The sequence below is a fragment of the Chenopodium album genome, chromosome 11 (assembly GCF_948465745.1).
Source record: "Chenopodium album chromosome 11, dcCheAlbu1.1, whole genome shotgun sequence".
In the NCBI taxonomy this organism is placed as follows: Eukaryota; Viridiplantae; Streptophyta; class Magnoliopsida; order Caryophyllales; family Amaranthaceae; genus Chenopodium; species Chenopodium album.
This window is the reverse complement of record NC_137844.1, coordinates 45,859,971-45,932,059: the sequence shown is the minus strand read 5'-3', so window position 1 is coordinate 45,932,059 and position 72,089 is coordinate 45,859,971. Positions and strand designations below refer to the sequence as shown.

Sequence of the window (72,089 nt, the reverse complement as noted above, 5' to 3'; positions counted from 1 at the left end):
TGCGGGAAGCATAAGAATTAATATGACATAAATGGGTATATAGGTAAATAAACATTTTTAGGGGTAAAAAAGTCATCACACTATTCATAAAAGTTCTTTTGAACTTTTTATAAGGTACGGATATGATATGCATATCCTTTTTTTTTTTTTTTTTTTTTTTTTTTTTTTGTGACAAATATACGATATGCATATCAATATGCATTAACACTTCTAATATTTCAACTTCTTGTCAAGTGTTATGTCTCACATAATAATAACTAATACATTGTTCATTTCACCTAATTTTGTTAAAATGGACTTATTTTTAGTGAACTGAAATTATTTTTAGTGAATTTAAATTAATTTTACTGAATAATAATTAATTTTAGTGATTCTCTATAGTATATCTTCTTTAAATTACTATTTTACTATAATGAAATTACTTTTACTGAACGTAACTTGTCCAAAAAGAAATTATTTTTACAAATTAAAATTATTTTTACTAAACATTTTTGTTAAGGTTTAGTGAACAGGACCTAAATGATACGGACTAGTAGTTAGTATTCCAACTTTTTGCAAGTGTTATGTGTCACATGACAACAATAAAAACATTTATTTGGAAACATGATGCAAAGAAGTGAAATTCGGATAAGGTTTTTAGCATTAAACTCAAACTATGCTCCCTAATCTAATACTCCCTCCGTCCCTTATTGATAGTCTCTTATGGACAATTTTTACGGGAATTAATAAATATAAATAGAAGAAGTAAAAGTACATTGAAAAGGTAAATTTTCATTAGTTATGCAAAATAGTAGAGAGAGAAAGTAATAAAAGTATATAGAAAAGACAAATTTATATGGAAAAATTAAATTTACACAAATATTGTTGCAAATTGGTTGCAAATTGGAGGGAATTTTGGTAAAAAAAATTGATATTAATGGTACTTGAGAAAAGCAAATGAAACTATTATATTGAGACTTAAAATTGGCCATATGAGACTATCAATACGGGATGGAGGGAGTAGGATTACTAAATGCTAAGTTGGTGATATAGATAACCAGTATGTTAAAAGTTTAATTTCACAAAATACCAACTTGATTAGCACTTTAATTAAGCTTGATAAAAGTAACTAGCTATAGATTTGAAGTAAAACAAAATATGTTGATTACATTCATGAGCATGACAGCAAATATGTTATCAGATGATCCTTTAATTAGTTAGTTTAGCCCATGTCCCCTAATACTTCCATCATGTTAACAGAATTTGGTTTTATCTCGGATTTTAGGTGCAAACCTGTGTGTATGTATGGATAATTTCAGCTGATAAGCTCATAAGTATTACTTATGCAACATAAGTACTCTCTCCGTTTTTAAATATTTGCTCCACTTTTTTTTTTGGCCGTTTTTAAATACTTGTTCCATTTCCTTATTTGAAATTTTTTTACAATATTTAATTCCTTTCTCTCACCAGAGTGGACCCACCAAGAATCATATTTTATTAATCTCACATACTCTCTCCTCCAGCTCAACTACTTTTGCCTTTTATAATTTTTTATCCTTCCACCTACCCCACTACTTCCATATTTTAGCATAGGTCTGGAAATTTGATATGTGATGTTTCTGTTAAAGCTATGTGTGTTTGCGACCATTTTCCTCACCAAAGTTCACTATCTTTGATTTGTATATGCAAACAACAGAAAATTTTCTTCCTAACAGGGAATTATAGTAAATTAGCACATTTTCAACTTTTTACACTGTTTACAGTAAGCAATTCATTGATCGATTGTATCTTCAAACCTTTTCCAGATACTGCCTGTGCTAACACTGCTCGCATAAGCACTGGTTTAAGCGAATAAATTTGCAATGCTGCCAGCATATAAGTTGAACAATTCATTTTAAGTACCTCTTCATTGATTTGCAATCATAATAATACAAGTAGTCTAGAAATATAGTCATCTACATTGGTAAAAACAGGAACTACTAAAACATAGAGAATATTTAACTGAAATACCTCAAATTCATTGATTTTATGTATACAAACTACATTTCTTACAGCATATCATGTGTGTTTCAACCTTATTACTCATGTTCAAAGAATAAAAAATGCCACATCTATAACAAATACAACTATTAATCCTATGAAGTACTAAAACAGAAAATGTATACAATATATCACAAGTATATATAGTTCAAAAAACCCCAACTTTCAGAATTCAGATCAGTGATGGCTTTTCTCTGCAGATTCCTCAGGAGTTTCAGCAATGAGCTTAGGATTAACCTCCTCTAACTGCTGAAGAACCTGCTGAACATCCGGCCTCGCATCAGGTGAAGGATCAACCAAGTGCAAGGCTAATTTCAATGTGTTAAGCATTTCATCCCCTGTAGTTGAAACATCCCTCATCAGCTCCAAATCAAAAACCTCATTAGTCCACTCTTCCTTGACAGTTGATGCAACCCACTGCGGCAAATCTAAACCGTCCACTGACTCATTAGGAGACTTTCCTGTCAAGAGCTCCAATATGATCACCCCTAGACTGTAGATGTCAGTTTTTGTAGTCGCCTTCTTAGTCTTCGGAAGCTCAGGTGCACGGTAGCCTGCTAAGCCGGCTGTGGCAATCACATTGGTGTTTGCAGATTCAGTCATCAGCCTGTGAATCCCATAATCAGATATTCTGGGGTTGTTTTGCTCATCTAGGTATACATCAGTTGCTGTGAGGCTTCCATGAACTAAGCTCTCTTGGCTATGAATATAGTTCAGTCCACGTGTTACTCCTATCGCGATCTTCATCCTCGTTGGCCAATCGATTGTTGTTTCAGGTCCTCGAGCTGCAAAAAAACATCCCAAATTTTATGTACAAGATCATAATCTAGGAAACTTGATCACCAAAATTAAGTTTCAACATAAAAAATAAAGTTCACAAAGTGTTAGACTATAAAAGATCAACCTTATATACCATCACCTTAATCTAGGGAGCTTGATCACCAAAATTAAGTTTCAACATGAAAAGTAAAGTTCACAATGAAGTATTAGCCTATAATAAATTAACCTTATATACTATCAACTTAATCATATAAAAGTATAAAACATAATCTATAATTACTACTTACAAGATTTCCTAGCATTATAACATACTTCAAAAACAGAAGGCATGAAAAATATATACAAGTATTAGACTTGCTGCTTACCATGAAGAAAGGAAGACAGACTACCCTTAGACATGTAGTCAAAAACCAGCAACTTCTCTCCTTTAGGTCCCAAGTAATAGGCCCTAAGGGGAAGAAGATTCGGGTGGCGAATCCTTCCAAGTGCAGCAACCTCTATTTCAAACTCTTTCGGAGTCTTTGCAAGCTTCTCCCTGAGCCTCTTAACCGCGACTTGATTACCATCCTCGAGTGTGGCCTTATACACGGTTCCGTAAGGACTCTTCCCCATGATCTCCGCAGTTGCACACAGCAAATCATCAGCTGTAAACACAAATGGTCCATCAAACAACACCAATTTACCGCCATTCGGTCCGGTTTCAGCACTTGCTCCTGCAGCACCTGCAGCAAAACCCTTCTCAACTCCAGCAGACTTGCCATTCCTAGCTTTAGCACCTGCTCTTTTCCTGAACAAACAAAACAGCAAAACACAGCAAAGTACAAACAATATTGCAAGAAGTGCTCCAACAATAATCAAGATTATATCCTTTGTGCTCAATCTTCTATGATGGTGCTTTGGTTTTTCACTAGATAATGGGCTCATTGATGGGGTTTCAGCTGGTGTTGCTGCAATACATGGAGTTGAAGGACTAAACCCACATAACTGAATGTTCCCTACAAATGAAGATGAATTGAATCGTTTCGAAAGGCGGTCCGGAACTTGGCCGGAGAAAGAGTTGTAGGAGACATTAAAAGAGGTCAAATTGGAAAGATTTTCTAGTGATGCAGGAATTTCTCCTGTGAAGTTGTTCTCTGACAAATCAAGAAGACTAATCCCAGAAAGATTACCAATTGAGAGAGGAATATCTCCTGTAAGATGGTTTTTCTTGAGATTAAGAGATGACAAATTCTTCAAACCAACCAATTCCTTAGGAAAACTACCATTAAACTTGTTATGACTCAAAGATAATTCCTCAAGATTACTCAACTTACCCAAAGAATGTGGGATACTCCCATTGAAAGAATTATGATCAAGGGTAAGTGACCTTAAATTTTGGGTACCCCAAGAAATTGGGATTGACCCAGAAAGATTATTACTCTGAAGGGCAAGATAAACCAAAGAAGAAGAAAGAGCAAAACCTCGAGGAATCGAACCCAAAATCGAATTAAAGCTCAAATTAACCCTATAAATCCTAGGAGAATTAACAAGATTAACAGGAATAGACCCAATAAGAAGATTATTACTAAGATCAATAGCTTGAATTTGAGGAGAGTTCCCAATTGAAGCTGGAATTACCCCAGAAAATCGATTATTGAACAAATAAAGACCTCTAAGATTAGGAAGAGACCCAATAGATGAAGGGATAGTACCCCCAATAAGATTATCATGAAGACTAAGCTTTCTAAGCTCTTTAAATTGACCAATTTTGTTAGAAATTCTTCCTCCTAAAACCTTGAATGGGAGTTGTATTGCTACCACTTGTCCCTTGACACACCTGACGCCGGCCCAGCTACCGGAGCAAGCTCCATTTCTAGTACCATTCCAGCTCTTAAGCGCGCCGCGAAGATCAATGAGCTCACGCTTAAACGCTTGTAGTGCTTGAAAATTAGAAAGTGTGATAGTTACACCATCATTTTGTTGTCCTGTTACAAAATTGGGTGAAATGCATAGTAGATGAAAAATTGAGTATAGTAATGAAAGTTTAAGCAAATTTAAGGCTACCCCCTTATGTTTTCGTATATAATAAAAATCACCCATTAATCAAAATGCAACAAAAATGCACAATCTATATTATATGCAAGCAATTTTTTGTTTCACAAAAAAAATGAGTTTATGAATTTATATGAAAAAATAGTGACTAATAATATGGTAAGAAATAAATAAATAAAGAAAGTATAAGATCGAATTGTTTTGTTGTCTTCTCTTTCGATGTTGTTAGAAGAGAAGAGAAAGACAGAGAAAGAGACAGTAGAAAGGTTTCATGGGAGAAATGAGGAGTATGAAGGGGAGTGATATGGGAGCATTTTGAGTAGATTACAACGGCTAGTTTTGTTAGGCTTTTTTTATTATTGAAGAAAGAAATAAAAAATTATTCGACAAAAATAATGAAAATGTTAAATGGGGTTCAGGTGAGACTGTGAGTCAGTTTTTAACGGGTTGATGCGTTGAAAATTTGTCGTGGGGTTAAGTTGGGAGGTCACGGGAGATTGGTATGACATGATAACGGCTCTTTGTGAATGGGTCAGTTTTATAATTAGCAATTTAAGCCATTTAATTATTGACTAGCATTTCTGAATTTGTTGAAGGGTCTAGCATTTCTTTTTGGTCAAGGAGATGCCGAGATGGGTATCTTAAACATAAAAAATCGGATCAAAATTATCAAACTGTATTATATTTTTGACCATTACTTAGGTTTTGTATCATCGTTTTATGTACAGTTTTTTATCGCTAATTATCTTTAATTCCGTAATAAAAAAATTATGAAAATTACATATTAATTAAATACATATTATTACGAATTTAACAAAATCCCACTTGATATATTTTTTCCCTTATAGATTATCGTACACTTAAGGTTAAAGTTTGGTTAGATCAGATCAGACCAGACCAGATCAGATAAGTTCAGATAAACAAAAATAAGGTGAACCAAATAAGAGCTTAGAAAAGTCTCTGGAAATGCTTTGAGGATGAAAATTCTCTCTTACTCTTTCACCCATAAAAAATTAGGGATTTGAGGCAATTTTACTAGGCTCCCTGGAGCTAAAAGCCTAAACCAAGGCATATGGATATCAACCATATCATCAAACTTCATGAGATGAATGACCTCGATAAAACGAACCATTATTCCAAGGAATAGGAGTAATCTAGCTAATGCTAATGGCTAGCACTAGCAAAAAGGGACAAAAAGTATGCTATTTTAAAAGCAAACACGACGTCTAAGATATACTCTGTGGTAAAAACATATGAGAAACAAAAGTAATTTCACTAGAATCAGCTTAAAAACATGCACTCATGACCAGCTTTTTGGAATACAGTAGATAACAAAGTAACAATCTAGTAGAGTATTCAAATTAAAAGAATCTAGTCAAGGCTTAATGGCTCTTGCCTCAATATAATTAACGGTAGATTTTATTACTTCAATTGGCTTTAAGCCTTCAATTAATTATTATAATTGTTGCACATAGTTTGGTAGTAATCTAAGTTTAAAAGTAAAAAGTGTGCCCCTAAACAATTTGTGCTTTGTTATTAGATAACATTGATAGAAGAAACATAAATACTAAGCATGGAATAGCATAACACTGTTCAATATGTGATTTTTGACAGGATAAAGTCGTATCACCTTATCAAAAGTAATTTCTAAGTCTTCTAACTAAAACAGATAGGGAAGTAGGGTCGAACCACAGGGAAACGAGTCATTTTATTCCTAATTAATTAAATAATCTAAATTATTAGGTAACTGTAGACACTTAATTGTGTCTCTCCAAAAACCAAACCCAGTGATGAATATCTTTCATGTCATTGATTATCGAACGAGGTGAAATGTGAAAGAGTCTCGTGATGCACTTGATCTTAATACAAATATTTCTTTCTGTTTTTGAAAATATTTCTTTCCGTACCTTATTTATGGAAAATGTCCAGTTCAATTTAGTTTGGTCCATGATATGAGGTCCAATAATAGTGTAATTGGATAGGGCTTGAGAAGAGTTTTCCAACTATATATTATTAGCCCAATTCCGATGAATAATGAGGAAGTTATGACCAGAATACTAAATTGGGCCCAAAATGATTTTATATGGCCCAATGATCAAGTGGAGGGCCCATTAATTATCATTTCTAAAGTTATTAGGAATTACTTTAATTTTCTGGAATAATCTAGAAGGTTATTTTAAATTTTAATAGGATTATGATTAATAATTATACTTTTATATTATTTAGAAAAGATAAAGAATTCAATTTGGAATAAAACAAGTGTTTTAAAAGATAAAACTGATTTTAATTAAGATACTTACGGAGTCTAATTACCTAATTATATTGGGAAAAGGACTCCGTACAGGATTTTTATCCTGATTGCGCCATTGCGCTGCGAAAAGCCTATCCTATCGCGACGTGATAGGCTTTTCGCAGCGCGATAGAGTCTGTCGCGTCGCGATAGCCCTATCGCATCGCGATAACTCTATCGTGTCGCGATAGGGGCTGTTTTACTTCGAGTCAACTTCTAACTCTTTTCTAAGCGTTTCGAATGTTTTCTCTTTAAATAGGAGCATTATTTCCCTGTTTTCAATTATCAACAATCATCTAATTCTATTCTCTTCTCTCTTTAAGCTAAATCTTATTCTTCTCTCTCTTAATTTCTAAGCCTTCTCCTTTTCAAATACAACACCGCATTCACGAGACTTAGACACACATAGCCAAGCTCGAAGTTACCTTCGCTTTAGACGTGAAAGGTTGATAATTTATGAGGGTTTGGCCCCAAATCCCTATTTCAATTATTTAAATTAATTGTTTAATCTAATATTTTTATTGAAGTTACTAACTTGTGTATTGTTTTGATAGAAAGAGATACGAGGCAACAAAGTGAGTATTTTTATTGCTATATATCTTAAGAAAGCATGTTTAGATTATATTAATTCCTAGTGTCATGTTAGGATGTTATTTATTGCTTTCTAGTATCATGCTTAGGTTGTTTTCTATTTCTTCTATCATGTTAGTATCATGTTAGGGATAAAGCTTTGATCTTTAATGCTTAGTGACATGTTAGGGTTTGTTATTAATCTTGTTAGTATCATGCCTAACATCTTGCTAATATTATTATGCTTTCATGAGATTGATATTATTATGGTGATTTGTTGTGTCAATAATATTATGTTACGTGATATTATTGTTATTGCTTGATCACGCCCTCTCTTGCAGGTTTAAAGGGAATTTGTACTTGAAATCACACTTAATAAGATAATTAATAATTTTATTTAGGCTAATATGATTTTAATTCAAGTGATCGCCAATAATAGAATTATTTGTGCATTAATAATTAACCAACATAGATTAAACAGGTTTAGGATTAATATAATGATTGTATGCTAGTCAGAAAGCGCACATGAATATGAGAAGAATAAAGTAGAGGCCTATTTAGGGCAGGTTCAATCTCTTTTAGGTTAGATTTGTACCTTCATCCCCGAATATCCAGTCATGGTTCCAGAGCAATATAGAGTTAGCGATCTCATGGATCGTGAAGGGGTGTAACCTTCACCCTGTGAACGGTTTACAATTTCCTAAAACTTGTTGGCGACTCTTTTGCTCTAGCTTCCTTCCCTTTGGACGCCACCATGCTTAAGTGTATAGTCATAGTGGGGCTCAAGTGTGGGATGCTTGAATTATTCCCTATAGTAAGAAATTTATTGTTATGAAAAAAACTAAACTACGGAGATTAAAGTATAAGGAGAAAATCAAATAACAAAAGTCTAGGGTATAGGTTCACCAATAAATAATATTCCAGGGTAAAACACAATAATCAATCATCAATGCTTTAATTAATCAGATCATAAAAGGCTTTCGCTACGTATTACAATCACATAATTAATCTACCGGTATTAAATCGCATCTTTCGAATCTTGACTTAACCATTTGTAAATTAACCTGCCTATTGAAACTATGCCTAAACATCAATTCTCATCTTTCGAATCTCGAATCAATATTGCATAGCTCATAATCTAATTGCATAACATTAAATCAATCAATAGGAAATTAATCAAGCATTGACAATCAACAATAATAAATTACCCCTTCATAATATTTATGGATCCCCACAGTAGGAGTTTATAGGTACTATTAAGCGGAAAACCATGAATCATATTCAATCAATTCAAGCACCTAATCCCAAGATCGCATGCATAACACACAAGATACATAATCATACCTTTGAAGCGTAATTTCCACGTAGCAATTGATTGACAAATCAGGGAGAGAATAGAGCCCCAACCGTTGCTCCTCTACTTGGTCCACGAGATTTGAACGAGTCGTCCACCAATACTAGATTGTTCAAGTGAAAGAGGAAAAACCGCGATCACCACCTTTATGGACAACCGACCACGGCACGAACCACCACTACCACGAACCACCACCGGCGCCGAGGAGGAGTAGAGAGAGCCGTGAGAGAGAGAGGAGTTTGAGAGGGTTTGGTCTCGTGTTTGCTAATTAGGGTTTGATCAAACTGATCACTGAATTGCAATAATGCTTAATTCAAACCCTAGGAACCTAGTCTATTTATAATCTTATTATAATCAGACTAGGGCATGAAGCCCAAAGAAACCCTCCTTATTCCTCCCTTTGGCCGGCCACCTAGAGTGATGAGGCCCATGATGGGCCTCGTCCTCTAATGCTCGATCTAGGCCCTTTGTGTGACCTTATAGGATCCGTCCAATTGGGCTTTGGCCTATTTTACTAGCCCAAAGATCGTTAGTACCTTTAGCTATGATATAACGACGACCTAAATGTACGAACTTAATTATCTCCATAATTTGATCCATTTATATATCTAGTAATTGCACATGACGAAGACATAAATCCTTCACCCACAACCCTGGCTCCTTTGTTTTGGCAAAGGTATCCTTTTAGTCACAGGACAATGGATCCAAACTTCCTCCTTAACTACTCTTACTGTAGCTAAAACACATATTCTGACATTGAGTATGCGACAACATTCTGCTTTGAACTCTTCAAGCTTACTGTACTTCTCCATACAGACATAAAATGTATCTAGATCAACATCTAAAGTCATCTTGCCTGTTTGGAAACTTGCATCCATATAACCTTTTTGACAACTTATTCACTTTTAACACATTAAACTAGAGAAATTCCTTTAGTGCTTCTCAAGTACTCAAGGATTTGCTCTTGGTAACTTTCAGTATGCTTATTCTGAATTTGTTTGAAACCTGTTACACATGCACAAGTCATATGTAACATCTTGCTTTGTACATATCATGGCATATATAATGGACCCTTTTGAAAAAGCATGAGGCACATTATCCATACAACTCAACTCTACTAGCTTTTGAAGGCACTGAGTTTTACTGAGTGTAATACCATGAAACATGGGATGACATCCTCTCTTAGAGTCTTGCTTCATGAACTTGTCAAGATCCTTATCAACATAAGTCTCTCAATGTTGTCCAATCATTCTTCAAGATTCACTTCGTGGATCTTGATTCCCAATATGTACTTAACATCTCCTATGTCTTTCATATAGAAACAACTCCTTAAACATTACTTGACTGATTCAAGCATTGATATGTCATTTCATATAAACTGTATGTTATCTACATACATGACCAAGAAGACCAATTTCTCCCACTAAACTTCTTGTCTCTACTAGATTCCTTTTTCGTTCTTTCAAGGAAATCAAACTGTTTGATTGCCTAATCGAAATGAATGTTCCAACTCCCTGACGCTTACATCAATCCATAAATGAATTTCTAAAGTTTGCAAAACTTTCTATGATTTCTGGATTTCAAAACTCTTTGGTTGTATCATATACATATCATCCATCAAGAACATTTCAAGAAGGTGATTTTGATATCCAATGCTAAACTTCGTAATCGAAATCAGCAATCACTAGAAGAATCCGAATAGGCTTACACATCTAATAGGTTTGACCCTATTTGTAAGACTATCATGGACTAACACATCTTTACAGACATGGAGTCCATTCTGGATTTAATGGCCTTAAGCCATTTCCTGAGTTGGCACTTACCCAAAGCTTGCTTGTAGGCTGTGGGTTCTAACCATTCCAATAGGAAAATTTTAGAATCCATCTTTACTCAAAATTTCAACAAAATGTTTGTTTTGATCCCAAGTAACCTACATTAGGTATAAGCAACAATAGAATTATTTTCTTCAACTCTTTGAAGCCTTTCATTCAAGTGGGACGATAGAAGCCTCGCTAGTTGAATTAGCTTGCTTCGACATATGATTTATCAAATTAGCTGATTTCATACGCCCTTGTCTCTGATGTAGTGTTATCCACATCCGTTTTTGCTCGTCTCGAATCTCATCGAGATCCAATTTTACTCCCACTTGGCTTTGTAGGAAGAGATTTCTTTCTATAAAGACACTATCGCGAGCAACAAACACTTTGTTATCTACGCGATTGTAGGAATAATACCTCTTAGTTTCCATGGGAAAACCCACAAAGAACTATTTACTTGATTTAGGGTTTATTATGTCATCTTTGTAAACATTTTACATTGATTTCATAACCCTTAATATTGTTTTGAAAAAGATAACTTTGGTGGAACATTTCCAGTTCATAACTCTTATGACATCTTTTCTACTGCTTTAGTTAAGTTTTCGGTTTAGTATATTCGCAATTATTGTTCTAATGTATATCCTCAAAACGATATTTGTAAATCATTAAAGCTAATCTAGGATCGAACCATGGCAAGCAAAGTTTGATTCCTTCTTTTCACATACATTTTAGTTGTAATGTTTCTGGATTGTGAATTAACTCAACAATTCCTTTTAGATGATCATTTACTTTTTGAGTTAAATATTTATCACAACAATCATATTGTGGTGTTAAATTGTTTATCTCAAATTGATTTCACATTTCATTTTGGAATTTTGAACATTTCAATGTTTCCAAGCTTTACTTCATTAAGTAGTTATCAATATAGTTACTTAAATCGTTAGTAAAAGCAATGAAATAGTTAAATCTATTTGCTAATTCTTGAACTTATTGGTTCACACACATCATATGTTTGTGTTCCAAAAGGTCATTAGCTCTTTACCCTTTCAACTAAAAGGTAACTTGGTCATTTTACCTTATCAAGCATGATTTCTAATTCTCAAGTGATTCATAACCAATTTAGAATAAGAGTCCATCCAATGTAACTTTGGATGTGCAAATGGTTTATGTGACCTAACCTTACTTTGTTATAAGTAAGTTTATTTTGAATCATCTAATTTTGCTTTTGTGATCTACTTATATCAATGTCATAAAACAAATTTAACTCATATCTAGCAAAATGAAAACAATTTATTACCTGGTCATGGATCAACACTGTTCAAGCCAAGTAAACCAAATCAATATTCAAAACCAAAAATTGAAATATTGTCTCATCAAAACTAGAATTGTTCTAAAATCATCATAAAAAAAAAATTCAGAAATTAAAACTATGAAGCTATCTTTAGAATCTATGGGCCATACCAGTCTAAATATAGAAATATAATATCATATATTATAAAAGTGCCATATAATAAATCACTCAACATGTTTGTCTAAACTACAACATCGAATGTTCATAATTAAGGCAACGTATTTCCTAAAATATCTTATATTTTAAATCATAATTAAATAATATCGTATATTATTCATGACCAATTGTAAAATATCATATGTATTAATTTAGGTATGAGATAGAATCAAATCTTATTTTAATATGGAAAGATAAATCATATTTAATCTTCCATGATTATCCTAACAAACTTGGGAGATTCTATCCTAATTATTAGCCAATCAAATAATTTTAAAATCAATTATATCCTACTCTAATTATGGGATAATCACATTATTTAAATCAATTATTATCCTTTTGGAATATGCTCAGAATATCCTAACCAATCTTACTCAAAATTAACCACTTTAATTATGGATAATTACCAATTTAACAACTTTAAATATGGATAATATAACAATGAAGAACTTTGAGTGAATAAACAAACTTTGAACTTTTCAACTTGATTTTTCTTATTGAAACTCATCATATTTTTTTCTTTTGATCAACCTTCACTTAGAACATTTGAACATCAAACAATTTTTTCTTTTTGCTCTTTTTTTTTTTTTTTTTTTTTTTTTTTTTTTTTTTTCTCTTTTTGTTTTTCTTTGAAGTTCACTTATTTTTTTCTTTTTTTTTCACTATCATGCTTTATTTTTTCTCAAGAATTTTAACCTCCAAAACCATAAAAAAAAACACAATAAAAAACAAACAGCTTCTCAACACCACCCCAAATTGTGCAAATAATAAGCACACTACAAACTCTCTCACCTCACTCACTAATAGCTCCCCCAAGCTAAGCTTGAGACTAGTAACCAATGGGGCAAAAACGACTTGTAATGTGGCTAATAAACAATAAAAAGTCATGGCAACAACATGTATAGCAAGAAGGGAACAAATGTATCTAAATTCATCTGAAGCCTACCTAAAAGAACAAATGCCTTCATCCTCCACAATGTGCATAATAATGAGTCATACAAACACTACTCAAAGTTGCAAACTAATACTCAAATTCATTGACGTACCAAGAACTAACACACATTCCTAACCAAATCAACTAGTCAAGCACTATATTCACAAGTAGTTGGGCAAAATTGATGCATGTTAAGGCATCCAAGCAATCAACATCAAATCATAGCTATCCTATCCACAATACTCATCATCATATACCAAGAATCAAAATAATTTTCATATATATGGGGCACAGGGAAGCATGATTTATCATTCATTGGATCGTATTTTTGTATTTTTTGATTTTTCTAAATTTTTTGCATTTTTCAATTTTTTTTCAAAGCAATAAAGTCTGCACTAGAAAGCAATAAAACTATACTAAACACACCAAAAATAAAAGAGAAAAAAGAAAAAGATACTTAAATCCAAAAATCTCCCCCAAGCCAAGATTAGACAATGTCCTCATTAGCTCGGGAATTAGCCTAGCATGGCTAATCCTCATCTGCATCCACCGGTCCAAATCCCCAAACCAAAATAGTTAGGGTTAAATGTCCCCCATGTGGGCCCCCCAAAAGGAATATCCTGGCCATACCCGTAAAAGCCTGAATAGTCAGTGTAGATGCCATGGGAGGTGGGATCTATGTATCCCTGAGGTGGTGGCTGAAACCAATCGGGGTAAAGAGCCTCGTCGGGAATGACACCCCGACGAGCATAGTCATCGTACATAGGATACAAGGCTCTACCCTGGTTCTTCTCAATGTAACCTAATCGTTGGTCTATAGAGCCAACCATCCTCCTAAGCTCCTCATAGGACCCCTTAATACGACCTGTGGTCTGTCCTATACTCTGCATGTCCCAAACGGTCTCGGGATCATGCCTAGGGGTTGGAGGAGGAACATGTTGTGGTATGTGAGGTGGTGATGGTGGTGCCATAGGCTCAGGCTGTAGCACATGGGGTGGTGGTGGTGCTAGCCCCTGGGCATGGGCAACTAAAAGGTCATATGTGTATTTCTCTTGCCCAGGGGGAAAGGTGGTCAATTCGGGGTTAGAAAGGGGAAATATATGCAATGGTCCGTTCCTATCCTAACATACCAATTGGGGATTTGCTGAAAATCTAGCTCTACCCAATCTAAACTTTGTAAATACCTAGTGGTCATAAGAGTATGCCCCCCACAGTTAGTGAAACCCTCATCCCTAGCTTCACTAAACCCGCCTTTTTAACTGCTATCCTAGTGATGAGTCCTCCTAGTCGGATAGGGGTCTTTTCCGGGCCATCACTAGCGGTGGCATGCCTACTCAAATGGTTGATTATATATCTACCTATGTTCAACTTCCCATACCCAAAAACATAGTATCCGATGATAGCTAGTTCATTGGTTTGTGCGTTGTGCGGCTCATGTCTAGCTAGGAAACAAGTGCCCGAAAATCTTTGAAAGATTTTAGAGACGGGATGGTGAAAGGGTCGGGGACTAGCATGTTTCACGTTTGGGGTTGGTAAACCCGTTAAAATAGAGTATATATCTTCCATTTTGTAGTTTTCATGCCAAACCATAGGGTGTTGTGGTTCAAGATCGAATAATTTGCAGAATTCAACATAAGCTAAACTAATATTTCTATTGTTCAACCTAAAATTCAAATTAGGACCGTTCTTAGATTGCACAACATTCAAAGAAGACAAAAATTCACATGTTAATTCACGGTATGTAGGATAGTGCATATCAACAAATATTCGCATACCAATATCATTCATGAATTTCCTAACATGATCATACAAGCCTAAAGACTCAAGAGAAGATCGGTGTAACCACTAAGAAGGAATTACCTCGCGTTCATAGAGCTTGATGAGCCGTTCTCGTTGGATTTGTGAAGTAATACGGATCGTCGGCCATTGCTCGAGTTGTAAGTCTGGATCATAAGGTTGACCCGAACTTGAACCACACCCCCCTGAGTTCTTTTCCTCTTGAATGCCATTTTTGAATTTAGGTTTTAGAAAAATTTGTTCAAAATTGAACAAAATTGGTATAGAATTGTAGAGGGTGAAGAGAGGAGAAAGAATATGTAAAACTTTTTGGATTTGGGTGAGAAATGGAGAGAATATCTTAGAGAGAAGGTAGAAAAAATTTAGGTTTTTGAGAGAGAAAGAATGGAGGTTAGAGAAATAAGTGAGAAAAGATGAAGAAATAAGGAGCAAGAAGAAGAGAAAAGGTCCGGATAATGTCGCACCCGGTCGGGCGAGACCTCGCCCAATCGGGCGATCTGGGCTCTTGATTTTTGATGCTTTCGCGCCCGGTCGGGCGCCATCTCGCTCGGTCGGGCACGAGAGCTTTTTGATGGTTATGCTCTTCTCGCGCCCGGTCGGGCGAAATAAATGTCCGTACACGTCTATTCTCGCGCCCGGTCGGGGAAAATTCTTGAATTTTGACTTCTCTTCTCGCGCCTGGTCGACCGAAATTCTCCTTTTTCAAATCCTCCTCTCACGCCCGGTCGGGCGCGCTACATCGAAGAGGGGTCCGATTTTTCTTCTACTTTTTGCTCCAAATTTGACTAACTTTTTTTTTTCTCCAATCCTGTACAAAAACTCTAAAACACATTAAATTCCCTACTATTTCCTCTCACAGAAGATGGAAAGAAAGAAAACTACTCTAAAAAGCAAGAAAATACGGGCTGCCTCCCGCAAAGCGCTGGTTTATCTAGGTCCCGTACGACCTTCTTACCATATGTTTATCAAGATGGAACAGAATCGATTAGGTGAAGTAATTCAACTGCACCAATCGTAGCCCTTTCATGGTATAGCTTAAGTCTTTGACCATTTACCTTGAATTCACCACCATGATCATCGTATAATTCCACAGAACTGAATTTATTTGCCCTTTTCATAGTAAAAGGACCCAACCACCTTGACCTCAACTTTCCTGGGAACACTGCGTGAAAAAACGAAATTGGCACCGGTTCAAAACCCTTCAATGCCACCGGTTTTGAACCGGTGCCAATGTGAGGGGTGCCAATTACTAGCATGAAAAGCCACCGGTTCAAACCGGTGGCAAAAATGGTTATTGGCACCATTTAACCGGTGCCAAAAATGGCCCAAAAATTTTTTTTCTTTGTTTTTGGCACCGGTTAACCGATGCCAAAAATGCCCAAAATATTATTTTTTTTTTGTCTTTTTTCACTTAACAATTAAGTCAACTAAAATAAAAAAGAACATCACAATATAAATCGACGAATTTCAATCAATATAATCCAAATTTTACAATATATAATCAAAAAAAAAATTACAATCAATTACAACATATAAATAAATAAAAAAATTTACAATATAAATAAAAAAAATTACAATATACTCGTAAATAAAAAAAATTACAATATAAATAAAAAAACCCATACACATCTAAATCAATATTCTTGAATCTTGATTCTTCAATTTAAGATCTAAATCAATGTACCTGCACCAATTAAAAAAAAAACGATTAATATAAATAAGCTTCTAAAAACAAAAAAACCAGAAATTCAATCCAAAAAATTCAAACCCAGAAAAAAAAAAGCAGGAATTCAAACCCAGAAAAAAAAAAAAAACCAGAAATTCAAATGTATTAAAATCGAATTGAAACCCAGAAAAAAAAATAAACCAGAAATCGGAAAAAAAAAAAATAAAATGAAATCCAGAAAAAAAAATCAAAATGAAACCCAGAAAAAAAAAAATCAACCCAGAAAAAAAAAATCAACCCCAAAATCAAAATTGAAAAAAAATTTAACCCAGAAAAAAAAATAAACCCAGAAATCGAAAAAAAAAATTCGAAAAAAAACCCAATTAAAATCGAATTGAATTGGAAAAAAACCCAGAAAAAAACCTAGAAATCACGAAAGTAAAAAAAAAAAATAAATAAAAAACCCCAGATTAAAAACGCATGCATTAACCCAAAATAATTGATTATTTGAACCGAAAATTAACCTAGAAAAATCAAATTGAAATCCGAAAATCAATTTAAATCGATTAATGAAACCCAGAAAAATCGAATTAAAATCCAAAATCAAACCCAAAAAAACACCCAAACAATACATGCAAGAACCCAGAAAAATCGATTAATTAAACCCAAAATCTAACCCAAAACATCAAACCCATCTTGATTAAATTCGGTGTTGTTCGTGGTCTTGATGGTGGTCTTGGGTGTTGGACTTGGTGGTGGTGGTGGTGGTCGTCTTCGGTGGTGTTTAGGGGAATACAAGGGTTTTTTTTTTAGGGAGAAGAGAGAGAAGAGAGAGAGGAGAGGAGAGAGAAGAGAGGAGAGGAGATCAGGAGAGAGAAAGGAGGAGGGAGGCCGAGTATGAGGGTAGGGTTTAGGGGAATATAAGGGGGGTTTTTTTTAAAGGTTTTTACCACCGGTTCGGTTCAAACCGGTGGGAATAATGGTTTTTCCCACCGGTTTGAACCGAACCGGTGGCAAAAACCTCTTCTAAAAAAGCCGCCTAATTTAACCCATGTTTTCGCCACCGGTTTTGAAGAATCGGTGGCATTAAGGCGGTGCCATTCTACTTTTTTCACCTAGTGGAAAAGTTTAAGTCTAGAGTTGAATAACAAAACTTTGTCACCCTCTTTGAACTCTCTTGGAAGGATCATCTTATCGTGCCATCTCTTAGTCTTCTCCTTGTACACGCGTGCACTATCATAGGCCATCAACTTAAACTCAACTAATTGATTAAGCTATAGGAGCCTCTTTTCTCTCGCTAACTTAGAATCCAAATTGAGCTCTTTAATAGCCTAATATGTCTTGTATTCTAATTTCACCAGAAGGTGACATGCTTTACCATACACAAGTCTATAGGGAGTAGTACCAATTGGGGTCTTAAACGCGGTTCTATACGCCCAAAGGGTGTCATCCAACTTATCACTCCAGTCTTTTGCTACCACCTTCTCTAAGATGGCCTTGATCTCACGGTTTCAACTTGGCCACTAGTTTAGGGATGGTAGGCTAAACCTGTCCTATGGTATACACCATACTTCTTGAGAAGGGTATCTAAATTCCGCTCGTGAAAGTGGGATCCTCCATCACTAATTATCGCTCTAGGTACTCCAAATCTGGGAAAGATGGTTTTCTTGAAAAGCCTATAGACTACCTTGGCATCATTGGTAGGTGTGGCAATGGCTTCAACCCACTTAGATACATAATCAACGGCGACAAGTATATATCGATTCCCCCGTGAAGAAGGAAAAGGTTCCATGTAATCAACACCCCAAACATCGAAAATTTCAACTTCCAATATACATGTTTAAGGCATCTCATGCCGCCGCGAGATATTGTCAGTCCTCTGGCAAGAGTCACAAGCCTGCACAAAAGAGTTAGCATCCTTGAACATGGTAGGCCAGTAGCACTACAACAAAAAAGGGCTTATAGAACTGTTGAAATAGGTCTTATAGAACGCCTTACAGCCGTTCTTCTACTAAGCGATGTATAAATTTTATAAAACGGGTTAATGAAGCGTTGTGTTTGCCAAGACATAGAGAACGGTTCGTAGGAACAACCGTTCTCTATTCCCATCCTAAATTTTAAAATAAAGAAGGAATAGAGAACGCTTATCCTACTTGACTGATTTGTTTTGTCTTATCAAAGAGAACGGTTATGTGGGCCAACAATTCTATACTATTTTTTAAATAAATTAAAAAAAAATTGCCAACCACTTTCTAGAGGTATTTTTGGCAGCAGTATTAACATAAAAAAGGAAATGATTCAGCACGTACAAAATACAGATTGAATTGAGAATTATTTTATTAATAGATGACTAAATTAACCTGTATTTCATATATACAAATCACAAACTTAAAATTAAACCCTTAAAATTAAAGGCTATAAAAATGCCATGTACTATCAATTTATTACTTCAATTTCTCAAATAATGGCAATTGATACAGGAAAATCGATCTTTGATATATTGATGAATAGTTCTTTCGGCTTCACTCTATTATGTTGAATAGTTAGTACTGTCAAAACGGTTTGACAGTTCGGGTTCGGTTTGGTTTGATATCGGTTCGGTATTAAATCGGGTCGGTTTGAAATCGGTTTAAGTGTCTCGCGGATCGGTTTCAGTTCGGTTTAAATAGTTATCGGTTCGATTCGGTTTCGGTTTATTCTTGAGCGTTTTAATTCGGTTCGGGTTGTAAACAATCCAGGTAGTAAACGATTCGGTGCAAACAGGTTGCGGTTTGTTAATGATTTCGGGTTGGAAACGGTTTCGGGTTAGAAACAGTTCGGTTCTTTATTTTTCGGTTCAGTTTATAACTAATTCGATTTTTTTTTCGGTTCAGTTCATAAATGGTTCGGTTCTTTTTCGGTTTAGTTTATAACTGGTTCGGTTTTTCTACGATTTAACGTTATTTGGATCGGTTCCATTTCGAGTTTACTAAATTACGGTTAGGGTCGGAAAATATTTTAAACTATGATAATACTTTGGCAAGAAGATATTTTATACTATGCTAAATTTTCAATTAATATTAATTTGGGAGGAAGAATTTTTGTATTATGATAAATTTTCAAATTCTTAAGAGCACTATCAGCAGAGATAAAAAAAAAAATTCCCTCACCACTCTCTCTCTAACTTTCCCTCTCCTCCACATCAGATTTTTAAAGAAAGAATTTTTTCCATCCCACCAACAACAAACCAAAAAATTCCCTCACCACTCTCTTTCTTACTTTTCACTATACCCCACTATATTCTCTCTCTTACTTATTTTCAATTATTATAATAATTATTATTCATATACTTGATGATAATTAAATTGCGACTTTAATTAATTACGAACTGTGGCGGATATTGTGGTGTCTCTGGAACGATTTCTTCTTCATCACTAATGAATTGACTATTACTTCCTTGATAGATTTGTGGAGACTGGTTGTAATTTTGGTGAGTTGGTGGAGTTGTTTCTTCTGGAGGTGGTTGTTGTGGTGGAAAATTAGGAAAATTTGGAAAATTACCTCCAAACATTTGAAAAAACTGAGAAAATTGTGGATGATTCATAAGTGATGAAGGATCAAAGTCGTTCAGATTTTGTGAACGATTGGGATTACTAAGATCCATTTTTACTTTTAAAAAAGGGAAAAAAATATCAAAAAAATTTAGGGGAAAAAAAATTACACACTTGAATGATACAATTATGAAATTTAAAGAGTAAAAAACGATATTTTCATAGTATCAAAATATTGAAAAATGGATGTCTATTTATAGATCAAGTTTTTTTTCCGTTGGTAATTTTAGTTTTTTTTTAAAAATAATTTACTGTATACAAAATAGCCGTTTTACACTAAAACGGTAATATATTTACTGTTAGAACAAAGCTCTTCCAAAAAATGACACGTGTAAGAAGATCAATGGCTGACAATTAAACTCACCACAACATTGTATTTTTACCGTTGAAATATTAATTAATGTTAACTTTATGGTGGGCCCCACACAAAATTAATAAAAAAAAAAGAAAAAAACACAAAAACCTGCGCCATACCCCACCAAAAGTTAGCAACAATCAAGTTGAGAAAATTTTCTCCAAGAGAAAAAAATCTCATTTTTTCTAGATTTTTTTTGAGAAATTTTGTTGGTGGGATACTTTTTTTGGGGGAAAAAAAATTCTAGAGGAGAAAATTTTCTCTATTGCAAGTGCTCTAATGGTTCTTTGTATTATCAATAGTAAGATTATTTTGCTTAATCCATATAATTACATTAAAAAAAAAGTTGGAAAAAATAATAATGCTCGATTGGTAGTAAACATGTGTGCATAATTATATTTTATTTAAAACACCTTTTAACTTGATTTTAATATTCTCTTTATAGTACGCCGATTCATTTATAAGAAGTCCGGTTCATAAAGGATTCGGTTTGCAAGCGGTTCGGTTTATATACAGTTCAGAGCAAACGGGTCGCGGGTTGTTAATGGTTCGGTATAAACGGTTTTTATCTCGGTTCAAACGGTTTCGGGTTGAAAGCGGTTTTGGGTTAGAAACAGTTCGGTTCTTTTTCGGTTCGGTTTTATTTCAGTTCGGTTTAAAACTGGTTCGGTTCATTAACGGGTTCGGTTCTTATACGGTGTAACGTTATTCGGATCGGTTCAGTTTCGGGTTCATTCACATACGGTTCGGGTCGGTTTTCGGTTTCAAAAAAACGGTTTTTAATCGGTTCGGTTCTCATTTGGGTCGGTTTGTTTCGGACAGTTAAACGGTTTCGGTTTGAAATTTGACAGCACTATGAATATTGCTTTTGGCTTCAAATGCTTTTCGACTATGTAAATTCTGCAACAACAAAAGCATAATTAGATAAAAGATCAAAATATACAACATATTTAATCAAATTGAAAGAAAAGAAATCATTTGAAATTAATTTCAAAAAGAACATCATAAAAAGGATTAAACAGTATAAACTTCATATCAATTGAAATCATGTTTTTCAAATAACCAAAAAATTTGAACCTAGTATCTCAAAACTATACTAACGAATTGTTCCGGGTGAGCTTCGGTACAGATAATCTTCGTGGGTTGGTAAAGGTTTACCGTCCAATTATGCACCTGCACAGTCAACACAGATAAGCTAACCCGGGGGTTATCCGGGAATAACCTCTCCGATGCTAAAGTCAGCAATCCGATAAGGAGAAAGAGTGAAGAGAGAGAAAGTGTTTTAGATATGTAGAGAGAGAGAGAAAATGTTTTAGATATGTAGAGAGAGAGAGAGAGAGAGAGAAAGATTGTACCTTTAGGTGAACATTTGCTTGGGTATATATAGGGAAACAACCAAGCTGGTGCCACCTATAACGATAGGTGGCAAACCGACTCTGTAGGCAGCAGGTGCCTACGTGGCCTCAAGCAGCTCTCCACGTGGCTGTTTGGAAAGGTCGTTATGGATATTTGAGCTTTCTTACTAATCAACAGTTGTTTAGCGGTATTAGAAGATATATTACCGGCTAATTAGCTTTTACTACCGGTATTATCCCGTACAACTAGCCCCCCAAGTGAGGACGGTGGTAAAACCGGCGTGCTCACTTGCGATTATGAGAGGTAGTTAAGTAAGGAAAGCTGGAACTGAGATTAAAAAATCTCCGATTTGCCCCCCAAGTGACCAAAGTACCGATAGTGCTTTGGTCAACTTAAAAAATTACTGAGATTAAAAAATCTCCGATTTTCCCCCCAAGTGACCAAAGTACCGATAGTGCTTTGGTCAACTTAAAAAATTACTAAGATTAAAAAATCTCCGATTTGCCCCCCAAGTGACCAAAGTACCGTTAGTGCTTTGGTCAACTTAAAAAATTACTGAGATTAAAAAATCTCCGATTTGCCCCCCAAGTGACCAAAGTACCGTTAGTGCTTTGGTCAACTTAAAAAATTACTGAGATTAAAAAATCTCCGATTTGCCCCCCAAGTGACCAAAGTACCGATAGTGCTTTGGTCAACTTAAAAAATTACCGAGATTAAAAAATCTCCGATTTGCCCCCCAAGTGACCAAAGTACCGATAGCGCGCTTAGGCAATATTTATTTATTTTTTGTTTTTGATGAAAAATTTGAAAAATCCAAAATTGGCTTGGGCGGGAAAAGTTAAAAAATGAGTGGGGCACGTGTCATTCATCCTGCGTCTTAGTGTACGAAAAGGCGTTTTTCCCCAGCCGTTGGATTGCATGCACAAACTGTCACTTCAACTGCCACTGTTCATGGGGGTATTTAAGCCTCGAAAATGAGCAAATTTCCTCATTTGCTCAATATTTCCAAAAAATTTCTTCGAAATATTTTTTTGCGAACACACTTAGGGTTTCGTCGATCAATTTGCATCATCAAGAGGAGAGTGATTTCAATTCGTTGCTTGAAGATATAACCTTTCGACTTTCCTACTTCAGTACTTCTGTCAGAGCTGTTCCGTGAAATTCAATCGGTTCAACGAGGTAAAAAGCCCTAACTTTTTCGTTTATTTTGGTAGTTTAGAGTGTCAATTGCATGTTTCGCCTTAGTGTTGTGTCTGTGGTTGTGTTTGTTAAGTTTATGCCTGAATTTGCTCAAAACTCGACTTCGGGTAAGGCCGGCGAGGCTGACCCGTTTGCACCCTTGTCCTCAGCTCCAGTGAAAGAAGTTGAAAAGTCTTGTCAGCCTTCTAGGTCTAGTATTTTAGAAGACGTTGAGATCATCTCAGTCTCCCCGATAAGCATTTGCCCCCAGTTGGAGTCTACTTTCGAGATTATTCAGTACAGATCGAATTTAGGCAAGATAGGTCGTAAAACAACGGCAATGCCGAGAACCAAAAGAATTAGTTATCAGCCTGAGGAAGGTGAAACCTCTGAGCGCCGTGCAGGTAAAGAACCTGTGGTTGAAGAAACCTCTGATGTCGGTGAGGAACATGTTCAGTCAGTTGAGAGGTCTTTGGAAGGAATGGATGGGGAAAGTGTAGGTAACAGTCAGGATGAGGGTGCAGGTGAGAGTGGTGGTGAGGAGTCTGAGGCTGCTGGTAGTGGGGATGGTAGTCAAGATACTGAGACTAGTGAGTTGGTGGTACGGGTGAGAGAGGGTGAGGCCGCTGAAAGAAGCGATGCCGTCTTGAAAGAAGAGAGTTTGGATGAAGGGTATGACTCTGAAAATGACGACCGAAAATACCGAGAACCTCTTGAACTAAAGGCCGAGTACAAGGTTGTGTCGACGAAAGTTGACCCAGAATGGCTCGAGAAGGCTACCGAGAAAGAGTATTGCCGTATCGGCGCCCACTTCTTCAACCTTCCTGACGGCTATGATTTGAAATTGCCTAAGGAGGGTGAAACTGCTCTTGACTGTCCTGAAGGTCATATAGTCGTTTATGCGAAACATCTTGAGTATGGTTTACGGTTTCCGTTGCATCCTTTTATCGAGAAAATTTTCAGGGCTTGGAATGTGTGTGTGGCGCAGCTAACGCCCATTGCTATCCGTAACCTTATCTCACTGGTGTGGGTTATGATATTCATGGACTTCCCTCTTACATTGAACTTGTTTCGCACACTTAACTGGTTAAAGAGAGATAGTCAGTCACCAGGGTTTTGGTCATTGTTCACGGCCCGTGGTAAATGTACAGTCTGGCCGAAACTGACCAGTTGTAAAGGTTGGATGGAGAATTTCTATTTTCTAAGTGTTCCTGAAGACTACAAAGTTCGCAGATGTTTCTATCCCCCTCATAGCATGTTTGATACTATTAGGAGTAGAAGATTAGGTGAGATAGAGAAGTATGCTTGTAAATTTTTTGATTGTACATATGTAAAGGCCGGTAGTAAGAACAAAGCTGTACCGGGGGTGTGGCTACCCAACTGTAATTATATCTTAGGTAACGCCCCTTTGTCTCATGTCGGTCTCTGCTGGACTGACGAATTTGGTATGGTTCTTCTCATATTAATAGCTTTGTTTTATTTCATCATTTTCATCATCATTTTTTTTTTTATTATTATTATTATTTATATTATTATTTATTTTTATTATTGTTACTTTATATATACATACTTTTTATTGAAATATTTTGATGCCCAGAGCCAGTTATTTCAAAATAACTGACTGCCATATCGGTATCTCGACTTTCAGAGTACTTAAGTTTCGCTGCCCTGTTACCCGTATTTATTCCTTGTGTGCTGCTGTGGTGTAGGTATTAATAAGTTAAACTTTGCTAGTTTGGGTTTGTATCCTGACGGCCGAGTGAAATTCCAGTGTCCTCCCAATCCAAAAGATAATTACAATACACTGTCTGTGTATTGCACTCGTGCTCTAAAAGGGAAGAAGAGAAGAAGACAAGATATGACTTCCAACGAGCAACGCAGGACAAAATCTCGCACCCTTCCGGTCAAGAGAGGCGGGGCTAATGCTTCCAAGCGAGCCAGTGATCTGTCGAGCCGTGACAGCATAAAAAGCAGAAACAAGATGGAGCTGCTAAGAACAGGCAGGTGCCGGAAGAAACCTTGAACGTTGTGAATTTGGAGGATGACGGTGACCGTCCTTCCGGCATCAAAAAACTAAACATCCATCTGCGAAAGCCTACTGATGCAAGCGTTGTTGCGGCAGAGAAGGTTGTTGTAACTGAGAAGTTGGTGCCGGCCGAAGATCCTTCTTTGAGGCACCGACAAACTAGGGTGTCGGGGAGGTCTGCTAGCAGCAAAAACGCCTTCATTCCGGTGATGACTGGGGATTACATTGAGGTTCCCCATGTGAAGGTGCCTGCCGAAGTAGCTGAAGAGTTGTTAGTTCCTAGCGGCAGTGCTGGCGAGCCGTGGCATCCTCGCATTAATGTAAATCGAGGGGAGTCTGTTATCTGTGACGACCCCAATACCGGCGACAGCATGGGTTGGAGAGTGCTGAAGGATCTGGCCACGCCGGCAGACAGGCCTGTTGATAAGCTTATCGCTCCTTGCGGCCAAATGATGAACGACATGCTCTGGGTAAAATATTCTTTATCCTTTTTTCTTTCTTCTTTTTTTTTTTAAAATGCCTAATTATATACAGTTGTATAACAATTCTCTTCTCCCCCCTTTCTTTTTATAGACTGTCAACTCGGCGGTCGAGGTGGTACACATGTACCGTTACTATCAGCGCTGTCATGATCAGGCCGAGACAAAGTTTAAAAAATGTGATGACGCCCGACAAGCTGCTATTAGAGAGAAGGATAAACTGACGGCCAATGTGAAAACGTTGGAGAACAATATGATTGTTCTGAACACTAAGCTGGCCAACCAGGAATCCATGCAAAAGAGAATTACCGACCTCGAGCTGCAGCTAAAGACAGAGAAGGAGGCCAAAACGAAGTTGGAGGAGAGTTTGAAAAAGGCTGAAGAGGACAAACCCGGTATCAGGCGCCGAGCAGTCAATCGGTTCATGCAGTCTGACCATTACCGGAACTTGCTAGTGGACCGATACACTGGCGGATGGGTAGCTGCGCACCGCTGTGTCTGCAAGGCCGAAAACTGGGATGCAGACAAATGGCAGGCAGCTGAGACTGCTTATGGTGATGATATGCACCTCTCCCCTACCAGCTATGAGGGAGACTATTTTGATAACCCTCCTCCAATTGAAGTGTTGAAGAATCTGGATCCGCGTGATTTGCCGGAAGAGGAGTTTGCTGATGCCATTATTGCTAGTCCTGTCGGTGAGGACAAGGCTGTCGGCACCTCTGAAGCTGTCCCCTACAAAGTGCCTGAAACGAAGAAGGATTAATGGGGCGGGCAGTCATCACCGGAATCATGCGGGTCCTCTTTATCTATAATTGTTAAGGTTCATTGTTGAGCAGCTTATGTTTGTTTTTGTTAAGACAATTTTTATGATTTGTATTTTGGCCGATCTGACCCTTGTCTTTTTTGGGTGATGGCTGTCGACTTCATATGTGTATGTCCTGACAATTTTTATTTTTTTTCTGCTTGATTAATCACTTATCAACTGTATCTGGATTTGGTAACCTGTATATTTTTACTGCACAAAACTAAATCGTTTCTCCATTATACTCGTATTCTGAATGGTTTTACCTTCACTTTTTTTTGAAAAAAACTTACGTGTTTTCGTTTCTGTATTCATTCTAATGCCGTAAATACTACTATGCTCATCTGCGATTTCTATAACTGTATTATAATTGTATACTTGTTTGCTTATCTGTACGCAAAATTTTATAATGCTTTGCTATTTAAACTATTTCTAGTTCTATCAAATTATCGGCCTTTTCTTTGTTTTTTGCCTTTTCGACTCCACTTTTTTGATTCCAACACATAGGCATATTAGGCATAATTAATAGGCACATTAGGCATATGCCCCCGAATTCCGCAATTAATTTCCTTAGAAATTGATTTCGGAATTCCTTATCATTCTGTTATTGTCGGTGTTTTTCGTATATACGCAGCCTTTAGCAGGCCGAGTATTGACAATGGATCAGACCGTCAATTTCAACTCGCCTTGAGGCGCATTAGTTATCCAACCTTCCTCCTTACTTGAATGAAAGAGACAACTAGCTAAGCTGTTTATCAGATCATATCGAAAGTAGGGGATGGCTCCATATGTTATACTACATACTACTCTTATTAACGGCCTTGGCCAAAATTGTTAAAACAAATTACAGCCATAGAGTTTGCCTACAACATAAGAAATAACAAAGAACGCTGAACCATGACTACATGTCATGCCGGTACTAAACATGAAAAACAAAAAAGATTTTTAAACATAGTATTTCTTGAGGACGCTTGTATTCCAAACATTTTTTAACGGTACTCCTTCTAAAGTCATCAACCGATACGATCCTTGGCGGACTGTTTCGTATACTTGATAGGGGCCTTCCCAGTTTGCAGTGAGCTTGCCATCTGCGTTTCCTTTACCCGTTGCGGCAGTTCGACGAAGGACCAAGTTTCCATCTTCCAGAGGCCGGTAATTGACTCTCTTGTTATATGCTTGACTCATACGATTTTTATATGCCGCTGATTTGATGGCAGCCGTAAGCCGCGCTTCAGGTAAGAAGTCTAATTGATGTTTTAGGAGCAAGTCATTCTAATCCTCACAAAAATGCTGAATACGAAACGTAGGGAGTCCTACTTCAGCCGGAATAACGGCTTCCGAGCCGAAAGCAAGGTTGAATGGCGACTCCCCATTAGTTTCCCTTGTTGTCGTTCTATTTGCCCATAATATTTCCGGGATCAGATCTGCCACAAGCCCTTCGCATCTTCTACCTTCTTTTTCAATGCCGTTAGTATCTGCTTATTTGCGGCCTCCGCCTGGCCGTTTGACTGGGGATGACAGACTGCCGCGTATGCAATTTCACTTTGTATATGCTGAGGAAGTTCTTTACTGGGTTGCAATCAAATTGGGAGCCGTGGTCAAACACCATTGCTACCGGTAGGCCAAATCGGGTGAATATACTCTTCCAGATAAACTTTTTGACCTCGCCCGCTGTTATTTTTGCTACCGGTTCCGCCTCTATCCACTTGGTGAAGTAGTCAATCCCTACTATCAGGAATTTTCTGCTCCCAGTTGCTGACTTAAAAGGCCCGATAATGTCCATTCCCCATTGTGCAAACGGTATCGGATTTAGAATTGGTGTCAAGTCGTTTGGCGGTTGGTTTATTGCCGGCCCAAATTTTTGACATTTATCGCATTTTTTCGCGTACGCTAGAGTATCAGCATTCATTGTTGGCCGGTAATACCCTCTTTTCATTGCTTCCAAGGACATTGATCGGCCTCCGGCATGATTTCCACAATCCCCTTCGTGGATTTCTTCTATCAGCCTAGCTGACTCATAGGCCGATATGCACCTTCGCAATGGTAGCGAGAACCCCCTTTTGTACAGCATTCCCTTGAACATGACAAACCAGATACTATCCTTCTTTATCTTCTGGGCTTGTATTTTATCCGCCGGTAAGACGTTGTGCACTTTGTAGGCCAGCACGCCATCATACCATTCTTGGCCGTTAGTCATGCAATTCACCTCTTTTGGAGTGTTGTCGGGGTCAATACTCCTTCGTTCCAGGAGCTCCACCATTACAGTGCGTTCCAGATCATTGAAGCTTGAACTTGCCAGTTTTGCCAAGGCGTCTGACTGTGTGTTTTTTGCTCTCGGCACCAATTGTATTACAAACATTTCCAGGTTGGCTGTTATCGCTTTCAACTTGGCCAAGTAGGCCATCATTGTTTGTTCCTTTGCCTCATAAGTGCCGTCAAACTGATTTGCTACCAGTTGTGAGTCAGTCGTGAGTTCTATCCGCTTTGCCTCAGCCGCGACGCATAACTGTACTCCCGCAAGTGCTGCCTCATACTCAGCTTCATTATTTGAGGCTTTGAACTTGAATTTGATAGCATATTCGAATATGTCCCCTTGCGGTGATATCATGACGATACCGGCTCCGGAGCCCGTTGATGCTGAGGAGCCGTCAATGGAGACCTTCCACACTCCATTGACTTCTTCTTCTTCGGTGTAGGATGTTTCCACAATGAAATCAGATAATGCCTAAGCCTTTATCGACACTCGTGGCTTGTAAATTATAACGTACTCCGACAACTCTACCGCCCATTTGAGAAATCTTCCTGACGTCTCCATTTTCTGCAGAGACTTCTCTAACGGCTGATTTGTCAAGACTTCGATGGTATGTGCATCAAAATATGGCCGAAGTTTTCTTGCAGCTATAACCACTGCATATGCAATTATCTCTATTAAAGGGTATCGTCTTTCTGCCGCGTTCAAGACATGGCTCACAAAATAAATTGGCATTTGTGCTTTCTTTCGTTCCACTATCAGCACCGCTGCAACCGTCTTTGGAGATGCCGAGATATATAACTGTAGGCTTTCTCCCTGTTCCGGCCGTGCTATGGTCGGAAGGGACCTTAGATGGGTTTTGACCACCTCTAATGCCTTTGCCTGCTCTTCCCCCCAAACGAATGTTTTATTTTGCCGGAGGACTACAAAGAATGGTAAGGCCTTATCAGCCGACTTGCTAATAAACCTTGTCAGCGCTGCCATGCGTCCGGTAAGCTTCTGTATGTCCTTTATTGACTTTGGTTGCGGTAGGCTAAGTATAGCTTCTATTTTGTCAGGATTTGCATCTATCCCCCTTTCACTAACCATAAACCCCAAGAATTTCCCCGAACGAACTCCAAAGACGCATTTTTCCGGATTGAGCTTCATCCGGTACTGACGCCAAGTTTCAAACGTCTCCCTTAAATCTGCAACGTGATCAGTGGCTAACCGGCTTTTTACGATGGAGTCGTCAACATATACTTCTACGTTTCTTCCTTTCTGATTTGCAAAGACTTTGTCTACCAGTTTCTGATATGTTGCCCCGGCGTTTCGTAACCCAAATGGCATTGCCTTATAACAAAATATGCCGGCATCAGTAATAAACGCCGCTTTCGTTTTATCCGGTGCATACAGGCTGACTTGATGGTATCCCGAGAAGGCATCCATAAAACTAAGCAGAGCGTGGCCGGAAGTGGAGTCTACCAGCCTATCTATTCGGGGCAGAGGATAGCAATCCTTTGGGCAGGCTTTATTCAGGTCCGTAAAATCCACGCACATCCTCCATTTTCCTGACGGCTTCCTCACCATGACTACGTTTGCTAACCATTCAGGGTACGTGCAAGGCTCAATAAACCCCTCCGCTAGCAATTTGTTTACTTCTGCTTGTATCGCTTCTACCTTTTCTGTCGAGAAGTTATGTTTTTTCTGCCTAACCGGCCTGGCATTTCTATCCACGTTCAGCTTATGTACTATAACATCTGGGTGGATCCCGGGCATTTCATCTGTCGAGAAAGCGAACACATCAGCGTTCTCCCGTAAGAGTTCCACCAAGTGACAATGGGTATCAACATCCATGTCGGACCCTACTCGCACTGTTCTTCCCGACACCCCAGGTTGCAACTCGACTTCTATTGTCTCTCCTCCCGGCGAAGGACGGGGGACCGCTGCCGGGCGTGTGTCGAAATTCTCCATTGCTAAGTCATGCGCAGATGTGGCTCGTCCCCTTTTCTGCATTGCCTGATCGGCCTGGGGTTGTCGGTTAGGCTGCTTTAGAGCTGTTACATAACACTCCCTGGCCATTGTCTGACCTCCCCTAACACGCTCTGCCTTCCCCAGATTCGAAACATACACCATCGTCAAATGATATGTTGATACTACTCCCTGCACATCATGGATCAGTGGTCTACCGACAATAGCGTTATATGCTGAGGGCACATCAATTATTAAAAATTCCGTCATGACATCCCTGGCCGCCATGCCTTCGCCAATTCTAACTTGCAAAGCTATACTTCCTTCCGGCCTTACTGTAGATCCGTTGAAACCGATAACGGGATACGATACCGGGGTCAAGTACTTCCGGCCTATCCTCATCGCGTCAAATGCTTCCGCAAACAGGATGTTAGTGGAGCTCCCTCCATCAACCAACACTCGCTTGATGTTGGCTCCATTGACCGTCAGAATTAAAACCAATGGATCATCGTGAGGAAATACTAAGCCCTTGGCATCTGCCTCCGAGAAAGATACTGACGGCATTGACGCGGGCCTTGGTCGCTCATCCACACCCAATGCATTCACTGCATGCATGTGCTCAGACAGACTCTTTTTCGCCCCGCTAACTGATCCCCCATGCACCGGACCACCGGTTATAACCTCTATTGTAATCTTGTGACCTGGCGCATTATTCCCTTGACGGTATTCCCCGCTGTGATTACGCTGGTAGGTGTCATCTTGCATGGACGAGTCACCTTGCCTTCGATACTCACTTTGTCTGGGTTGTGGGGCTTGCTGCCGACTTGGGCCTGCCCGAGCTCGATACTGGGACAGGTGGCCCTTTCTAATGAGGTCTTCTATGTTTTCTTTCAATTGGGTACATTCTTCCGTATAATGGCCGATATCCCTGTGAAACATGCAATATTTTTTCGTGTCTCGCCCCTTGGTTATCATTGGTGCCGGTTGTGTCCAGTCCTCTCTGTGCTGATTTATTGAATATATTGCGGCCCTTGGTGTGTTTAGTTGCGTGTAACTGCTGTACCGGCCAAGACCTCTGGGTGGCCTACCGGTTCTTTGTTGGTTTGGTTGTTGTTGCTGTCTGTTTACTCCGCCGGCATAATTACTAGGCGCAACATTGTCATTCTGTCTTCGAGAGGGCTCTGATGCCGCTATCTGGCTACTGGTTTTCAATAAATCCTCGCTTTTTATGTATTCATAGGCCTTGCCAAAGGCCACGCCTAAATTCGGGAAGGACTTCCTTGCCATGTATTTTTGGAAATCATTATCTCCCAAACCGTTTATCAAAGCCATTACAGCTATTTCTTGCTGTAATTTTAGTATCGTATTAGCCTCACTATTAAATCTCCTTATGAAATCCCTAAGGGACTCGTCTCTTCTTTGCCTGACCGACATAAGCTCTCTAGAAGTTCTCTGCCTTGCACTGTTGCTGATATACTGGCCGGTAAACAGCTCTACCAAGGTATCGAAGCAATCAATTGATCCATTCTCCAAATTGGAAAACCAATCTGAGGCTGGTCCCGTTAGTGTTGTCGGAAACACCTTACACCATACCGCGTCAGTGTCTGTATAAAGTAGCATATGGCTTTCAAATGCCGCTACGTATCGCTTGGGATCTCCCTTGCCGTCAAAGGTGCATGCCGACATTTTTATTCTTTCCATTTGCTGATCCAGTACCTCCTGGGTGAAAGGTGATACTCTCGGCCTGACTATAGCTCTGGCTATACGTCTCACTGGCCCGCTACTAATATCGTGTTGCCGGGACCCTGAGTCCTCTATTTGCGTACCATGGGTAGGCTGACGCTCACTTGGGACAATTATTCCCCGATTCTGGGGCGGGGGCGGCGGTTGCTGGTCTGCCTGGTTGAATTGGCTCGCCAGGTTCACGATCACAGGAATGGCCGGTATACTAACTTGCCCCTTATTAGCTGCAGCTTCAGGCTCCTTCCTCTTCTGAGACATCGCTTTCATTACCCTTGCGGTTACTTCTAACTCCTCAGGGGTAAATTCCTCCAGGGGATCCGATATCCGTGCTGGACTTCGTTCGGGTGTTACCGGTGTATTCACGGTATTCTTATGGAGAAGATGAGTTTCATCCTCCACCTCAACCTCAGGTATTGCATTGACGGTTTTTTTTGCATTGACATTAAGGACGTTACTATCAAACTGACGGTTTTCAGCTTCTGTTATCGGCGTTATGGTTTCCTGGTTTTCTTCCATGACTGGCGAAGGTTATTTGGACGATAGAAGTTATTACTATCCCCTCCTTCTAGCGCCAACTGTTCCGGGTGAGCTCCGGTACAGATAATCTTCGTGGGTTGGTAAAGGTTTACCGTCCAATTATGCACCTGCACAGTCAACACAGATAAGCTAACCCGGGGGTTATCCGGGAATAACCTCTCCGATGCTAAAGTCAGCAATCCGATAAGGAGAAAGAGTGAAGAGAGAGAAAGTGTTTTAGATATGTAGAGAGAGAGAGAGAAAGTGTTTTAGATATGTAGAGAAAGAGAGAAAGATTGTACCTTTAGGTGAACATTTGCTTGGGTATATTGACAGGCTAAAGTCGTATCACCTAATCAAAAGTAATTACCTAAGTCCTCTAACTAAAGTAGATAGGGAAGTAGGGTCGAATCCACAGGGAAACTAGTCTTTCTATTCCTAATTAATTAATAGCAATCTAAATTATTAGTAACAATTTGTTGTGATTTAAAGATTATACTACGAAGAATATAAGTAGGGAGAATAAAATAAAAGGAATCAATGAATTAAAGACCTAGGGCATAGGTTCACCAATAAATAATATTCCAGGGTAAAACATAATAACCAATCATTAATGCATCAATTAACCAGATAATAAAGGGCTTTCGCTACGTATTACAATCACAGAATTAATCTACCGGTATTAAATCTCATCTCTCGAATCTCGACTTAACCATTTATAGATTAACCTGCCTATTGAAACTAGACCTAAACATCAATTCTCATCTCTCGAATCTCGAATCAATATTGTCAAACTCATGCATAAAAGATCAGGCCTAATCTAGTCACAGAGCATTAAATCAATCAATAGGAAATTAATATAGCATTGACAATTAACAACAATAAATTACCCCTTCATATTATTTATGGATCCCCATAAACCCTAGAAAAAGAACTACTCACACATAATTAAATCTAAACTAATCAAAGCAACAAAATAAAACATGATAGAAGGAATAAAATAAATAACTGAGATTAAGAGAAAAGAAATCGTTACCAAAGTAATCAGAATAAAGAGTTGAGTAAAGAACAAAGTATATAGTGTAGAGAGAGAAAATAAGCTTAAGTAGAGAGAGAAAATCTAAGAGAAAAAATTACAAAAGTAAAGGAAGAATAACGAAGTGTAAAAAAGAGAATCCTAAACTTGCTTAACAAAAACATATTTATAATAAGCAAGAATCCTAAACTAAAACAAACTAAACGATGCTTAAAAGATCTATCAGAGACACGCGCCCGACCGGGCGCCACACCGCCCGACCGGGCGCGCCTTTTTCTTCCTTTGAGGCATTCTCGCGCCCGATCGGGCGCGAGCTCCGGGCGCACTCATGCTTCGCCCCGCCCGGCCGGGCGCGCCTCCGGGCGGAGAACCTGGTCCGGGCCGCTTCTCTTGGGCCACCAAAACCTCGATTGGGCCTCTTTTCCTTGGCCCAATCCGAGTTTCCTCCTTGGATCTTCATACTCGAGCCCTTAATCACCGATTTGATCCCTCCAATCGGTCTTGGGCTATCGAACTGGGTCGCGGTCTTCCAATGCTCGTAGATGCTCCTCGGAAAACCCGGGAAAATGCTCCAAGTACGCAAATTCCTACAAAACTCAAGCAAAACTACCAAAACACTGGAAAACACAAATTAGTAATAAAAGTGGCTCGTAGAAGCCAAAAACACTACTAATTACGACCAAGGGACGGGGATAAATATATATATAAAATGAACACATCATATATATAGGGAAACAACCAAGCTGGTGCCACCTATAACGATAGGTGGCAAACCGACCCTGTAGGTGCCTACGTGGCCTCAAGCAGCTCTCCATGTGGCTGTTTGGAAATTCCGTTATGGATATTTGAGCTTTCTTACTAATCAACAGTTGTTTAGCGGTATTAGAAGATATATTACCGGCTAATTAGCTTTTACTACCGGTATTATCCCGTACACGAATAAATATTGTTTCCGTAAATTCAATCTAAATTAAATTAAACATATCATCTCATTGACTAAAAATGTTAAATATCATGTTTAATCATCCAAAATCATATATAACTAAAATTAAATGAATTTATTTACTTGTCATACCTGTGAACCACCTCTAAATTTATATATTCATCACCACCAAATTCAAAGGTGCAAGTAAATCATTGATGAAGCGTCAATGGTCATGACCAATTAATCTAAGCAGCAGCAAGACAACATCACCATCAATGGCAACGGAAATAGGCGGAGGAGGAGATCAATCAAAACACCTTCTGTAACCATAATTAGCCATGACTTCATATACAGAAATTGAGAAATTGAGAAAATCCACCTTTAAAAATATCAATATTTTGGAAAATTCCACCCATGACTTGGAAAATTCTAATGAAGGGGTTAATCTAATTAAAAGTGATAAAGGGAGGCGAGAAGTTTTAGGGTTGAGGAGAAAAAGAGATTGTTGATACAATTAAATATTTCGTAAGAAAATAAAGAGGGGAACATGTAGCGAGACAGGCTGTAAAACATATTTATAAAAAAGTCAAAGCTATAAAAAATATTCTAAACATAGAGTAATGAAGCTCATACACAACGGTTAATTAAAGAACCGTTCTTCATAATTAATGAGTAATATTTTCTATTAATTTTTTTTTTTTTTTTTTGGGGGGGGGGGGGGGCGGGACAAGATAGAACTGTTATGTACATAACCGTTCTCTATTTGTCCACTTACTAAACAGTTAAAAGTGAAAGACATTCTATATATTCATAAAGAATGCTTATCTAAATTAACTGTTTTGTATCTTGCGTTTCATATTTCAGTTTTTGTAGTAGTGTAAAATCCCGACTCATTGATCTTAGCCACCGTTTTGGTGGGACCATGATGTCCTCCATAAGGTGAGTTGTGGCATCTAGTAAGTACACCGTGAACTTCCCATTTGGGAACACACCTGCGAAATAATCCATCTGCACACACACGAAACAAAAAAGGATCATCTCAAAAATAATGTTTAACATCAGAGAGGAATTTCTTTTTCCGTTGGTAGGACAAGTTAGGAGGTAGAGTACCGCCCACCAAATAATTTGCAAAATCGGCATACCAAGAATGTTACTCTACGACTGCATACAAGTGGTCATCAGGGAAAGAATTATCTATAGGAAGAGAATCTTTACCCTCATCATACCTGATTTGTGACAAGTGGTCTGCCACAACGTTCTCTGCACCTTTCTTGCCCTTTATTTCCACATCTAAGTCCTGGAGCAAGAGAACCCAACGGAGGAGCCTAGGCTTTGATTCCTCCTTGTCTATCAAATATTTCAAAGCTGCATGGTCAGTAAAAGCAATAACTTTAGAACCAACTAGATATGATCTAAATTTTTCTAAAGCATAAATCACAGCAAGAAACTCCTTCTCCATAGTGGCATAGTTGACTTGGGCTTCATGCAAAGTTTTGCTTGCATAGTAAATAACATGCAAACTTTGTTCTTTCTCCGTCCTAGCACGGCTCCTAATGCAAAATCAGTGGCATCACACATGATCTCGAAAGGAAGATCCCAATCGGGAGCACATATGATAAGTGCCGATATCAAAGCCTGCTTGATTATGTTAAAATCCTCAAGACACTCATCAGTAAAATTAAATGGGGCATCCTTGAGTAAAAGCTGAGTTAGTGGTTTAGCAATTTTAGAAAAATCTTTGATAAAGCGACGATAAAACCCTGCATGACCTAAGAAACTTCTAACCCCCTTAACATTAACTGGAGGAGGTAATTGCTCGATCACAGAAACTTTAGCTTTATCTACCTGTATACCCTTATCAAATACAATATGACCACAAACTACTCCCTTAGTCACCATAAAGTGACACTTTTTCCAATTTAAAACCAAATTGCATTCTTCACATCTTTTCAAAATTTTAGTGAGATTAACTAAACATGCATCAAATGAAGAACCATACACACTAAAATCATCCATAAAGACTTCCATGATAGACTCTATGAAATCAGAAAAGATACTCATCATGCAAAATTGAAAGGTGGAAGGGGCATTACACAAACCAAAGGGCATTCTACGATAAGCAAAAGTGCTATAAGGGCATGTAAATGTAGTCTTTTCCTGATCTTCAAGGTGAATTGGAATTTAGAAAAATCCCGAATACCCATCCAAATATCAAAAGAACTTATTATTAGCTAAACTCTCAAGTATTTGATCAATAAAGGGGAGAGGGAAGTGATCTTTCTTAGTGGCGATATTTAATCTACGATAATTAATGCACATACGCCACCCTGTAACATTTCTAGTGGGAATTAATTCATTTTTATCATTTTTTATAACAGTCATCCCACCCTATTTAGGAACCACCTGAATAGGACTTACTCACATTGAATCAGAATTAGGATAGATAATACATGCATCAAGTAATTTCATAACCTCCTTTTTGACTACGTCTTGCATATTCGGGTTCAACCTTCTCTAAGGTTGAATGCATGGCTTATAGTTGTCCTCTAAATGTATCCTATGCATACAAAAATCAGGGTTAATACCTTTGAGATCATCAATACTGTACCTTATTGCCCTTTTGTGGGTTCGAAGAACCTCTAGAAGTTGAGAAGTTTGTGGGTCATCAAGTGCAGTACTAATGATCACAGGGTGTAGTTCCCGCTCATCAAGAAAAATATATTTTAAATGAGAAGGGAGAGGTTTTAGTTCAGGTTTCTTGACCTCTGCAGGTTTTGATTCCTGAACTAATTTTACTACCTTCTTGCTTTCTATAGGATCAAGTTTTTCAATAATGAGAGCTTTTTATATGGCGTCCACTTCTCTACTCCAAATACTCGCATCACCTGTAGTCAATTCACCATAAAGAACTTCCTCCAAGGGATCTCTTGCAAGTACCTGCGGTAAGCTTTCTTCACAAATATCATCCATTATATCAGTCATCATCCATTATATCAATCACATCAATTAAACAACAATTTTTCTCTAGCATAGATCCTTTCAAAACCTTCCCTAAATTAAAAGTGATATTATCATCTCCAACAGAAAGGATTAGTTTTCCATTTTTCACATCAATTATGGCTCCTGCAGTGTGGAGAAAAGGCCTACCTAAAATAATGGGAATTTGTGTATCCTCAGCCATGTCTAAGACAAAAAAATCTACGGGGATAAAAAATTTACCAACTCTGACAGAAACATCCTCTAGAATACCTAAGGGGTATTTAACAGAACGGTCTGACATCTGTAAATTAATGTTGGTAACTTTTAAATCACCCATATTAATTTTAGAACACACAGACGATGGCATAACACCAACACTAGAACCCAAATCACATAATGTTTTATCAATGAAGACATTACCAACATGACAAGGGATAGAAAAACTACCAGGATCCTTTAATTTAGGAGGGGATTTATTTTGCAATAAGCACTACATTCCTCTGTAAAAGCTACAGTTTCTACCTCATCAAAAGCCCTTTTCCTAGTTAAAATATCTTTCATAAATTTAGCATATGCAGTAACATGAGTGATTAAATCAGTGAAAGGAACTGTTACCTGCAAATTTTTCCCAACCTCCAAGAACTTACCAAATTGCTTATCAAACTTACTCTTCAAATGTCTATTTGGAAATGGAAGTTTGATGACTGGGTCCTGCACATCTCCTCCCTTGTCCTGAGATTTACCCTACAAAGAAACATTAGAATAATTAGTTTTCTCTTGTAGCCCTGCAGATTTAGTAACATTAGCACTTGGTACAAGGGAATCAGGATTAGCAATTGTTGTTGAAACAGGTTCATCATCTTTGGACATAGGAGACCCATCATAGTGTGAATCACTCCTTAGAGTAATTGCATTAACATGATCCGTAGGGTAGATTGATTGCGATGGTAGGGCTCCCTGCTGACGGGTTTGTAAGGTAGGTGAAATCTGCGCAATTTGATTACCCATAATTTTATTATGAGCTAGGATCGAATCAATTTGTGCATCCCTACACTCCATGTGCTTTTGCATATTTGATAACATCGCTCTAATTTCTGACAAAGCAGGGTCAGAAGATGAAGAGGTTTGTGATTGGGTTTTCTGACCAGAGTTAGGATGGTAATATTTCTTCTGTGGTGGTGGTTATTGTTGTGGTTGTTATGGAGGTGGAGGATTTTGCACATTGGTACTCTGGTAGGAAAGATATGGATGGTTCCGGAGGCTAGAATTATAAGTGTTGGAGTATGAGTTATTTTGCCTATAGGTTTGAAAGACATTAACTTGCTCCATGGAACTCCTACAATCTCCCAATGTCCTACAATTCCACAATTTTCACAAAAAGCTTCGTTAGAATTATTAACAGCATACAAATTAGCTATGGAAGTAGGAATAACAGTACTAAGATTATCTAATTTCTAGCTAATTGAAGTTAATTGAGCTTGCAAAAAGGATGCTGAATCGACATTATGTTTGCCCTTGTTTGCAAAGCCTCTGGGATTCCATATTGGGAATTATATATCACCATCTTTTCGATAACCTGACCTGCATCATCTACATTTAGATTCATAAATCTACCATTAGCTGCAGAATCTAAAATTATTCTGGATAATTTCCAATCCCATTGTAAAAGGATTGGATTAACTGCCACTGTGCTAAATTATGATGGGGACACTCTCTCTGCATATCCTTGAATCTTTCCCAAGCCTCATATAAAGTTTCATCTGGCTCTTGGGCAAAGTTTTGAATTGCACTGCTTAATAAAGTTGTCCGTTCTACAGGGTAATATTTATTATAGAAATTCAAAGCAAGAGTTTCCCAGTCAGTAATACCAAGTGCAGTTCTATTCAATCCATTATACCACAATTTAGCTTTACCACATAAAGAAAAGGGAAAAACAATCTCCCTGATTTGGTCTTGCGTGACCCCAGCTTGCCTAATAGTATTGCAATACTGACGGAAATCTGCAATGTGAAGATTAGGGCCTTCACCCTTAGCTCCACTGCATTGCCTTCTTTCAATCATTGTGATAAACTGGGGCTTGATCTCAAATTGTACTCCATCAAGAGCTGGAGTAGGAGTAAGATGTGGAAAATCTTCAGGGACGGCTGCGACTAATCGCTAAGCTTGCGAGGTGGAGGAGGTGGTGGTGTCGTCAACCCTGATTCAGGTTCTGAAGAAGCTTCCGAATCGCTAGAATCGGATGGGGATTTCAAAGGTGGATTACCTTCGGAAGTGGCTCGTATCTATCTGGTAAAGTTCTTCTGTCTATGAAAAGATCGTTCGATTTCAGGATCGAATGGAATGTAACCTGATCTAGAGCCCCTGGGCATAAACACAGAACTAAACAAACAAATATGAGAAATTTGTCACAAGTAACTTGCTTCTCTGAGACGAGAGGGAATAATCTAAACTACAAAAACAATCAGAAATAAAAATAAAAGTGTTTCCCTGGCAACGGCGCCAAATTTTAACAGGCTAAAGTCGTATCACCTTATCAAAAGTAATTCCTAAGTCCTCTAACTAAAGCAGATAGGGAAGTAGGGTCTAACCACAAAGAAACGAGTCAATTTATTCATAATTAAATTAAATAATCTAAATTATTAGGTAACCAATTTATTGTTATGAAAAGAACTAAACTACGGAGATTAAAGTATAAGGAGAAAATCAAATAATAAAGGCCTAGGGTATAGGTTCACCAATAAATAATATTCCAGGGTAACACACAATAATCAATCATCAATGCATTAATTAATCAGATCATAAAGGGCTTTTGCTACATATTACAATCAAAGAATTAATCTACCGGTATAAAATCGCATTTTTTTGAATCTTGACTTATCCATTTATAAATTAACATGCCTATTGAAACTAGGCCTAAACATCAATTCTCATCTTTCGAATCTCGAATCAATATTGCATAACTTATACAATTAAACCAGGCCTAATCTAATTGCATAGCATTATAACAATCAATAGGAAATTAGTCAAGCATTGACAATCAACAATAATAAATTACCCCTTCATAATATTTATAGATCTCCACAACCCTAGAAAATAATCTACTCACACATAATTAAATCTAAACTAATCAAAGCAATTAAACAAAGCATGATGAACAAAAGCAAATAAATTACTGAAATAAAAAGGGAAGAAATTGTTACCAAAATTAACGGAAATAATGAATTGAATTAACCAAGAGTTATAAAGAGAAAAAACAAGAGAGAAGTCTAAGCTTAAGAGAGAATTAAACTAATGAAAGAGAGATAATTGTATTAAAACAACTAAAACGTATTTATACAAAAACATGAAAATCCTAATTAAAATCTAAGTAAAAAAACAACGACGAAATCTTCCTCAAAGACACGCGCTCGGTCGGGCCCGCCTTTTTTTCCTCAACGTGCATCTCTCGCGCCCGGTCGGGCGCGAGCTCGGGCTAAGCATGCCCTTCTTGATCTTCTGCCCCGCCCGGTCGGGCGCGCCTCAGGGCGAGGCTTCCCCGATCGGCCAAGACTACTTGGACTTCGAATGGACTTTGATTGGGCTTCGATACTTAGCTCAATTCAGATTTCCTCTTTGGGGCTTGATCTCTCGGTCCAATGCCTCGGCTTCTCATATATCGATCCCTTAATCACCGGTTTGATGACTCTAACCGGCCTTGGTCTATGAAAGATGGTCGTGCTCCTCCTATACTCATAGTTGCTCCAAATAATCTCGGGAAAATGCTCCAAATATGCAATTTCCTACAAAACGCTACCAAAACACTATAAAGCACATATTAGTAATAAAAGTGGCTCTAAAGAGCCAAAAATACTCCTAATTATGACCAATGGATGGGGGTAAATCACTATATAAAATAGAGACAGATCAATTTTGTTGTTTATTTCCAAATTGATATTACTATATGAAATACATCATAAGGTTTGTTATATTGATTGATAACATTATGTTGGTATTTTAAAGTGCTAACTAGTTTTTGGCTCGGGCAATGCCCCGGGTCATTGTTTGTATATAAAAATTTATAACAAAACAAAGTGCAATATATTGATGGTTTTTATAAAAATAAATCATTTGTTAAATTTTGAAATATAATTGAACATCAAAATTCATAATTTAATATCGAGTAATCTAAATGTTATATTGTATCGGTTTATTTTATTTGTTAAAGGGATTTAATTAATCAGCTACATAATAAATTCCTTCGGGTAAATATATTTTATGGTAAAAAGAAAAAACTTGTAAAATTGTTATGCATTTTTGGGTTATATATTTTAATTAACACCTAAATGAATTATGGTTGAGTAACTGAAAGAAACGAAAATAAATTTGTAATCATATTATTGTTAAAATATCCACATATAAGTTCACAATTATAATTTTAGAATTTATGAACATGAAATAACTCTTTTTAATATAACTTTATTACCAAATAAGATGTGTCATTGGAGTGATGATCAAAGTTCAATTTTAATGAATATAAGGTTATGGATTATGAGTTCAATTACTAATGCTAACAATTAATAAATTTTTGTGAGGAAACATTATTGATAATTAATAATAGTAGGTGATATGGCGACACGTGGCAAGATTGGCAACACATGACAAGATTACAATCCTTGCCTTGAGTTTTAACATATATATTGATGACTGATATGATAACTTTAACTTAATCTATTGCACGAGTAAACCAAAAAAAAGAACATATTGATGTAGCTTAAATATTGCTACAATCTCTATTCCTCAAACATTTTTCAATATTTTGTTATGAGTTAGTCGTTTGATTAGGTATGTTAGTCAATGCAGAACGTTGACAAATAATAATTCTATACCTTGTATTATATATATATATATATATATATATATATATATATATATATATATATATATATATATATATATATATATATATATATATATATATATAATATGAAGTATGTAAATAGTGTAAAAAGTCAAATTAATAATGCACTAAATAAAATAAAAGTGAATATGTATTTTTAAATTCATTGCTTCAGAAACCTTATAATACCATCTCACACCCACTTTGAGCCAACAACATACGGACACACTATAATTTGATAGTGAGAAAAAAAAAAAAAAAAAAAAAAAGAGGAAAGGGTAAAAATACAAAATTGTCCATGAATGTGATTGCAAACATAGAGGGTGTTTGGCAATTGGCTTTTTGCCTAACTTTTGGCTTTTGGCTTTTTAGTTTGGTCAAACAGCCAAAATATATGTTTGATAGTTGGCTTTTTTATTGGCTTTTAAGCTACCTTTTCCGCCAAAAGCCAAAAACTAATAAGAGTAGCTTTTTCTATTGGCTTTTGGCTTGTTGGCTACTTTATCACTAATAAACATGTAACAACCATTAATAATTTTACCAAACTTTTTTGTAAACACCCAGCTTAAACAATAACTTAAAAGCCAACCCATACAGCTAATACTTCCAGCTAGTCAAACAAGCCAACAGCCAACCGCCAATTGCCAAACAACCTCATAATCTAAAGAATAAAGTGTTAACAATATTAGGTAATTGTAATATAAACATAGACATTTATTTTCTAAAATAAATATGATGCAATATTTATGAAACTTCTTAAAAATACAAGTGGTATAATATTTAAAAAACGGAGAAATATACTCTTTTCTACTCAGTCTTTGTTACTTTTTTTTTGGTTACACTCACCCCACCTTTTAATTTTTTTTACGAGTACACATACCCCACCTTTTAATTTTTTTTACGAGTACACATACCCCACCTTACTATATCATTCTTACTTTACCAACTTTTTGCCAAATACTTTTTGCCAAATTGTGTTTGTATATATCATGGTACATAGAGGACAATACTGGCTAGCAATCAATAACGGAGGGCATAGTGATTTGAATAATGCAAGATGAAAATGATTTGAAAATCTATATAGAGTAAATTGCCCAATAGAATTGTGATTCAAATATGTAGTAAAAAAAATTAAATAAGTTTTTATCAGATTAGAGAAAAATAAGTTCAGATTAGCTTAGAAAAAATAAGTTCACATCCGATAAGCAAAAATAAAATGAATTAAACATAACCTAAGTCAAAATGACTGACTCAATACGGAAGTATGTGGCCTATCCAGAAAATTAAAGGTGCCAAGGTGGCTCACATGCGATGAGGAATGTTGCATACAGAGTACATACTAAAAACATCCCATTGTCGTATAAAGATGGCCATGGTGGAGACTAGGGGACAAATATGAATATGGTGATGCTGATAGTCTTTTTCGTTTGGTGTGGCTCACAGCCTTAAACTGATCATTTGTTAAGGTTCAAATGAGATTCACATCAAGAATAATGATGTAAATAGAATTTAAACAGCTGGCTTTAGATACATTGTACAAAGATCTTACCTGCTAAGTTTGCTACTACATTTACAATTCTATACTAACCCCAGTACATACCAAATTCTAATTATCAGTAGCACTAGCTGCTGGAATACTGGTGTCACCGACAATGTATTTTACCCGCACTGACCCACATCAGCCAAGTTGGCTTCATCATGTACCAAACACGACCTGTTCTGACCATACAACTCTAGCTAACGACTTGCCAAGAAAATGCTACTCTCTAAAACCTGGATGTAAGTGTCAAGAGCACAAAAACTCTGATGGTAAAAAACAATACAGGAAAGAAAGACTTTTAAGTAGTGAAGCAGCACAGCATCCAACCAACATATAGGCATATATATAGCGCCTAGCACCATTGCAACCAGAAATCATCCAACCAACATTATAACTAAAATCACACTACTTACTCCCAACAAAGCAACAGCCTTTTAACAAACAACATTACACATTTACACCCCCTACACCTCCTTACAAAAGCACCTCAATAGCAACCAGAAAATCATTCAACCAACATCATGACATTGTACTACACCCTAGGTGCCCAACAAGGCAGCAACCTTTAACAAACATCAACATTACACCACTCTGCCTTAATAAAGCACCCCAATGGCAGCCAGAATGTCCAGAAATCCAACCAACATTATAATAACATACTACACCCTATGCCTAACAAGGCAACATCCTTTTATCAAACATCAATAATACACCCCTATGCCTTAAGAAAGCACCCCAATAGCAGCCAGATTTCAGCCAGCCAAAATCATAGCCTAGTCTTACAACCTGTGTCTAACAAAGGCATCAACCTTTTATCAAAGGACATCAACAATACAACGTCACACTAAAGCACACAGTAGCAGCTGGATATCATCCAACCGAAATTATAACATCATAATGCATCCTAAGCCTGAAAACCAGGCAAACTACCTTTTTACAAATAGCATTATCACTATCCCTATCCCTATCGGCCCTATGCCTCTCTAAAGCACCCCAAGATAAGAACATGATCAAGAACTAGATAGAGGCATTCTGATCCTATATTGTCCAATCTTGTTGTACACTTTCATATGTTTCATTTACTGCAGAGTTGAACAACTCAAGTATTATAGATCAGAAGATGAGAAAACTGCACCTTCAATTTGATTAATAAAAATACAAACTTGAGATTCCAAATTCCTTATGCACTCTATCCCAAATCTCTCCTCTAACTTGAAATCTCGAATATGTTTCTAGATTCTTCACAACTAACAATTCACACACATATCCCTATCCCTATCGGCCCTATGCCTCTCTAAGAGTCTAAGGTACCTGGAGGCGAGGATATGATCGAGAACTTGATAGAAGCATTATGATCCTACATTGTCCAATCTTATTGTTAACTTTTCATCTGTTTCATTTACTGCAGATTTGAATAATTAGGAGTACAAACTACACCTTCAATTTAATTAAAAAAAATACAAACTGGAATTTCCAAATTCCTTATGAACCTCATCTCAATCCCCTCTTCTAACTCGAAATCTCAAATATGTTTCTCTTTACAACTAACAATTCACACACATATAATCATCGCGTTGATATCAATAAAATCAAAATCAGTAAACACCTAAAAGTAAGGATACCATTCATTACTCAACCAGGTAATATGAACATCCAACAAAAAAACATCATATGTACTACTATAACAGATCCGTAATTAGAATGATACAAATTAAGGAAAATTTCCCTATTCTAAGATCTCAATTATAAAACAAACAAAAAAACATAAAAGATAAAATTGATCTGATCTGAAATTCCCAAAGACGATCAAGAAATTACCCAAATTCAATCCGATTGGAACCCAGATCAAACACGGGAAGCGGCAACAGCAGGAGCAGCGGCAAACGCAGCATTCCTAGTAGTCGCACCAAGGAAAGACAAAAACCCAGTAGTTTCAGCACCAGAATCTTGATCATCAAGGAATAAATCTTCCGGCGCCCTAAAAGCACCATGAACACAAACAATCGCCGCACCAAGAACAAACGCATACATCAAAACAGATCCAACATTCGTCAAGAAGATCAACACAATACTCATAATCACAAGAATCCCAAGCGTCTCACGATCAGAGTAGGTGCGACCGAGGATAACGAGGGGACGATCGGCGGGCTTGAAGAGGTAAGCGAAGGACCAAGCGGCGAGGAGGAAACCGAGGGTGAGGAGAGAGAAAGGGTGAGTAACGAGGGAGAAACCGACAATGAGAGCGAGGAAGGCGAGGTAGTTGACGCGGAAGTAGGAGTAGTTTTTGCGGATTCGGGTGGTGGCTTCGGCGATGGATTCGGGTTTGGAGAAGGCGGAGCGGTCGACGAGTTCGGTCCAAGGACGGCCTTGGGAGTAGCCGTCTTTGACTTGGTCGGAGAGGCGGGTGATGAAGGAGCGGAATGCGGGGGTGGCGATGGGTGGGTCGGACGATTGCACGGCCGTGTTGGTGGTGGAGATGGTGGCGGGGGTGGATTGTGGGGTGGAGATTGGGAGGATTGGTGGTGCTGAGGTTGCCATTTTTTTTAGAGAGAGAAATTGAAATTGAGTTGAAGATTGAAAAAGAGAGGGAGTAAAATGGGGAATGCAGATTTAGAGGTGTATATTTTGGTGGGTGAATTGGTAATTTCGTGGAGGGTGGGAGAGAGATCTGGGGGAAAAGGGAGGGGAAACTTGGAGGTTAAGGGTGGAGGTTTGATGTTGAGATGTCAGTTGATGAATGGATGGATTACCGATGCACCGACGAAATTTCATATACGCGTTTTAGAATTTGGGTTTAATTAAGAGTATTTTTCATTTATGTCTTTGGAATATTTTAGTACTCCTTGTTTATGTAATTCCTTCAATCCTATTGGTTTAATGCGATTTTTATTATACAATCAGAAAAAAGTTTAATAAATAATTAAAATATGTAGCTATGAGGGTTACAAATAAACATTAATATTTTTTTTTTATTTAGTTTTCCCTTTGTCCCCAAAATTTCGACCTGGGTTGATTTTGCGGTTATTAAGAAATTTAAATAAAAAGAAATAAAAGTATATTGGAAAGGTAAATTTACATGGGGTTTATAAAAAAGTAGAGGGATAAAGTATTAAAAATACATGAAAAAACAAAATTTTATATAGGAAACCTAATTTTGCACAAATATTGTTGTAAATTGGGGGGTATTTTAATGCAATTGGATCGATTATTTTGGGACTAAAATTAGGCCAAAAGGGTCGAAGTTTTAGGGACGAAGGAAGTATTAGTTTAGAAATGCATGACAAAATCACGCAAAATCAGAGTAATTAATGATCCGCACAACACACCACAACTCAAAACAGACAAAAGTTTGCTACTTCTTCTTTTTCAAGGGCTTGTACTCTTCACCTGAAATTTTTACTATCTGATCAGGTATGATATGATTTAATAATTTGACTATATTTTAATTTTAATTTATAAAGAAAAACATTATCAAAATAGATCTGGTAAGATTCACCCCATTATAAACTTTTCAAATATGTAATTTTTATAATTTTTTGTAATACACAATTAATGATATTTAGCAATAAGTAACTAATACTGCAGTTAAAAGTTCTAATCATGTTTTTGGTCTGATATGAATTTATTAAGGAATAAGTAATAATTACCTGAAATAAGTTAAAAAGAAAATCCCAATAAATATATGACGTATAACTTTAGATTGACATGATGGCAAGTGTAATTTAGACCAGCTGCAAATATGCAATTATTTATGCATGACACATAACCAGCCAGTAGATTGGGCCATGACACAGGCCTAGCCAGCCCTAAAGCACACATTACATGCTCAACATGAGGCACCTCCCACCTACAGTCTACAGCCCTTCTTTAGCACCAAAATCTCTGAAGGCCAACACAGAAAATCGTCACTGACACTTATCTACGATTGGTTTTTCTTTAAGCTGCTGTGCAAGATCATTTTCATGTAAAATTCAACTCAGATCTTTTGTTTAGCCAGCACACTATCTAAAAAACATCGTGTTATGTCATGGACTAGTAGTACTAGTCCTTGGAAATTGGAGTAAACAGTTTCACAGCATGGTTCCTGGAAAGAAGAGAAATGAGTATAACTTCATCGTTATACGACTTAAAAGAGTTAAAATACTACAGAGTAGCATATGCAACTCCATAATAGATGTTCCGATACAAAAGCAAGGTTAATTACATTGTCTTCATTAATTAAGCCACAGGGCTAGATAGTATCCTTCTACCAGGTAAATACAGAAATAATTCCATGATACGGCTTCAAATGGAAGGGGAGTTGTAGATGTAGGCAATATCCTTCAACCATACATGCATTTAGAAGGTCGAACCATTCCAGCCAAAAAAGGAACCCTGCAAAAGTTAGGGAAAAAAGTACATTCAATCAATATGCAAGATGTTGATATACGAAGTATTAGTTAGTGAAGTATGGCAGTACTTCAGACTGCAAATTCTTTGCTCCCCTGCCTCTTAACTATGAAACACGTAATTTTGGGAAATAGCAATATGAAAAGTGGAGGAACAAAATAAAAGGGAAATGTGAGCTTAGAGCTCTTAAGATAACTTTAGATGGTGAAATGTTTACATGTTCTATTGGCTAGCACTGGTGTAAAGCATGCAAACACTGTGCATGTTCTTGAATTGGATGGTCCTAAACAGCAGGAACAATGCAGTAATAAGATATGAGTGCATGATGGTCAGTCCACTAAGATGAACAAGACAATTAAGACAACTTGCCTTGGTGTCATAGAATTTGAGGAAGAAACGATCCTTGGGAACAGACAACTTGGTCTCAAGGATTGAGGCAATGGCAGCACTCAATTTCTTGTTGGTCTCCGGATTAAGGCCACCAATAGAGACAAGTTCACCATATGCTGCAGGCTGCTCAGTTCCACCAAATGCCATTGGCACTGATCCTTTAAGTACCACCATAACATACTGCACACCAGGTCATTGGCCAGGTTATATGTCAAAGACGCATAACTTGAAAGAAGATGAAGCAAAGCAATCCACAAGGTCATTTCAGGCAAATTAACAACCTTGATCATTTTCAAATATTTAAACAAGATATTCAGGGGAAAAAAAAAAAAAAAAAAAAAAAAAAAAAAAAAAAAAAAAAAAAAAAAACTCAAGACAGAAAGTCCCACACATCAGCCAATCAAACAGTTCCATATTAGAGCTTTCAAGACCAAAGATAGGCAGGAGCATCATTGACATTTCAGTATATGATAGTGATATTGTTAATGTCAGAGAGAGATTTACATGTGCTAGTGTAGATAACCTTACACATGAAAAATTATGGAGAATTTGTGTTCTTTTTTTTAAGGATTGGGGACGTGGGGGGATCTCCAGGGTGTGAAGAAAAAATTGTGAGCAGAAAGGGGGGATAATCCAGAAAACCAACAAACTAATATCAGGTGCTGATTTACATTAGAAAAGCAAACAACCACTGTCCTGTTCCCTTTTCTGCCAGCAAATTTAAGGGCTGAGCATTTGGAGAACATCTGCCTGTATTTTTGTAGAATCAAGGGAAGAAACAGAAGATGTGTCAGTTTATATTATGAGCTATCCTTGACAATGGAATGTCCACATCTAAGAAAGTATTCTAAAATTACAGATAGCCGTAGGGGTCAGGACGACAGGTTTTCACTGTGAGATGTATTTCATGGATTTAGCTTAGTTGAAATAAGCCAAGCATATCAAATCTATGAGGCACACCAGCTATGTTGATTACTCAAGAGTCACAAAGCATCAAGAAACCAGAGAAAATTAGATACACCTGAAATTCACTTCTTTCACTCTCCAATAAAATTTCCTTATCAGAATAAGAACAAGGGACAGATTAGGTTACAGAAGAGTTCATTTTAGCATTGTCCCTCAAACATTTACATGGCAAGGAAACAAAAAAGTTCTTAAAGAAAGAGTGCTTCGATCACACTTCTTCATTGTTGCCACCTAATACACATGAATGACTTGCGTAATACAACAATTTATAACATCAGTCACTCTTATTGAGCATAAGGAGCAACAGAACTTTGAAACATAATAACAAAGAGTACAAGGGGTGATAACATAACATAAAACAACTGAAACCTTAATCCCAAAGATGTGTTTCAATTCCATGAACCAAGATATTATCTCCCACACTTGCCAACAGTGATTCTCTCCTTCCTTTCTCTTCTATCAATGTCATATGCTCTTGCAAACCCAACTTTTTCATGTCCTTTACTCCTTCCATCTAAGCTATCTTTGGTCTTCCCCTTCCTCTTTTAAAATCTCCTTGATCCTAACCCTCTCCTCTACTTTCCTTAGTGGCGCATCTTCTAATCTCTGCCTGACATGCCTAGACCAACACAACAGGTTCTCCCTTATTTTATCATCAGATGTCTGCAATTCTAGTTTCCTTCTAGTATCTTCATTTCTAATTGTATCCTTCCATCTAACCTATCTTTGGTCTTCCCCTTCCTCTTTTAAAATCTCCTTGATCCTAACCCTCTCCTCTACTTTCCTTAGTGGCGCATCATCTAATCTCTGCCTGACATGCCTAGACCAACACAACAGGTTCTCCCTTATTTTATCAATCAGATGTCTGCAATTCTAGTTTCCTTCTAGTATCTTCATTTCTAATTGTATCCTATACGGTGCTCCCACACATCCATCTCAACATATGCATCTACTCAACTTTCTTATACTATCCTTTTTAAATGTCCAACATTCTAACCCATCTAACAACACAACATTGGTATCATAATCCTTCAATAAAATTTTCCCTTAATTTTCAAAGATACACTACAGTCACACAATACCCCAATTGCTGCTCTCCATATTAGCCAATGAGACCTAATCTTCAGGGTTACATCTTTGTTAATTCTCTTTTCTTCTGCAAAAATGACCCAGGGTAAAAGACCTGCTCATAGGCACCTCCTTACCATCCAATGTTACTATATCCTCACTTGACTTCCTCATAGTGGTAAACTACATTCCATTTATTTAGTCCTACTCCGGGATTCTAACTTTTGACTTCATTGCTCCAAATTGGCATTAATCCCAACTCTAGTCTTATCCACCAAAACAATATTATCTGCAAATGCAGCAGCAAGGTGTCTCACCTTAGATAGGTCTTGTTATTTCATCTAATACTAATACAAAGAAGAAAGGACTCAATGCCAGCCCTTGGTGTAGTCCAATCATAAAAGGGAAACTCTTGGTGTAATAGTGATAACACCAACATGAGTAATTAACTTAAAGATGAGGATGGTAAGAGTGTGTAGCATTATACATTCTCCAATTAAACACAACTCTTGATGACCAATTTACCAACAAGCACATGAATAAAATGAAATAGAGCTAGTCACTATTGATAGTGCTGCTAAAATCCTTAACAATCCTCCAACTTATTAGCTAGAAATTATTATTTCAAGAAATGAAGGTAGTATAACATAATTAAATGGATCTTTAAATACAAACGGACCAAATGAACAGCAGATTAAGATTACCATATCAAACCCCGTAATCTAAACAAGGAACAGAAGATACCCTGTGCATTGGTACCCTTATGGGAAAGGATCCCTATACAGGATTTTTGCAGAAAACGAAGGAATTCAGAAAGGAGATTTCACAAGTCAAAAGTGCCCATTGCAACAAAGGTGAAGACTGAAGATGTAATGTGACTATGTGAGCTGAGATAAAGAGGAGATGCGAAAGGTAGTAAAAAGGAAGCAGTGTCAATTTTATGGCAGCAAAAGGAGATTAATGCTTGCTCATCATTGATATTTTAAACCACTAATAGAAAAATGTCTTAACCCCCTTCATAATTTTGCTGATTTCCTACTGTATTATACTTCTTTTCAAAGTTACTGATTTTTACTAAAATGAAATTATTTTTACCGAACTAAACTTATTTTTACTAAATTGAAATTATTTTAAAAAGGTGAAATGAACATGGCCTTACTCATTGGCAAGTTCATTAATGCCACTTACTGGTACCACACGGCAACACCAACAAAGAACTTATTACTGCTAATTAAGCACTTATTATAAATTTAAGCAGATAAAAACAAGTTATCACCACGATACTCGATAAAGCTATTAGAACAAGCCTTCATAATTTAATCGATCACAGCTAATTTTGCACTCATATAAAACAAAGTATGAAAATATACACTAACCATTCAATATTGCAAACATTAATCTACCACAACACAAACCAAACTTCAATTCAAAAAATTATTCACATCAATCAGTGCATTTTATCAGCATAATGCTTGCAAACAACGCCACCAAACCACGTCCATAATCTCACTCCACAGTTCACCATAAACACAACAAACCAGGTCTAATTAGCAAAATTAAAAACAAATAAATGAAAAATTACAAATTATGACAAATTCCATCATAAATCATCTATTAACAAACAAACATTCTTATCATCATTTATTCATTTTAAAATCTCGCATAATTCTGAACAATGCAAACCATTAAGGAACAGGACAAAAAATTAATCCCTCATTTATTATCCGACACAATTATACCACAAATTTGAGGCGTAAAAACAAAAAAAAATTAGGATAAATCGCAAAATTATTCAAAAAATGGAAAGTATCATAAGCAAAGAGGGAAAAATATGGAGGAGGGATAGAGTACAGCTTCAGGTTTGCCGATGAGTTTAGCGACGGCGGAGGTGGCTTCGGAGAGGACGGAGGAAGTGTCGACGCCGTCAAGGTTGGCGTTGGTAGAAATGTTAAGGCACGGCATTTTCTTCTTCTTGAAATGGAAAAGATAACCAGTTGTCAAGTGTATAATCAATGAATCAGCAAAAACCCTTGGTATTACACTATTTTGGTTTTTTTGATGGAGTTGAATCAACGCTATTATCGAAACTTCCAGAAAATTATCGTTGTTTTTGGACCATGTTTCTTGGGCTTTTTCATCATTTATTTTTAAATCATACTTCTTCTTAGAGTTGGGCTATCTTGGCAGGGTATTGACATTATTTTCGAAATGGGTATGGATATCATATTTAAGGGAAGCAACACGATACGACATGACATGTAGAATAAAACTGGCATATACGAAGTATGTTATGTTGTGTTCGTTCATGTTCGAAAATAAATGGGTTGAAAAACTTTTATAGTAACTTAAAACCATTTAACTAAACATAACGTGTCTCCATGTTAACCCACTTTATTAATCAAGTCATAAATCGTAGACGCTAAATCGCTCTTTTCATATTCGATTTATATCGCGATGTAATGTCTTGTTAGCTTTTGTCAGCTCTAATATTAGAAACAATATGCATGACCTTTGAAGATGAATCATGCCTAAAAATATCTTCACTTCCTTTACTTTATGAAAATATTGTTTATCCTTTGAGTGCAAAGAGGAGTTTTAAATGCACACAATATTTTTTTTTATTATTATTTATTATTATTATTATTTTTTTTTAAGGTAAGGAAAAAACCCTGACCGTATCTCAACCCTCATATTTTTTTGGTTCGATATTTACAGGTCAGACACTTTGAAAGTGAGGGGAAAGGGTAAGGATCCCCACCCTTAAAGTGTCTTTAGTGGGGATTGAACCTCCAACCTCAAGGTTGGAAGGTGACAATCTTACCACTAGACCAAGCTTAGCTTGGTACAATATTTTTTTGGTTGATTGAAACTATTTGACAGTAACATTGTACTCTATATGTTACTGACAATGTTACTGATCAAAGCTCTCATTCGCTAGTTCTTTTTTCTTTTTCTTTTTTTGGAAAATTTAACACGAATAATTCAACCTTTCGTCGGTTCTCCCAAAATAATCCAACCTTTCAATTAACCCTGAATAATCCTACCTTTACACTTATTCTCCCATACCACCCCCTGCAGGTCACCATACCCCTTATGGCGGGTTGCCAAGCCACGTGGCACTCTCTTATTGGTTAAAATTTTATAATTTTAAATTAATCTTTTAATTTTAATACTTAAAATAAAAAATAAAAAAAATTCCTTTTCTTCTCCCTCATCCCTTCCTGCTCCAATCTGGGCAATCTCTCTCCTCCCCTTTCATGGCCATCATTAAGCCCATCCACCACTGCCACTTTTATGAACGCCATTAACACCATCTTGCCATCTACCACACCCTACTTCCTCCACCTAGACAGAAAAAACACCACCCCACAACCATCGTGGTGCTGGCGGCGATGGTAATCAACCATTCTAGCAGCAGCTCCGGCGGAAGTTGCCTCTCCTCACCCACCGTTGAAATCTATCCACATCAACAAGAAAACCCTTAACCTTCAATCAAAAAATCGGATTGTGAGGGTGGAGTTTGGGGTTTGTGGTGGTGGGTTCGTCAAGAGAGAGTAAAGGATAAGGTGGTGGCGGGGTTAATGGTGGCCATGGATGGCTTGGGGTTCGTAGTGGTGGTGGTTCGTAGTGGGGTGGTGAGTGGGTGGGTAATAGTTCAATTCGTGGTGGGGTGGTGTAGGGGTTTAGGTGACGGTGGATTGAGGTCGTGAGGGTGGAGCTTAGTAGTGGTGGTTGTGGATCATGGTGAGTTGAAGTGGTAATGGTGAGTTGAACTCTTGAAGGAGGATGAAACAGGAAGGGGAGGAAGGAGAAAGAAGGGGTTTCATTTTTAAAATTTTTTTTTTATATAATTTTCTGTTAATTAAATAAAAATAATAACAAAAATAAAAAGGAAAAATAAAAAATTACCAGTTGTATAGGTTATATGTAAAATAGGACTGGTAAGGGAGAATAAGTAGTAAAGGTGGGATTATTCAAGATTAATTGAAAGGTTGAATTATTTTAGGAGAACCGACGAAAGGTTGTATTATTCTTGTTAAATTTTCCCTTTTTTTTCATATATACATTTATCATTGTAAAATGTATAACATGTTTATTATCATAATATCATGAGGAAGTATGGGCCAATACCTGGTATGGACACCCTCTGCCCATACCTGAATAAAAAAAATATATTTTTTAAAGATAAATGAAAATGGCAAAGGTAAAAAGGAGTAGGGTAGGGTAAAAATAATCAGAAGCTTAATAAAAAGAAAAAAGGGGAGAAAAGTAAAGGGGGTAAAAATTTGGGTTAATCATTTCTCCATGAAAAAACACTAGAGATTAGAGGGAGTTCCCAAAATGGCATCATAGCTAGTGGCTATTCATCGGAGATCTGGAGGAGAATCCAAATATGGTGGCTATTAATCGGGAATCTAGAGGGAAAGTCGAGCTCCCTTGTGGAACGAAATTAAGCGCAAAGCTCAGATCTATTTCCATGGAATTTGCAAGCTTTTGTAGATAATATACAAATCAGGTAGGATGATTATTCATCTAAGCTTTGGATGTTTGGGATTGAAGTCGACGACGGGAATTATTAGGCAGTCATATCTATTATTGATGTTAACGGTTATTGGGAAGGTTATTGTTAATTGTTATACTGTTATTTTTTATTAGTATACTGTTATTTTTTATTAGTATACTGTTATTGGCTGATTAGTATAATTAAAAGTTATTTTATTTATCTATGAATCTGGGTTTATATGCTTTCTGTTTTTTGGAATTATCATGGGTTTGATTTAAATGTTATCATTTTATAAAACTTGGTTTTAGGTTAAGTTTGTACTGTTATTGTTAATTAATAAACTGTTATTGTTGATTGTATACTATTACTATTGATTTGTATACTGTTATTGGACATCCGATAGTGGTGGTGGTGGTAAGGCGGTGCAATAATCTAAACCATCATGTAATTGATGAAGAGGAAGAAGATGATAATGGTGATTTTCTTTCTCTGGTATGGCTGAATTACAGTCTTTGGTTTTGGTGGTGATGTTAATGAGAGGAAAGCGGCAGTGACAAATTGAAAGTTTGAAAGTGACAACAGTGGTGGTATCTTTTCCAAAAGTATGAGAGAGAAACTCTTTTTTACCGCCAACTCATGTGGTAACTATTAATGAAGTTACTATCCAATATATATTGAATGACAAATATACCCCCAGGTATTGGGCATGAGAGTCCCTACCTGGTAGTGGTCCATCATGCCTCTAATATCATTGTTTTTACTTATGAACATATTTTATTTTTTCTTGTTAATACGAGTACTTTACTTATTGAATATTTGAATATGTACGTTTCTTACGTTAACTAATACAAAGTATTGATTGAAAAGATATATAGACCGAAAAGAACACACTATCGACTGAACAAAGGTCCATAACTCTTTTTTTCTTCGCATTATCAATCTTTCATATGAAAGTTTCAATTGTGTCTCTTTTCAATCTCTTGGACACTTGTATGTGATGTCGATTGGGCACCCAAAAAAGACAAATAAGTGCATATTTAAAAGAGCATGACATTATGATAGACATGAAAATTGTAGCAGACCAAAATCGTTAGTTAAATGAGTTCAAATATTGTTAAAGTTAGAGTTGGAGCACAATTTTACATAATAGAAAAATGATTTCAATCTAAGTATCCACTTGCTAATATTGTTATATAGAAGTAATAATGAAGTATAATACAATTTGGTTTTAAAAAAGAAAAGTGTACTTGTATACAATAATACAACATGTCATAACTCATAAGAGACGCGCATTTCAAAATCAACATCCCACATGTATTTTAAAATCATAACCACGAATTATACATTTATTAGTTTTGGGCCCGGACGATACCGCGAATTATTATTTGGAATTGATCATTAATATGAATTATAATTTATGATTTAATTTTCTTGTAATTAATTTATTGTTCATATTGTCATTTGCTACCTATTAATATTTTATATTCAATAGATTGCATAAAAAATCACATACCTTGGTGGTAATGCACTTAGCTTTAAAATTAAAGGTTACGTGTTCAAACCTTGTGGAAGAACTTTTTAGTTGGACTGTTGAAGTATTTATATCACCTCAATGCTTAGTGGATTAGTAGATTACAATTGTGCTACAATAATCGCACCTTGTAGTTTAGGCTTTTAGCACCGATGTGGACAATTATGCTACAATAATCCAAAGTTAATTACAATTTTGGGACATTTTGTATAAAATACGTTACTTCTATTGTAAAAAGTACATGTTATTATTGTAAAAAGTGTTTATTACACAAGTTAGCCTCTTTTTGTTAAAGTAAATGATCAATAATGTTTTACATTGGAGTAACAAGTAATGCATATATCTAACCTTTGGTCCTTTGGTGTTGGAAGGATTCTTGGGAATTACATATATACAAACAATATTTATCTTAGGAAGAAAATACACATGCACTCTATTATTAGTTTGATTTGCATAACATTGTTCATCTTTAACGCGCATAATAACTAGACTTTATTAAGATGCGAAGTATATAATACAGTCATACATGTATATAACTAAAATTAAGTCAAGTGGTACATTAAAAATTTACAATAATACCAACTAAAAGTATAAGGACTATAGTAGATACTCTAGCACACATGGACGAAGTCACGGAGGAGCTTCAGAAACTAACAACAATGGGAAACTTGCAACTCTCGACAAAAGGATCTTGATCCGTAATTGTCCCAGGTTATGTACTACATTCCCAATGTTTTGAGACATCTCCTCAAGTACCCTCAACCTTTAAACAATTTGTTCGGGAATCTCAGTCACATTTCGGCTTGAGTGAGTTTGAGCCCTCCTATATACAACTTCTTCGATCAGTCATCTAATCGTTACAATTGGAGGTTGAAACTACCACCACTTACTTAAAGGTATCTAAATTGTCACATCTATCACTTATAAGTTCATTCCTAAGTCCATTATTCATTTGCAACCAAAATACTAATGAGATTACATTTGAAGTGTAGGCATAAAAGAAAAAGAAAGCTTAATTTAAAGCATCGTTAACCACAAATTTAAGCATGAAAACTAGTCATTCAATAACAAAACTATCAACCTATTCACCACGCATGTCACCAAACAAGATGTAGATGTACAACTTAAGTCATTAACACAAAGTACATAAACATAAAGAGAACAATTGCCCTAAATGGCCATACCACATAAAACAACACAATTAAAAAACCTAGAAAAAAAACACTACTTTATTCTTTTTCTGGATCTTCCTCCAAATCCTCCTCATCCACATTGCCCTGGATATTGCCTACACTGGCTTGGGATGATTCAACATCAGTAGAATACACACAATCATATTCCCAAGCTTGAAAGGCATCGAATAGGATAGACTCTAAATACTTTAAAGTGAGGTACCATTTTCCCTTGTACACAAAACGATCAATGTTAGGCAATCCGCCAACCAGGATGTTAGAAAACCTCCTCTTAATCGTGATCCATGGCTCCCGCCTTGGCAAATTATGAATAAGACAATAGCTTGACGAGGTGCAGTATCAAAATCACCCCTCCCCTTAAGTATATTAGTATGGTAATTATCTAGAAAATGTCTAAGTCGATCAATATAATTAGAGATGTCTTCACTATCATCCATCTCCAATTCATATGGGGTTGGTCGCGGTTACACCAAACGTCTCTCATTAACTTGATTTCGCGGTGTTGTCCTTATTATTGCCATCTAACAATCTAACATCCACAATAAAAAAAACAAAACAAGGTGCACAAAGTAGGTACTTCAATTAAGTACTCAAATAACACATGAACCCTTTGAATTTTATTAATTATTAAACATGATGTTTAGAAATTGTTGAGATTTCATGAACAACTTAACTTATGAATTTACTTGGACAACTAGTTTTAAATTAAAGGAATTTGGTTTAGAAATATAGAGAACTTAATCAACTTACGTATGAGATAGGGGTTTGTTGCCTCTCACATCAAGATGATTAAACTCAATTGATTAGTATAACTACTTTTTGACCTTAAATAATACGAGAAAGACAATATGCAAGTAAGTTTATAATTATCTATCAATGTGTAGTACTAGTACACATACTTATATATGCAATATATAGTATATAATATATAATATATTATATGAATTTATTTAAGATTTTTAAGCCATTATAAAAATGTATGTAAATAAATTTTTATTTAGAATAAAATTTAAAGGATTATGCGATGACGAAGAAGAACAAGCATGCTGTTAGGGATGCCAAAAAATGAGGAAGAATAGATAGAAGAACGATTCAATAAGCATGCTATTATCTTCGATGTTTGCCTCATCATGTGCCCCATCCATAGGCTAACCTACCTCCATAGGTACTATGGGAACGTCACCAAATCCAATGTTATGACGGGCTGAGACTAATGTGTCGTAGTTTCCATCAAACGTGTTGGTATACACTTTTGGCCTGTTGATTACAGAGTGGTTTGTCCCTTTAAAAAAAAGCGTAATCCAATGGAAAATTTGGATCCATCTTAACACTTAAGGAGTAAATGTTTACCACAAATAGAGAACTATGGGCCACTAAAAAGAAACAAGTTGAGTCATTGTTTGCACCAACTCGGGTCTAAAAACTCCTTGAAAGGGGAGGTTTGCACCATAAGCCTCTACATTGCACTATATTACAATCTTGATAGAGTCGTTAAGTTTTTCCCTAATCAGTGAATATTGTAGGTTTAGAAGGGCAGTCATGATATGAGACTGAAATTTGTTTGCATAGCTACTACGAACTGGCTCATGCTACATATATTTTTATAAAAAAAATAGAGATACGAGAGAAACTATCTTAGTATGATATGTTACAAGGTTGTTGCATGTAAAATAGCAAAGAGATTAGATTTGCAATTGGAACTTAAAGTCAATTCCACTATGTTGGTAATAAACAGGTACTAAAGGCATGCACCAACAAGGTCACTATGACAAAATCTGTGTACGGATCAAAACCTCTTACTAGCATTATGTATATTATTAAGAGATAGTTGTTCTAACCAATATTATATTTACGTATAATGTAGAGGCCTAGATGGAAGAGTCATAAGAGGAAACCATAAGTTCATTTTTATTTAATATGTATAATTACATTATTATTTAGAGATGTTTTAATCAACGTAATTTACGTATAATGTAGGGAGTAATAAGAGGAGTTAATTATGATTGACAGTCATACCTAATATCGACAGGATCTCTATTGTAGAGATAAGCACTAAGGTTGCAGCGAACCCATGAAAATGCCGCATGAGATGAGGTACCTAGACGAATGAGCATGTTGTTGGGGATGCCAACCATCACCTCGATATCACTTACCCGTAGAGCTTAGAGGATGTCATGCTCTACGTCAAACAGCTTGACTCTTTGTATCCCATTGTTTTTCAATAATTCTATGGGCTTCTTAGGCTGCAGTCCACCCAATTTGTTGGTTCTCCCAATTGATTTCAAAAATTGTCTTCTCATTATATATTAATAATAGTAGTGTAAATACTATTAGAAATAGTCTTTCTAACCCCATTTCCATGTAGTGTGAGAGAGAAGATATGTTAAAGGTAATGGAGAATTATGAGAAGATCGATAGGTTGGAGAGTTTAGTGATGGTTTTCATTCATTAGAAGCTCCATTATTTATAAGCAAGGAAGTTGAGGAAGTAATAAGAGTGAAAGTGGGTGGACATAATGAAAGTCAGTGGCGGAGGGAGTTAAGGGCACGGCGGTGGTGCATGTGCACCAGCGGCATACCCAAAAATAAAATGAAATTCAATTAAATAAAAATAAACAAGGGTTAAATATAGAATATTTGTGTAAAATAGAACAATATGTTAGTGTGAAGCCTAGTGGTGTTTTTAACTTCACATCTTGCTAGGGGTTATAGCGTTATAGGTTGTACTGTTAAGGGTTCACATCCCCAATTTTTTTGTATTTTTTTCTTCCATATTTTCAGTTATTTCTCGTTGCTCTAATTGCTCCTCCTCGCCACTACCTAGTACCCACGTTACCTTACTCCTACTCCTCGCTGCTCTACTTCAATACTTCAATTTAATTATTTTTTATTTAATTGATAATTGCTGTTTTGCTAATTAGAAATTTATAACTGAAAAATTGATTCATTATTATTGATTGTGAATTTGTGGTGTTATTAGATTCTTGGTTGTTCGTGTTTTTAATTGATGATTGATGTAAAATTGATTTGATGTCTTGATTGCCATTTCTTGAGAGAGAATCATTTGTTAGAGTTAGTGATAATGATGTATTGACACGCTTTCAAGGTATGAAAACTCGAAGAATGCTTTTGTAGGGTTGTTTTTTTTTTTTTTTTTTTTTTTTTTTTTTTTTTTTTTTTTTTTTTCATTTTTCAAAGTGCGATTAATTTGTAATCCAAATTTTGAACTTATGTATTGAATCTTTAATTGATATGTTTTCATTTTTTTTTTCGATTTCGAACGCATACAATTCAAAATTCTTGGATACGTCATTGGATGGTGGCCCACCATCTCGGAAATCCTAAATCTGTCACTGATCCATATCAATGTATAGTCAACTTTTATATGTTTCGGTTGGGTTGGGATATCATCATACTAGCTAGTTATATCAACTATATGCTCAAATGCATTACTACAAAAGGGTAAAAACTCATATTTGTAGATTTCTAGTAATCATATAAGCAATTCAAAGGATTAAGAATTACTCTACCTCACATTTCTAATTTAATGTTTTATTTGCTTTTTTACACAGTTTTCAAAACAACATTATTGTAATTTTTGTTTTTTTTAAACATGCAACATTGTAATTAAAATATCTCAAATTATGTATTTCAAAAACTATATAAATAATAAAGTATTTAGAAACCAACAATTGAAACAAATCAAACTTGACCATGTTTATACATTTATCCTTAAAATATTAATTTCCATTTGCATGCAACAAAATCTTGAGTCAACCAATCAATAAAGAATGTAGGGATCGGAGTAGAAAATTTTCAAATTAATCCTAACTAGAACCATCATAATAAAATTTATTTTCAAAAATATTCAATATAACCATTTGCCACAAAAATTTATTCCAATTGATACATCAATTTTAATTGGGTTTACACAAGGGAAAACCAAATTCAATTAAAATAATTTAATCAAGATTACAAGAAATTAAAGCTTAGATTGTGGGCGACCAGCAGTAGTATCAATAACATGGCAGAAAAATCTAGCAGGAGGAATAGTTAAATGATTCTCAAGAATAGCACCGAGACTTGTTATTAAATTTTTCTTGACAACTTTATCAATACCACCCATTGATATTAATTGTGCAAATGCTGCTGGATCTTTTGTTCCTGTAAATGATATTGGTACTGATCCTTTCACTACCACCATCACCAACTGAAATAATAAATACAATCATAAATAAATACATAAATCAAATTATAATAAGTGATACGAGTAATAAATATTTGCACAATCATTTTCAATTAGCTCAGCTTGCAACTACTCCAAAGGTAATTAAAAAAAAAAAAAAAGGGACAAACAATAATAATTATGGAATAATACTAATTATTTTCATTTTTGGGACTAATAATTCAATCAAAGTTGACCAAAAATGTCTTAGTCCCTATTGAGTGGTTGTTGTTAATTGTTATACTCGGTAAGATATATGCATATGATTCAGACTATTGATTAAAGGAAACATAGCATGTAGGAGACATTGAAAACAACTATTGAAAATATATAAAGGGGCTAAAGTAAATTGATCTATCTTTGTTAAAGAAACACTAACTAGATGAGTCCGATTCAGACTAAATCTATTAAATTCATAATACAACTCATTTCTAATTGGATTGGGATAATAATTAGATTCACATTCGAGTTTTATTATTTCTCTCGAATTTAAATCAAGTGATGTGAACTTGAGAAGGATACGGATAACATTATCAATCAATTACGATAACAATATTAAGTGTTTTACGAGGGATTATTTAACATCATGTATTCATGTTACAGTGTATTTCCTTAGGATATGGTTCAATTCAAATTGAATTGCTCCTAACCTTGGTTTTAACTTTAGGGCGAAAAATTTAAATCAAAATACCGAGAAATTATACTAATTCTCTTACTTTTTACTCTCTCTATTTTGTAATAATCGCAACACTTTCTTTTTATGTTTGTTTTATAATAATTACAACACTTTTTTTATTTGATAAGAACCTACTATTATTTTATTAATTATCTCTCCTACTAACCCCACTTTACAAATATTTTACGGAGTATTATTTTTCTCTCCTACCAACTCTACCTACACAACTATTTTATTATTTTTCTATATTATTTTATTAAAGCCTACAAGTCTACTTTATATCTTTCTTAAATTATATGCATTCTATATCATTACAAGTATTATAAAACGGAGAGAATATTTTTTTTATTGCTTATCTACATTTAGGGAGTATCACACATTGCACCAGCCCTATTCACAACAAAGTGACAAACTTGTTGTTCGTTCTTCCCTCTCTCAAAACTAGCCAAGTAAAGTGGTGTTAATTCAGCCAATTAAGGGCCCTCCATATTACTACAATCACGCTCCAATTTATGTAGCATAGTCCATGATTTTTGATTTTAGTAATACAAGTCACTTCTGTACTATGTATATTACAGTAGTAGAGACGGCACTTTTATTTTCCATGTTGGACACTTGTTGGAGTAACACAAGTTACACGACGCAAATAGTTATACAGTGAACCACTAATTTTAGTAACTAGCTATGACGCATTGACCCACAAGCACTTTATATAGATGCGATTGGGTATTTGGGTCTAATTAATTTGTTACCTTTGGTACGGAGTAACATATATACCAATGTGACAAAATATCAATTAATCAATTAGTCAATTAATCAGAACTTTATTTCTATAGATGGAGTCGGCAATGTGACAATATACCATAGCTAATAGCCACCACTACACGACTGCATATAATAAATTTTTTCGTCCCTAAAATTCATTATTCTGTCTTAATTTATCTATTTCATTTAAATTTATATTAAAAATAATAACATACGGAGAGTAAACAATCCATTTTGAGCATATACTTCCTAAACAGCCCAAATGGACGTGAGTACATGACAATACAGTGTTTTAAAGTTGAACAACTTGCCCAAACAAATGAACTTGTCTAGCCATAATATTTTTTTTTTTTGGTATTTAGAGAGCCACAAAGGATTGGGATGAGAATCGATCTCAAGATCTCCTAAAACTGCAAGGAAAGCTCTAACCATTTAAACTATCTCTCACTCTCTGCCTAGCCATAATATGTAATTATAGCTTGTATATGATTATATGATATAAGGACCTCCATAAATAAATCACTATACACAACTACACAACCTCTATCAATCTATCACCCATCAATTCTTTTAAAATTGAACTTACCAACTATATAAAGGCCAATTACTTAACCATCCAATTCCTTTACTACACAACCTTTATCACTCAACTCCCTGACTCCCTCCATATCTTCAACATACAAGATGCGCCACTACAATTCCAACTTATTTTAATTTCTAATGCTCAAAGAAAGTTATGTAGGCAAATGTAAAAAATCAAAATGTTACTATCATATTAAGGGTATGTTTTATTCACCTTATTTTCACTTATTTCAGATTTAATAAGTTCAGTTAAGTTAAGATAAGTTCATATAAGTTCAGTCTAAGAAAAATAAGTTCAGAAAAGTTCAATTCAGAAACAATAAGTTTTGATAAGGGTTACTTAAGTTCAAATTATAACTAAAATAAATTTTAATAAGTTCAACATAAATTCAAATAAGTTCAATTAAGTTCAGATAAATGAAAATCAGGTGAATAGAACACACCCTAAAATATTGAAAATACGTTCTACTCTGTTTTATATAGTAATTGTTTGGATCACGACATTTCCTAAAAACTTCTATTTCCCATAAAGTGGATAAAAACGCAGACATAACATCTTAATCCCCATATAAGTAAAATTTCTAATGAAAAATAGAAATTTCTATACTGAACTAAATAATGTGTTATTGCTTAGGAAGAGATGTACTTTCCACGTCTAAGCAAGCAAACAGGCATGAACACAAAATAATGCACAACCATTGGATGTTTTTCAATATTAATTTTAAAAATAAGAAAGCTCACCAACTTTTTTGAAGATAAGGTAGTTAAAATTTAAGTCAATAGCTTTTGTTTATTCCCTATCTCACAAGATATTTTAAAAAGCACGGCAATATTTGAACCAACGCTTACTTAGTCAACTTCTAATTGAAAATGCCGTAAACAGACATTCATTTGAATCAGTCTTTTTACTTTTTTTTTTGGTTGGCTGTTGTTAATCTTGTTATTTAGTACAATCTTTGTTTGTTCATATTAGGCATATCATATTGAATTTGTAAATTATTAAAATAATCAACTTTGACGTATATAAATTATTAAAATTTGTTATTATTAATTTTTGTTATTTCTAATATGCTTATACGGAGTATGTTCAATATATTTATATATTTTGCTTTTATAAACGTATTAATGATCAAGATTTTGTGTTGATAAATGTATTCACACAACATAAAATGAGATAATATAACAAAAATAAAGTACGAAGTATGTTAAAAGTGAACTTTTACTCCTGTCAAAAAAAAAAAAAAAAAGGTGAACTTTTACTGAAAAAAACACGCATAAGCTTCGATTTTCCTACGTTAATGAATTAAGTCTACCTTGTGCAAATGAAGAAAATGGACTATTTTTTAATTCAAGCTAAAGGAGTAATTAAGGACATAATAATAATCTCTACTAGTTGGTACACATTCTATCATGTATATGTTACTTTCTCCGTTATAGAATAATTAACGTGTCAATTATTTGACCTGGGAGGGGATTACTCTAAAAAGATGTTCTTGCATGATTGATTTTGGTTTTCATATTGACATCTTTCCATTTTTTAGTGGATTTAGTTAGAACTTAGAAGTGATTCACATTGCAATACATGCAGTACTATTATCGATGTCTGAATTCTCGTGCAAATTTAAGATATTACCAATTCTACAAAATAAAAAAAGAACCAATGACATACATACCAATGATGTACCATATACTTAGTATATTGGTATAGTCAAGGAGCTATGAATAAAAAATCACAAATCCTAACAAGATCTCCCTTGCCCATTTGTAATTTATAATGCCCTTGTGATTCATATACACCGTATGAAAACAAACTCCCACCCAAATGAATGAATGATCGATCGATAGCTAGTGGTACAGAGAAAGGAGTAGGGTGTACTTACATGTTGAGGGCGGCCGATAATGGAAGCAATAGCAGCACTAGCTTCAGAGAAGATAGGTTCAACATCAACACCTTCCAAATTTACATTTGTTGTTATGTATAATGCTGGCATTTTTTCTTGGATCTTGTTTTCTTGTTTATATTACTTCAAGTTTTTCGACTAATTTCTCTCTCTAGTTTCTCTCTCTTGGATATTGGGTGAGTCAAGATGGTAGAATGGATTAAGAGTAAATGGTCCTTATATACTAATTGAGTGCGCCGGATTTACGATTAAAAAAAAAAAAAAAAAATGAGAATATGATTTTTGATTTGTTAAAAGTAAAGAGTCGAAACGGCGGTAAGTCGGTATGTTGAACTCATATTCAGATATGAATTGATGATAGATGCTTGAAAGAAAAAGACGGTATTTAGCTTTTAAGTGGATTTATATTTTATTAAGTCTTCTTTCTATCTTATTCAATCATTGTTTGTTTATTACCACATGTAGGGGAAGTTTAAGCGCGGCAAGCAAGCACATTTTTGACTTCCGTTATTTTAGAACATCGCGTTTTTTTTTGTGTAAGTTGTCTAGCTGGCCCATTGTTTTGCCGGCTGACACACATTAAAATTTAATTGGATAATCTCTAACTGATCACATTAATCGGGTAATCTCTGACAAATCAAATAATACCTAATTGACCGGGTAACCCCTGATCAACCAAGTAATCTCTAGATAGTAACTCCGGCCATACAAGGGTAGCCAGCCAGGCGCAACCACATATGAAATTTTGTGTCTTTTAAATAAATGATACAATTAAACTTTTCACACATGTCGATATACTATTTTAATACTCCATCCGTCTCCTTTTCTTTGTCACTTTTGCTATTTTGGGTGCCCCTTAATGTCCGTCACATTTCATATTTTCATAATTATTAAGATACATAAAAAGACTTTTATACCCTCATTTTTTTTGTCCTAATTAAATCATCTTCCTATTTTACCCTAACATTTGCCATAAAAATTGTGCCAATTTTTTACTAATTTAATGTTTTACACTCTTGAATCTCCTCAATTTCACTTTTGCATATACTTTAATTATTATTTTTTTAATTAGAAATGTCTCTTTCTTATACACTTTTAATACTTTATTAGTTGAAAATTTAACTTTCCTATATACTTTTATTACTTCACATTGTCCACCTTAATTCCCGTGATTTACTTTCAAAAGTGACAAACCAAAGGGGACGGAGGGAGTATCTTTTATTATATTAGTAAAAAATAGTCAAAGTTAATAAATAAACAGGGCGTTTGGTTGGAGGGATAGGAATAAGAGGAATAAGGAGGGAGGATAAAGACAGGGAATTGATAGGTGGGACAAGGATAAATAATTCTTATCCCGTGTTTGGTAAATATGGGAAATAAGTTAGGGATAAGTAGTACTCCTTCCGTTTTTAAATACTTGTTCCACTTTTCTTTTTCGGTCGTTTTTAAATACTTGCTCCATTTCCTTATTTGGAAAGCTTTTGCAATATTAAATTAATTTTCTCTCACCTAATGGACCCACCATAATCATATTTTATTATTTTCATATTCTCTCTCCTCCAATTCTCCCCACAATTTTTGCTTTTTACAATTTTTATTCTTCCACCTACCCCACTACCTCTATATTTTATTACTTCCTCCAATTCCTCCTACAACTCTGCGCATGGAAAAATGAAACAATTATTTAAAAATGGAGGGAGTAAAATTACAAAACTATCTTTACTAACTTCTACCCTTTCCCTTATCCTTTCAATTTCATTAAGGGTAATTTGGTAGTTTTAGCCTATTTCTTATCCCTTTCCCTTATACCACCCCCTAGTTACAGAAATGGAGGGATAAGGGGGTGTTTTAATCCCTATCCTCAACCCCCTTTTAATCCCCATCCCTTTAAACAAACATTACTTTTCTTTTATCCTCATCTTTTATCCTTATCCCTCCCTTTTTATCCTCCTAAACGAACACTCCCAAATAATAAAAAAAATGTAATATGTCATTTATTTTGGGACAAAGGTACTATTATAATACGTGGTTTTATCAAAAAATGATTTGTATCAAAATGCTTCGTATGTGAATTTGGGAGTTAAGGTAAAATACAATCCCTGAACTTTGGTATTTGTAGTATTTTAGTCCCTCAACTTTTAAATGAGGCAAAATGGTCCCTCATCCACCAATGACTCACTTTTCAGGTACAAATTAGCTACTTGAGCATAGTTTAGGGACAATAGTGTACATGTGGCAATAAATTTAATGATTTTAAAAGCAAAGTTTAGGGACTTTCAGTTGATGAGTTGGAATTAATTAAATTAGAAATAAAAGTTTAGGGACCTATAAGGTGAGGTGGCTAATGTAATTATTATAGACCAAAGTTTAGGGATCTATAGGGACACATGACACTCCCATGCAAGAGTGATCATAAGCTTTACCCCATAAATATAATTTAGTTCAATTAATCTAATTGATTTCAACAAAACCAAATTAATTTTAGTAAAAATTATTAACTTTATAAAAATATATAAGTGAAAGCTATTTTAAGTGTGATATTCATGGTCACAATTTACTTTCTCTCACTAAAATATGTTAAGAAATCTCGCTAAAATCTAGCTATAATACTAAATTAGTTTGTGAAAGAAAAATTCCTTTTTAATTCTTACTCATTCAGCTAAACACGGTACATTTAGTTAATAATCTAGGGCAATTATTATTTTCTCCTAGAAATTAAAAAAAAACCCTAAAAATTGTCACACAACATACCCAAAAGAATTGAAAATCATTTAGAACATAAACACATAGGGAAAAAAAAACTTCAAAATTGACATAAAAAACCCAAAAAAATTGAAACCCTTTTAGAAAATAAACACATGAAAATAAATTATTAGTTTGAAAGAAATAAAGTGGGGTGGTATTATTTTTTATTCTAGTTTCAATCTTTTTCATATTTTTATTTAGTTTTATATTACAAAGTTTGGGTTTTGTCTTACTCGCTCACTTTGAAAACACATTATATTTTTTTTATTTAATTTTTTTTGGTGTGTGAAATATGTAAGGGGTAAGGATTTAGGATTTGAGGATGTGTGGTGAATAAGTTTATTTGAGATACATTGTAAAAAATTTAATTATGAAAAAAAGGGTAAGAAGAAAAGAAATGATAAAAAATAACAAATATATCATGATTATCAAATTTACTTTATAAATATTTAATAGGTAAAAAAAAAAAAACTCACTTTATAAATCCCTAAGCTTTAATTTAGTTTATATTTAATTTAATTAATTGACTTGTGGTCTAAAAACTCCTTAAACTTTTGCTTGAAAAAAAATAAAAATAAATGACATGTCATATTAAATGACCCCTAAACTTTGCTGACTAAGCTTTTCCTCTACCAGAAATGGTGAGCCTTAGTTGGTTGAGGGACTATTTTACCTCATTTGAAAGTTAAAGAGACTAAAATGCTACAAATATCAAAGTTTAAGGACTATATTTTACTTTAACTCGTGATTTTTAGTTGATATATAGTGCTAGCACTTTTCCTTGGATCTTGGTTGTTTTTTTTTCATATGATATTCTCTCTGTAGTTTATTTCTCTCTCTTCGATATTGAGTGGGTCAAAATGGTAGATTAAAGGGTGTAAATGGTCCGTTAATAGTAACTGAGTGCGGCAGATTTGGGATTAACAAACGGCGGTAAGTCGGTAAGTTGAATCCATATTTAGATGATGAATTGATGATAGATGTGTGAAGGAAAATGACCTGTTTTTAGTGGACTTAAATTCAATTAAGTCTTCTTTATATCTATCATATCCAGTAATCCAGTATCCAATGTTTATATATTACGGAGTACCACATTTAGTGTTGACGGTGTTGGCTAAACTCGGTCCGATCTTACTCGGAATCAAAACGAAATAATGCGTGAAATTATAACAAATTTGGCCCAGTACTTTATTACTCAAACTTTGGCTAGCGCTCAAAATGACATTTATTGACAACTCATTTGAGTCAATTCGATAAAGGCCGGAATCTCTCACAAGTTCAACCCGACCCAGGTTAGCAGGGTAGACAATTTGGGAGTGGAGGAGAAGGGTAAGGGAATTCCCACCCCAAATTGCCACCAGTAAGGTTTTATCCCACAACCTTTTGATTATGAGGTGACAAACTTACCACTAGACCAAGCTTAGCTTGGTGGGCCAACCTTAATTGGTATGCCTTGAACCTTTGCAAATGGCCCCAAATTTATGGTCTCTTTTTTTCGAAAAAAGTTATGAATATAGCTCTAAAAGCTACATATAAAAAACTAAAGCAAAAAGTTAAAGAAATTAATAAACACTAATTACATCGATCTACATGTGTATTTTTGTCATTATTTTCTACATTATTATGCCATTGTGTTAATTGTTTATATGTATTCTTTAAGACTATATGTGTCATTTGAAAAAACCCTAAGAAATTCTCTGTTTTCTTTTTTCAAACCTAGCCACCATGGTAAACTTAGGGGTTGCCATCGATTTTATCGATGGTAAACCCTAAACCCTAAATTCTTAATTAATTTAATTTTTTTAGTCAATAAAGATTATCAACAGTATGGTGATTGTAGTCGGTCCCCCCATGTAGGGTTTAGTTGATTCCCCGATGATAGGATTTGTAGTATGGTTGTTTGTTTGTTTTTCGTATGTGCAGGGATACAAATTTGGAAGATTCGTCTAGCAAATTTGAGGAATTGCGGGTCTATTGTATAGGGGTGCAGAATTAAAAGAGTCGTCTTGTAAATTTGTCGATCTTGATGACCAATAAGTCTTATCACTTTCACGACTATACATCAATGGAGCTCCGTCAAGAACGATGCAAAGATATCTAAAATTATTTAGGAGTAGTTCAAAAGCGATACCATTAGTTTAGGGGTGTTTAATACTTGTATTGAGAATTTAGATTTTTTAAGGATGATTGTAAGTGCCGATGGCTATTAATATTATTTAATGAAATCACCCCTACCTATTCAAAAAACTTGTGATTGCTTGATTCTTGAATTGTGTTTAAAATATGCTAAATTTAATTTAAAAATCAATTTTTAATTTAAAAGATTCTTTTTAATCAGGAAAATAAAATTTGAATTCATAATTAACTTTCTCAATTGAAAATGAATTTTTAAATAAGAAAAATAATTTTCAAAAATTTTAGCATTTAAAAATAATAAAAATTCAACAAATTTGGACCGTTTATTTTAAAAAATTATGATTATCATTTTTCAAATAATGATCATAGAATCATCAATATGTCATTATCTTTAAGGAAAATTTGTCAGAAAAAACTTATTAAAACACTCTTTTTGTCAAACAAAACCTAATAAGTTTTTTTTGGCAATCTAAAACCTGATTCTAATTTTTTTTTTGTTGAAGAAAACCAAAGAACACTAATTAACGTAATGAACCCCTAATTAACGCTGAGAGACTTTGTGGTGTTATTGATATGTTTATTTTATATAGTGTTTTACCCCCTTCCCTTAGTCATATTTAGGAGTATTTTTGGCTCTTTAGAGCCACTTTT

General features: G+C 35.7%; 5 protein-coding genes, 1 non-coding gene and 1 pseudogene across 7 annotated transcripts; 1 reads left to right on the top strand and 6 right to left on the bottom strand.

Annotated features, from left to right (window-relative positions):
* Positions 1-2,015: 2,015 nt before the first annotated feature.
* LOC145567614 (probably inactive leucine-rich repeat receptor-like protein kinase IMK2) lies at positions 2,016-5,198 on the bottom strand. The gene is made up of 2 exons (XM_081626933.1): positions 3,165-5,198; positions 2,016-2,804 (listed from the first exon to the last, which is right to left on the bottom strand). Exons 1-2 carry the CDS (start codon positions 4,876-4,878, stop codon positions 2,197-2,199), a joined length of 2,322 nt encoding a protein of 773 aa, XP_081483059.1. The 5' UTR covers positions 4,879-5,198; the 3' UTR covers positions 2,016-2,196.
* A 22,255-nt stretch (positions 5,199-27,453) lies between these two features.
* On the bottom strand, positions 27,454-29,160 carry LOC145566700 (uncharacterized). Its single transcript, XM_081626035.1, has 3 exons — positions 28,194-29,160; positions 27,603-27,796; positions 27,454-27,471 (listed from the first exon to the last, which is right to left on the bottom strand). Exons 1-3 carry the CDS (start codon positions 29,158-29,160, stop codon positions 27,454-27,456), a joined length of 1,179 nt encoding a protein of 392 aa, XP_081482161.1.
* Positions 29,161-29,277: 117 nt separating this feature from the next.
* Positions 29,278-33,012, bottom strand: LOC145566699 (uncharacterized). The gene has a single exon (XM_081626034.1). The coding sequence runs from the start codon at positions 33,010-33,012 to the stop codon at positions 29,278-29,280; it is 3,735 nt and encodes a 1,244-aa protein (XP_081482160.1).
* Positions 33,013-39,645: 6,633 nt separating this feature from the next.
* On the top strand, positions 39,646-39,752 carry LOC145569654 (small nucleolar RNA R71). Its single transcript, XR_014096225.1, has one exon. It is a non-coding gene; the product is annotated as a small nucleolar RNA R71 (small nucleolar RNA).
* Positions 39,753-45,975: 6,223 nt separating this feature from the next.
* On the bottom strand, positions 45,976-47,085 carry LOC145568958 (PRA1 family protein B4 pseudogene; annotated as a pseudogene).
* A 1,364-nt stretch (positions 47,086-48,449) lies between these two features.
* Positions 48,450-53,247, bottom strand: LOC145567613 (uncharacterized). Of its 2 annotated transcripts, XM_081626931.1 has the most exons (4): positions 53,033-53,247; positions 49,127-49,327; positions 48,975-49,040; positions 48,450-48,742 (listed from the first exon to the last, which is right to left on the bottom strand). In XM_081626931.1, exons 1-3 carry the CDS (start codon positions 53,141-53,143, stop codon positions 48,987-48,989), a joined length of 366 nt encoding a protein of 121 aa, XP_081483057.1. In that variant the 5' UTR covers positions 53,144-53,247; the 3' UTR covers positions 48,450-48,742; positions 48,975-48,986. The 2 variants fall into 2 exon arrangements, with proteins under 2 accessions (XP_081483057.1, XP_081483058.1); XM_081626932.1 differs by lacking the exon at positions 48,975-49,040 and having other exon boundaries at positions 53,033-53,241.
* An 8,974-nt stretch (positions 53,248-62,221) lies between these two features.
* Positions 62,222-66,717, bottom strand: LOC145568957 (uncharacterized). The gene is made up of 2 exons (XM_081628335.1): positions 66,537-66,717; positions 62,222-62,618 (listed from the first exon to the last, which is right to left on the bottom strand). Exons 1-2 carry the CDS (start codon positions 66,645-66,647, stop codon positions 62,391-62,393), a joined length of 339 nt encoding a protein of 112 aa, XP_081484461.1. The 5' UTR covers positions 66,648-66,717; the 3' UTR covers positions 62,222-62,390.
* Positions 66,718-72,089: the final 5,372 nt, after the last annotated feature.

Coding starts and splice junctions, on each gene's coding strand:
- LOC145567614 (XM_081626933.1), bottom strand. CDS start 4,878: ATGGGTGATTTTTATTATATACGAAAACATAAGGGGGTAGCCTTAAAT. Junction 2,805..3,164: donor TCTGTCTTCCTTTCTTCATG/GTAAGCAGCAAG, acceptor GTTTTTTTGCAG/CTCGAGGACCTGAAACAACA.
- LOC145566700 (XM_081626035.1), bottom strand. CDS start 29,160: ATGATATCACCGCAAGGGGACATATTCGAATATGCTATCAAATTCAAG. Junction 27,797..28,193: donor CAAAAAGTTTATCTGGAAGA/GTATATTCACCC, acceptor AACATCAATTAG/ACTTCTTACCTGAAGCGCGG.
- LOC145566699 (XM_081626034.1), bottom strand. CDS start 33,012: ATGGAAGAAAACCAGGAAACCATAACGCCGATAACAGAAGCTGAAAAC.
- LOC145567613 (XM_081626931.1), bottom strand. CDS start 53,143: ATGCCGTGCCTTAACATTTCTACCAACGCCAACCTTGACGGCGTCGAC. Junction 49,328..53,032: donor TCATCGGCAAACCTGAAGCT/GTACTCTATCCC, acceptor CCTGGTGTGCAG/TATGTTATGGTGGTACTTAA. Junction 49,041..49,126: donor TCAAATTCTATGACACCAAG/GCAAGTTGTCTT, acceptor CCTGCTGTTTAG/GACCATCCAATTCAAGAACA.
- LOC145568957 (XM_081628335.1), bottom strand. CDS start 66,647: ATGCCAGCATTATACATAACAACAAATGTAAATTTGGAAGGTGTTGAT. Junction 62,619..66,536: donor TTATCGGCCGCCCTCAACAT/GTAAGTACACCC, acceptor TTATTATTTCAG/TTGGTGATGGTGGTAGTGAA.